Source organism: Bufo bufo, chromosome 6 (genome assembly GCF_905171765.1).
Source record: "Bufo bufo chromosome 6, aBufBuf1.1, whole genome shotgun sequence".
NCBI classification, from domain to species: Eukaryota; Metazoa; Chordata; class Amphibia; order Anura; family Bufonidae; genus Bufo; species Bufo bufo.
The window spans coordinates 149,610,826-149,682,914 of NC_053394.1; the positions used below are offsets into that span (position 1 = coordinate 149,610,826).

The window sequence follows — 72,089 nt, forward strand, 5'->3', positions numbered from 1 at the left end:
GTATACATATTAGGTATTGCAGCGTCCGTATAGACCGGCTCTATGAAAATATCACATGACCTAACCCCTCAGATGAACACCGTAAAAAATAAAAACTGTGCTAAATAAACAATTTTTTGTCACCTTACATCACAAAAAGTGTAATAGAAAGCGATCAAAAAGTCACATGCACCCCAAAATAGTGCCAATAAAACTGTCATCTCATCCCACAAAAATCATACCCTACCTAAGGTAATCGCCCAAAAACTGAAAAAATTATGTCTCTCAGACTATGGAAACACTAAAACATGATTTTTTTGCTTCAAAAATGAAATCATTGTGTAAAACTTACATAAATTTAAAAAAATAGACATATTAGGTATCGCAGCATCCGTGATAACTTGCTCTATAAAAATATCACAAAAAATAAAAACTGTGCCAAAACAGCTATTTCTTGTTATCTTGCCTCACAAAAAGTGTAATATAGTGCAACCAAAAATCATATGTACCCTAAACTAGTACCAACAAAACTTCCACCCTATCCCGTAGTTTCTAAAATGGGGTCACTTTTTTGGAGTTTCTACTCTAGGGGTTTCATCTCCATTTGCCAATAACTCTTGTGGAACACCTAAAGGGTTAACAAAGTTAGTAAAATCAGTTTTGAATACCTTGAGGGGTGTAGTTTCTTAGATTGGGTCACTTTTATGGAGTTTCTACTCTAGGGGTGCATCAGGGGGGCTTCAAATGGGACATGGTGTCAAAAAAAACTGTCCAGCAAAATCTGCCTTCCAAAAACCGTATGGCATTCCTTTCCTTCTGCGCTCTGCCGTGTGCCCATACAGCGGTTTACGACCACATATGGGGTGTTTATGTAAACTACTGAATCAGAGCCATAAATATTGAATTTGGTTTGGCTGTTAACCCTTGCTTTGTAACTGGAAAAAAATTATTAAAATGGAAAATCTGCCATAAAGTGAAGTTTTGAAATTGTATCTCTCTTTTCCATTAATTCTTGTGGAAAACCTAAAGGGTTAACGACGTTTGTAAAATCAGTTTTAAATACCTTGCGGGGTGTAGTTTCTAGAATGGGGTCATTTTTGGTAAATTTGGTATTTTTTTTATAAATAAAAATAAATTTTTTGGACTTCATTTTACCAGTGTCATGAAGTACAATATGTGACGAATAAACAGTCTCAGAATGGCCTGGATAAGTCAAACTGTTTTAAAGTTATCACCACTTAAAGTGACATTGGTCAGATTTGCAAAAAATGGCCTGGTCCTTAAGGTGAAATAAGGCTGTGTCGTAAAGGGGTTAAGTCCTCCTTCTGTTTCTGATGAAAAAACTGCATTTTTATGCAGCTTTCTTTGGTAATTGCATTCATTCCTATGAACTGACTTCCCCCTAATGGTGGCTGCGGGCAGACAGTTTTATAATATACCATGTGAAGTAAAGCAAGTATTTAGAGCTGCATTTATCCATGTATCATGTAAATGCATTGAGAAATATGGTGTTCAAAATGACTACCATATTTTTGAAGCACCTGTTTTTCCGACATAGAAGTTGGATAAGGCTGAATAAAGTTTTTTGAGTCTCAAACCTAAAAAAAAAAAAAACTCTGCTTGTGCACAGATGACTCCAGCCAATTCATTTGCCTAATATATGCAGAAAAACCTCTACAGAAAAAGTTTGAGCAGTTGTCCCAGATAATTAAAAAATCTCGGACAAGCCCCAAAATGGCTTAAGGGGTTATCCAAGAGTAAGATAGACCTCCTGAAGTGGCCAACTAGCAGTGGAGATCATACTTACCTGGTCCCCGCTGCTGAGTTCAGTCTCTGGTGCTCCTGGGCTGGCTCTTCCTCTCCCTGCTGTACTGAGATCAATATCCATTTACTGGGGGACATTTGAGTGCTGCAGTCAATCACAGGCCGCAACGGTGACCAGTTGTTGTTACGCAAGGGGAGCAGGTCAACACAGGGGCCTGTTATTGGCTGCAACGGTCACATGTCCCGTCACCCCAACTCCCGTATGCCCCCCTCCTCGACTGTTGATTTCAGTGCTGTAGGGAGAGGAATAGCCAGCCTGGGAGTGACAGAGATTGAACCCAGTAGCGAGGACCAGATAAGGATGATCTCCACCGTGAGTCGGCCACTCTGGGACATCTGTTTTACTCTTCGATAACCCCTTTAAAAGGAATGTCTGGATTTTTTTTTATTTTATTAAATCCACTACCACCAGCAGTGGACTTTGAAAAAAAACATACTGTTGCATACATCCAGGAGAGGACTGTGAGAATCCTAACGACATCAACTCAAAATTTATCCCAACAGGTGCACGGCAGCAGAATGTGTTGACGTGTTCTGAAATCACATTCTTCTAAAGCCATACTGTCAGTTATGCAAGAGTTAAATCATAGGGATAAACAGAATCGTGGGGCGTATTACAACTGGCTACTGGAAATGATCGTAGATGGACATTTGGATTAATTGCATGTTACGGACAATGGTTGTGGAACCACTGTGCCAAACAACTTGTTTGACTTTGGACTAGACCTAAAGGCGCTATCCTCGCATTCCCCTGGTGTTCACCCTTTAACCCATATACACCCATCCAGACTGCTGCAGGGGAGCCACCAGACTGCTACCTCTTATAATAAACACCGTGCAGCACCAAGGGAAAAGGCAATACACATAATCAGGAAACAGGCAGTGGTCTGGGCTGGCAGTGTTCATGCGAATTCGTAAAACAATCCAAAGGTCAAGACAGATAGCACAGGATCAGAATCCGCAAATCAGGCAAGGTCAGTACACAGGCAGACAAATGGATTATAGCTCTTTACAAGATCCAGCAAGCCAGAGAGACCTAGAAGGATCACTAGAGACCAAATACTGAAGGAAACAGCCAGGTATATACACTGCGTGCAGAATTATTAGGCAAATGAGTATTTTGACCACATCATCCTCTCTATGCATGTTGTCTTACTCCAAGCTGTATAGGCTCGAAAGCCTACTACCAATTAAGCATATTAGGTGATGTGCATCTCTGTAATGAGAAGGGGTGTGGTCTAATGACATCAACACCCTATATTAGGTGTGCATAATTATTAGGCAACTTCCTTTCCTTTGGCAAAATGGGTCAAAAGAAGGACTTGACAGGCTCAGAAAAGTCAAAAATAGTGAGATATCTTGCAGAGGGATGCAGCACTCTTAAAATTGCAAAGCTTCTGAAGCGTGATCATCGAACAATCAAGCGTTTCATTCAAAATAGTCAACAGGGTCGCAAGAAGCGTGTGGAAAAACCAAGGCGCAAAATAACTGCCCATGAACTGAGAAAAGTCAAGCGTGCAGCTGCCAAGATGCCACTTGCCACCATTTTGGCCATATTTCAGAGCTGCAACATCACTGGAGTGCCCAAAATCACAAGGTGTGCAATACTCAGAGACATGGCCAAGGTAAGAAAGGCTGAAAGACGACCACCACTGAACAAGACACACAAGCTGAAACGTCAAGACTGGGCCAAGAAATATCTCAAGACTGATTTTTCTAAGGTTTTATGGACTGATGAAATAAGAGTGAGTCTTGATGGGCCAGATGGATGGGCCCGTGGCTGGATTGGTAAAGGGCAGAGAGCTCCAGTCCGACTCAGACGCCAGCAAGGTGGAGGTGGAGTACTGGTTTGGGCTGGTATCATCAAAGATGAGCTTGTGGGGCCTTTTCGGGTTGAGGATGGAGTCAAGCTCAACTCCCAGTCCTACTGCCAGTTTCTGGAAGACACCTTCTTCAAGCAGTGGTACAGGAAGAAGTCTGCATCCTTCAAGAAAAACATGATTTTCATGCAGGACAATGCTCCATCACACGCGTCCAAGTACTCCACAGCGTGGCTGGCAAGAAAGGGTATAAAAGAAGAAAATCGAATGACATGGCCGTCCTTGTTCACTCTGATCTGAACCCCATTGAGAACCTGTGGTCCATCATCAAATGTGAGATTTACAAGGAGGGAAAACAGTACACCTCTCTGAACAGTGTCTGAGAACATCACACTGTGTGTGGGACACTTGTGGGCCGTTTTTTTTGTAAAGTTGGGGAAGTGTGAAAACTAAACAGATAATACTATTATCACCTGATGTGAAGCAATGGACAGGACACAGGATGTGTTATCCCGGCAACCACAGAGGACAGGGACTGCCATGAAGCAAGTCTCATACATGGGAGGAGGCTATACTCTTCTGGTAACGTTCAGTACCAGAAGTGTAAAAAGAAAAGTGCTTCTCCTGCTAATGTAATAAAAAAAATTGTGCCAGTCTGTAATATTCCTGTAAATGTTCAGTTAAACTGTGAGACAATCTCATTACTTGCTTAATAAGTGAGAACTTTCATCAATATTCAGATCATTTACTTACCAGTTTTCCCATAACTAAGAGCTCCATAAAGGATCATTCCCCAGTGCCGGTCTGTCCTCCTCGTCTGGATGGTGAGCACACATTGTCTGTCTGCCGTCACTAGGAACATTTCCCTCTGTTCAATAAGGAGGACATCTGTACTTAGCCCTGACCTGAAGTTGTGTGCTACTTACCTATAATTTCTGCAAGCCCTGCAAGAAAACTAAGGGTGGATTCACAGCAGAGTTTTTTTGTGTGCCACTTTTTTTTATTTTGGCATTTTTACGATTTTTTCTGGTGCATTTTTTGTTAGCCAGTTCTAGCTTTTATTAGTATTATTATTTTAATTTTGTGTTTTTGTGTCTTTGCCCTATTTTAAAAAATGCAGCATGTTGAAGCAATTGGGGGGGGGGGGGGGGGTTTCAACCATTTTTAATCTTTTCCTCTCTAAGGAAAAAGCCTAGATAAAGACACCGTCCATACATTTGTTTTGGAGAAAAAACAAAACTAAAAATGAGAGCGTTTTTCAGTGGCAAAAATAATGGCACCGCAAATTTGTATGTGAAGGGCTACAGTTGTCATTCTGATTATTTAATTAATTAAAGGGGTTGTCCTAGCTCTATTATATTGATGACCTATCCTGAGGATAGGTAATCAATATCAGATCGGAAGGGTGTCTGACACCCGACACCCCACCGATCAGCTGTATGAGGAGACGGTGTGCAAAGTGAGCACATGTCGTCTTCTGTCTCTCTTCCTGTTCATGGCTGCTTTGCCATAGACAGAAGCGGTGAACAGGAAGAGAGACAGCACATGCACACAGCATGAGCCGTCTCCTCATACAGCTGATCGGCAGGGGTGCCGGGGGTGTCGGACTCCCTGCAGATCTGATATTGAGACCTATCCTGAGGATAGGTTATCAATATTAAAAGCCTGGAAAACCCCTTTAATTATATATGTAATGTTATGATTATTTGAGGTTTGTAATCAGGGCCTGAATGGAATTACAAAGCAGGCACACAAACACCACACCAGCCCACATGATATTGTGTAAAAATAGTGGTGTGCAATGAATGCTGCTCCAAAATTTGTCATACTTGATCATGCCTCTATGTACAACGATCAATGCAGAAAAGAAAATCAAAATGCAAGATAGAAATGCCTAATCACATGGTCAGGGACATACCTATCCTCACCCAACAGCAAAACATACCATGACAAAGCTCCAAATACCTCCTCAGCAGCATCCAATACCACTGTACAGCAAAAAATATCTCCCCAACAGCGCCAAACAAATGCCACCATGCAGCACAAAATACCTCCCAGCACTATTGCCCCTTGACCACTCCTCCCACACTGACAGCAGTATTTTTCCCAGATAACCCCTTCCTGATGCAGCGATTTTCCAATTTTTTATTTTATTTTATTTTTTACTTTCTGCCTTTCTGAAACATAACTTTTTTACTTTTCAATTCACATAGCCATATAATGGCTTGGTATTTGTAGGAAGTTGAAGTTGAAATTTCTGATGGCACAATTACTATTGCATACAATGTACTGTAGTAGAAAGCTGGGGAAAAAATTATCACATAAACTTGATTCTGCGGGTTAGTACAAATGAAAAATTATCAAATTATAGTTTTTTTTTTCCTGTGTTTTAATACTTAAAAAAAAAAAAAACATTGAAAAAAAATAAAATCGCCATATTCTGACCCCCATAACTTTTTATATGTACATCTACGGAGCTGTGCGAGTCTGGATTTTTTTGCAGTACGTTCTATGAAGTATATATGTAAAATAAAATATGCACAATGGAGGCTCACCTTTTGGGGTTGTGCTAATATAGGCACAACCCTGTTGTAGACTTATTAAACAAAGAAATGTCTTCGGCAGGTTGGGGTTCCTTTGCAGAGGGATGTCCAGTCTTTCCAGAAAGGGTGCTTTAACGAAAGATTCAAAATCCTGCTTCGGCGCTTCCAAACCCGGTCAAGACAATCTTGTGTTGTATAAAATCTTCTTTATTTAATAAAAAAATCATGCAAGGTAAAAACAACGCGTTTCAGGAAATTGTGATCCCCTTCATCAGGTTAGCATGTATAAATAATCATATGGTGCAGGTTCAGGTATATAAACAGTAAAAAAAAAAACGCCAAAAAACACATCTGTGGGTGGTTTCTGTCTTGTGGGACCACCTACAGGTGTTGTCACATGAGCATAAACATCTGCTGCAAAGTGTATACAAACATCACAGTGTTCTCATTTGCATATGTGTAGACAATAAACCATTTATCAAAGTTCCTGGTGTGGACCTTTTTGTGTTATTCAAATCATTATTGTTTATTGGATACACTCCTGATAAATATTCTATTAGATATTTTGATAAGGGGCGGTTGGGAACGGACCTGGGTCATGTGATTGTGGAGTTCCCGACCACATGATCATTTCCGTGGAGTGGTGTGGTGCGGCCAATATGTGTCACAGTGCTCCTACCTGGATACAGCGGGACCCCAGGCTTAGGCTCTGAAGCAAATAAAGGGGAATAGTGGAGTTAGGGGATAAAGAATAACTTGAGTCCGAGTTCGGTAAAAGGTTCTTTACAGTAGAAATTAATTTTTGAAGTTATTAACCGAAGTCTTGCGAGAAGTAATAACTTCGACTCATCGGAGCCAATACATTCTACAGTATTCTAACAAAGTTTTATGCAAATCGACTTTGGATGTTTCAGCCGAAGTCGATTCGCTCATCCCTAATTATAATGATTTATATTGCTGTGCGTCTCTGCCTGACCTTTCATCTACTGAATTGTACTGACATAATGCTGTCAGTATAATTCAGTAGATACAAGGTTGGCCAGAGACACACTGCATTATAAATCATTTTAATGCCATGCGGTGTCCGTAGCAGGAAATCACGTTCCCACACTGAGCATGTTTTCCGCAGTGGACACGCTTGTCTGAAATTAGCCTAAATTGTTATTTTTTTAGCAAGGTAAGCCAAATTTTGGGCACATTTGGCTTAATAAATCTCCACCATTTTTTATTTGTACATTTTCCCTTTGCCAGTATGTGTCTTATGTCCAGTATGTTTCTTACGTTCATCCAATAATGGACTGAACAGCAAGTAAAGCAGTAAGCACGTATTAAAGTTGGTGTAGTAAGCATACTACAGCATACAAAAATGTCGGCATAGCAAAATATCTTGAATGTGGAGCATCTATAGAAAACCCTGGTCATAACTCCATATAGTCATGTCATTTAGAGAAGAGTGAAAAGGGGGATTGTCGAAAGTAGTTGTCCCATCTGTACATTTGACACATCAAAAGGATATGCCATAGATGTCCAATAGGTGCGGGTCCTCTATGACTTGCTCCTGTCTCAAGAACGGAGCAACAGCTATTTTTGGAAATCCCATAGTGGTAAATGAAGAGAGAGTCTGGATTTGAAGCCCACGCTTATTGGACATCTATGGCATATCCTATTGATAGACTTTTTTTTTTAAGCTTCTCTGCCACAAAAATGTGCGAGCTGAGGCGTGTGCGTTTAGTGCTCACTGCAAGTCAAGGGTAACAGAATCCAACAGGCACCTTGCTTAATCTCGTTCTAGCAGTATACTTTTTTTATGTCACAGCCCCATCCCACTTCGACATTTTGCAAAAGTGTGGCTGAATACCCCAAAAAGTTGCAAAATTGTGCACTAGCAGGGCATATACTAAACTTAGTGACTTTTTAACACCAGTTCTCAGGCGTACATGGGTCTCACGTGTTGGTTTTAATGTTAATTAAATTTATTAAGAGATGCACATTTCTTAAAGGGACTCTCTGGAACCTTTATATATCGTTAGGATAGGTTATGAATATCAGATTGACGCCTACACCGATCAGCTGTTCTGCAATAGCTCCAGCTCTGACTATTGTCACTTGAATGGGAGCAGCTCTGCAGTAACCAGCTTGGTCCACTACACTGTGGATGTAGCTGTGTAGTTCCGGTACCTGAGTTACTAAAGAACAATTGATCGGTGCAGTTGCTGGGAGTTGGACCCTCACCGATATGATATTGATGACCTATCCTAAAGACAGGCTATTAATATAAAAGTCCCGATGGCACAAAAATCAGCTACCAGCTTGTGCACATTTCCACAGCAATTTACTCTAATTTACCTCCAGCTAATCCCCGCCTACTTTTTAGAAAAGTGGTGACAGTGGCAGAAAAAGGGCAAAAACAAAATTTTAAGGTCGTTTTTTTTTTTTTCTGCAAGATGATCTTGTGCAAGAGATTGCGACTATTTTACACCAAGAATATAGCACAAGCTGCAAAAAGACTTTTGATGACGCAATCGCGCTCAACACCTGGTGAGTGCGATTACATCCTCAAAGGTCCTTTTGCAGGTCCTGAAAGAAGAAGAAAGAAGACGATGCCGGCTGCGCGAACAAGTGGATGAGGTGAGTTAATTATAAAAAATTTTAACTCCTCAATCGAAAATCTACATTTTAGTAAGCATTCTATATTAAGAATGATATTATTTTCCCTTATAACCATGTTATAAAGGAAAATAATACAGTGAATTTACTTTAATGGGGTCCGGGGTTGCACATCCCTATCATCTCCTAGCAATCATGCGTTAAAATCTCACCGCATCCGCACTTGCTTGCGATTTTCACGCAGCCACATTCATTTTTATGGGGCCTGCGTTGCGTGAAAATTGCAGAATATAAAACATGCTGCGATTTTCACGCAACGCACAAGTGATGCATGAAAATCACCGCTCATCTGCAGAGCCCCATTGAAGTGAATAGGTCCGGATTCAGTGCGGGTGCAATGCGTTCACCTCGCACATTGCACCCACGTGGAAAACTCGCCTGTGTGAAACGGGCCTTAAAGAAAAATAAGGGTGGAGTAGAAATTAGATTGTTTTTGTGACAAATTCAGGTCCAAAAAAAGGTGCACCTACATAGGTAGGTCAGAAAAAATCTGCAAAAGTTAGAAAACTTCTGAATTAGTCTAAAACACAACGCACAAAGGCCTCCAAAACAGGCGCAATTTCAGCAGTAAATGCGACAAAAAAATAAGACTGTCTAAAACAGCATTTTTTGGACTAAAAACAGGCGCAAACACTTTAGTAAATGTGCTCAACTGACTCTGAACTAAGTCTAAACCAGGTGCGGCTCCAAACACAGAAGCGGTGCAGATCTTTCCCTTATACCTTATGTCTGTGGAGGCTCCAATCCTGGTTTTGGCTCACAATCACTGATGGAAATCACTGACCAAAACACTAACGTGTGAATAAGGCTTTAGGTTGGGTTGATGATGCATGACAGACACAGTGGGGCACATTTATCAAGCTTGCAAAAATTACACACACAGGCGTAAAATTAGACTGGTGTGTTTGATTCGGCTGTCAGTCTTTTGCTGTCACGGTTTCCCCAGCCGTGGCTGCCTGTGTGGCAGCAGTGTCTGGCTGCCGGGAGAAACAGGACTACTGGGCAGACTGTTCTGAAGTTGGAGCCCTGGGCCAATGAGGGGGTACCGATGTGAGCCGCTCTTTCTTCAGAATGAATTTCTTGTCCTGCTGTACTCTTGTGGTATTGCATCCCTTTTATGAAGAAGAAGAAGAAGAAAAAACGGATCAACTGACCTGTGATTGGTTAAATATTTAGAAGAGGGCTGTGTTAGTGGGAGGACAGTAACGGTTCTTAATTAATTTATTTTTTACCGATTAAAAAAAATAACAGATGCTACTATATGCAATGAGTTTAACTCATCCTCCTATCACAGTGATGGCGAACCTATGGCACGGGTGCAAGAGGCGGCACTCAGAGCCCTCTCTGTGGGCACCCACACCCTGGAAAAAGTCTATGGTGTACCAATATGCCTTAGACTTTTCCTGCCATTCAGCAGCGCAGGGCGCACTATGAACAGCACAGGCAGCGCACTGAATGTAGGCAGGATATTGTAAATAACTGATAAAGTACATGGAAGATATTCTATATTGGCCTGTAGTATTCAAGGTAAATTGCTGTGTTGGCACTTTGCGATAAATAAGTGTAAACCCACTTATTTATCATGTTGCAGTTTGGGCACTCAGTCTGTAAAAGGTTCGCCATCACTGTCCTATCACCTTCAATAGATTTTTTTTTCTGCCTGTTTGCACTGAAAGCATCACATCAGTTTTTTGATGGATGGAAAAGTGAAGACATCTGTGCTTTCCATCCAGTAAAAATAGTGAAGCCTAAGGCTCCATTCACACATCCATAATAATGGCAATTTGCAGAATGCGGACACATTCATTCTCTATGGGGACGGAAAGGATGCGGAGAGCACACTATGTGCTCTCCGCATCCGCATTTTCGGAGCACGCAGCCGATCTTCCGGTCCGCGGCTCCGGAAAAAAATAGAACATGTCCTATTCTTGTCCGCAATTGCGGACAAGAATAGGCATTTCTATGGGGGTGCCGGCCGGGTGTATTGCGGATCTGCAATGCACTACGGACGTATGAGTGGACCCTAAGTATGAGGCCTCTTTCACATCAGTATTTGCTATTTCCGTTATTCTGTTCCGTTATAAGAGCAGAACAATGAAAATAATTGTAGTGCCGGCTTTGGCACATAACTGAAGCAAATTAAGCCGAATAGACCTCATTGACTATAATGAAATCAGTTCAGTTTCTATTCGGGAGGATGTTTTTTTCATGGAGAAAAGTTGCTCTGCCCAGCAGAGTTGAGAATCATTACAGATCACGTCTGCATCAGTTTTGGTATTTCTGTAGTGATTAGTGTGGTTATAGCACCATCTAGCGGTGTTAAGTTGTATTACAATCTGTTTTTCATGTTACAAAGACTACTGCATTGTGAGTGGTGCACTGCATTGGGGGAGTACAAAGCATCCTGGGAAAGAGAAGTCTCCAGTCACCAGGGCACATCAGCAGAGCTGTCCTTCTGCATATTTCCTTCTCAAACTTCACCATCCTTGTGAAAGCATATCTCGTGAGAGATCTACCTTTGTTTCAGGGATATTATGTTATGCAAAGCTGTTCAGCTAATTGTAATTGTTACTCAGGGAAGTTGTTACTACTGTTAGCTAGACATGTAATCCTATGTATAGGCAGCCATTTTACCACGTGCTTTCAGTGTTGATGCAAATGTTACATGCTACATGCTATCTATACATTATACTTATACATGTTATTTGTATTCTTGTAGTTTTACTGCACACTTGTACAATCTCTCACTCACGCGCATTGCGCAGAGAGTACAACCTGTTGACCAATAAACAACTTAGACTACAAAGAACAGTCCTCTTATTTGGAAGAAAGGAATGGTTTATGCTGAATGCCAGACTGCACAATGTGTGAACTTGTATGAAGACAGAACAGTAAAACAGATGCTAGTCACCAGCGATAGTGGATCTTATTATATGGAGCTGCCATCACCCACGCGGTCCTGCGTACAAGATTGCAGCGGTTGCCATACAGTCACAATAAGGAAGAGTGCAGCACGATCCAGACCATGCTGAAGTCCGTCTCTACATAGACTGAATCCGCACAGAGACATTAAGCAGCCAGAAAAGGTACACAATGTCCGCTAGCCAGGCATCATCATACAGGACCAGCTCACGAGCAAGCTGCTCTAGCAAGTCCTTAATAAAAGAAATGGCTGCTCTCACCCATGCAGAAGCAGAGGCTGCAAAAGTAAGGTCTTCCTTTGCTGCACAAGAGATGCAACTAAAGAAAGAGACAGCATGCCTGCAAGAGTCACTGGAAAAAGAGCGACACTGCAAGCGTCACTGGAAAATGAGAGAGCATGCCTGCAAGCGTCATTGGAAAAACTTGCAGCAGAGAAAGAAGCGCCAGCCGCAATAGCCGAAGCAGAGTTCCTAGAAGCCTTGAAGTTTCCCGAATCTGAAAAACACAGCCAAGTACTTGGGCCAGACCTAGATGAACAAGATCCAGGACAGCGCGTCTCAGAATACGTCCATCAGCATCCCAAGACAGATGACAGCTTATACAGAGTGTCAAAGATCCTACTTTGAAACACAGTACCTCCAGGACGGTATGCAATAATACGATGCTGACCACAACTACCGCCCTGCAGAACGAAAGCTACAATCTTTGCTTCGACTTAAAGGGACAACCTTCGCATCAGGACGGTATCATACAGACTTCCCTAAGCCAGAAACACCTAAAAGATATAGTGATACACCACACATGCAGCATAACAACAACACACCGGGTAGTATTGGCGCTAACCAGGCCGCCATGCAGGGGCGTTGCTAGGGTCTCAAAACATATGGGGCCCAAGCCCCAAAGAATATGGCCCAGTTCTCTAAGTCGTCCCCACTCCCCCCACACACCGCATTTTGCTGTACTTGCTATACAGCAGCACATACCTCTAACATACAGGGCCTCCCAGGTGACGTCTCCTCGGATGTAGATCTTCTCTGTCATCATCTTCTCCATTCGGTCCATACAACTTCTCTCAGCCACCTCATCTTTGCAGAGTGTGACACACAGACATCTTAGCTTCCTCACATTTCTATCATCATCCCCCAACCTGAAGTCCCAACAGTGTTATCCTGCTGCTCGCTGTGCCCCCTAATACCCCCAGATACTATCCTGAAGAAAAATTAGTGTCCCCATAGTAATACTGCCCTGTATAGTGCCCCCAACCATGATAATGCTCCACAAGAGTGCCCCCATTAGTAGAAGAGCCCTTCAGTATTAATAATACCCTCACAGAGCCCCCAGTACAAATAAGGCCCCCTATTGTTCCCCCAGTGGTAATAAAGCTCTCTACAGACCCCTCAGTAGTAATAAGGCCCCCCATAGTCCTCTTAGTAGAAATAAGGCAGATCTATAAGTCCCTCCTATAGAGCCCTCAGTAGTAATAAGAACGCCTATAATGTCCCCTGGATTTGCAGTGCCCCCTGTTGTTATATTCCCGCCTCCACCATACAGTCCCATGTAAATAACATCACACCATTTCTCCTGCCCCCTCCAAAATACAGTCCTATGTAAATAACCACTCCCCTCCCTTCACCCCCTCCAACATACAGTCCCGTGTAAATAACATCACACCATCTCTCCAGCCCCCTCCAAAATACAGTCCCATGTAAATAACATCACCTCCTTCCCAGCCGCCTTCAACATACAGTCTCAAGTAAATAATATCACCCCCTCCCCAGACACCTCCAACATGCATTCTATGTAAACATCACCCCCTCAACATTCAGTCCCATGTAAATAACATCATTCCCCCCACCAGCCACCTTCAACATACAGTTCCACGTAAATAACATTGCCCCCTGAACATTCAGTCCCATGTAAATAACATCACTCCCTCCCACAGCCACCATCAACACACAGTCCCAGGTAAATAACATCACTGCCTCCCCCAGCCCCCTCCGACATACAGTCCCATGTAAATAACATCACTCCCTCTCACAGCCACCTCCAACATACAGTCCCATGTAAATAACATCCCCCTGCCCCAGCCCCCTCCAACATACAGTCCCATGTAAATAACATAATCCCCTACCACAGACACCTTCAACATACAAACCCATGTAAATAACATCATCCTGCCCCAGCCCCCTCTGCAGTGACCAGGAACGGGTTTACTGACGCCACTTTTAATGCAGTGGCCGGGTCAGGTGGATAATATATCCTGTATTTGTCGTGACGCCAATTGCAGTGTGTGCAGGGTACCATCCCATGGCCCTTCCAAGGTGTTATAACGCTTGTCCCAGATTAGGAATGCCAGAGTGGTGTAATGGCCTATAATGTCTCTGTAGTTTGGTGGTAGTTGTGTCAAGGTGTCTCCTACCTGGGTACGGCCGGACTCCTGGCTCACTTGCAATAAATTTGAGTGTAGTGATAGTAGGAGTAATAGAAGAACTTTGCAGATTAATTGATGTCCAGACCTTTAGATGAAGTTCAAACGTTTCTTTACTTGAAATAACTTGCATCCAAACGGTATACAGCTTTGGTCTCTTGGTCCCAACAGGTTTTGGCAATCATTGGCAGGAATGAGTACTTCTGATTTAAATGTGGAGCTTGCAGGGTAAAACGTCTGCTTGGTAGCTCTGTAACTGTGGCAGGATTAGCTTCTGCACTTATCTGGTACCTTCTGCTGTATGGGGACAGACTAGCTGAGGAGGAATTGGCTTCTCCTAGGCACTGGACTTATCTCACAGATGGATTCTCAGGGGGTGCTTTCTTCCTGGAACTCCGGAGGTTGTCTGTAGTTTCTGCTTTTCTCATCCAGCTGAGCTGAAGGTGCTCAAGCTGGGTATATGCCAAGTCTCAGCCGAGACTAGGTCCTTGCTGTCTTCCCTATGCATTGGGTCTCCTGGACACTATCACACAGCCTTCCCCAACAGGGGTGGCTGGTACATTGACTCTAATGTCCTTCTCCACCCATGCTGCAGCATGTGGGACCAGCCCACTTCTCCACACAGGGGGATGGAATAATCAATTTTTCTTTTCCGGCATAGAGTTCCGTCCTAGGGACTCTATACCGGAAAAGAACTGATCAGTTTTATCCCCATGCATTCTGAATGGAGAGCAATCCATTCAGGATGCATCAGGATGTCTTCAGTTCAGTCGCTTTGACTGATCAGGCAAAAGATAAAACCGCAGCATGCTATGGTTTTATCTCCGGCCAAAAAAACGGAAGACTTGCCGGAATGCCGGATCCGTCATTTTTTTCCATAGGAATGTATTAGTGCCAGATCCAGCATTCAAAATGCCGGATCCGTCCTTCCGCTCTGCGCATGCGCAGACCGGTAAAAAATGTGAAAAACAATCGAAACAGATCAGTTTGTCCGTATGACAAACGGACAGACTGATCCGTTCTTGCAACGCATTTTTAAGACGGATCAGGTCTTAAAATGCAATTAGTTTGCATGCGTTTTGACAGATCCGGCAGGCAGTTCCGGCGACGGAACTGCTTGCCAGATCACTCTGCCGCAAGTGTGAAAGTATCCTAAGATTCACAAAACACTAAACCATACTTGCCAATGGGTTGCTGCCATCTACTGGTAACCAGGCTAATTACATGAACAATTGCATTTAACATGGTTTTGTATGCACATTTGTGGAGGACATAATGTAAATTATATCTGATGACAGTATAAAGGCTCTTAGGAGATAGTAGCGGGGTAGAGGTGTGTAGTAACACAACTCTAGGGTGTTACACCTCCAACATACAGTCCTATGTAAATAACACAAATCCCTCCTACAGCCACTATCAACATACATTCCCATGTAAATAACATAACCCCCTCCCCAGTCACCTCCAACACACAGTTCCATGTAAATAACATCTCTCCCTTCAGCCCTAACATACAGTCCCAGTTAAATAACCACCACTCTCAGCATTGCTCTGCCTCTCCCTTCACTTAACTCTCCTGATGTAGCAGACATCACCTCAGCTTCTTCCCATCTTCACTGCCGTCCTCTCCTGCACTGGTCACACGATGGTGACATCATCGCAGGTCCTTCTCCACCACTGAATGTTTTACTGGTCACATGACCTGTGATGTCACCACAGGTCCTACAGCTCTTCCACCGCATTAGATTCAATTGTATTGTCGTCCTGTGGATGGCAATACAGTTGTATCTAGCAGGCAGGTCGGACATTTGAGGCCTTGGACAAAACATCAGGGGCCCAGGCCCCGAATGTTTTAACCTAGCAACGCTCTTGCCACCATGGACTTCGCTAAGTTCTTTGCTAAACGGGAGCTGGTTACCAAATGACTTATAAATTTCACTGATCGCCCTGAGAACTACAGGGCATGGCGAACCTCCTTCCAGAACGCCATAAGGGACTTAGATCTTTCCTGTAGTGAGGAGTTAGATCTCTTGGTAAAGTGGCTTGGAAGCGAGTCTGCTGAACACACCAAAAGGATCAGAGACATTAACATAAATCTGGGCAAAGGCCTAAAAATGGTGTGGGAAAGACTTGATGAGTGTTATGGGTCAATAGAAGCTATAGAAAATGCTTTATATAAGAGAATTGATAATTTTCCCAGAATAGTGGGTAGGGGTTACCAAAAGCTAAGGGAACTCAGTGACTTGTTGATAAAGGTACAGGTTGCTCAGACAGAAGGAGATATGCTGGGGATAGCATTCCTGGACACCGCCAGAGGTGTCAATACGATTGTCCAAAAACTCCCTTATAATCTACAGGAGAAGTGGATCATGCATGGTTCCCATTATAAACAGTTTCATAATGTACCTTCGTGGTGTTTGTAGACTTTGTTGCTTAACAGGCAAGGATCAGAAACTATCCCAGTTTTGACTTTACATTGTCATGTTCCACTACCCCTGGTGTCAAACCTCATAAAACACCAGTGGCAGTCCACAAAACTAACGTTGCCTCCACAGTTTCTCCTTACAGGCAGTTTTAGTCTTCTCAAGAAGAAAACATACCCAAAGATCTTACCAAACAATGCCCCCTGCACAAGAAACCACATTCTCTACTAAAATGCAGAGCCTTCAGGGAGAAGTCTTTAGAGGACCGCAAAGAATTCCTCAAAGAAAACATCTGCTTCAGGTGCTGCACTACAACATCGCACTTCGCCAGGAACTGTAAGGTCAGTGTGACATGCACAGAATGTGGTAGCACAGAACACAACACGGCTTTACTTCCTGGACCACCCTCTCAGGTATCACCCCCATGCAGAGGAGCATGACGGGAAGCAGATAGACACTGACATAGATACCGCAGTAGTCACTTCTCACTGTACAGAGATCTGCAAAGGACTTGCAGGAAGGAAGTCCTGCTCAAAAATCTGCCCTGTCAGAGTTTATCCGGTCGGCCACCGAGATAAGGCGATCAAGGTATATGCAATCTTAGATGATCAAAGCAACAGCTCTTTAGCTAAATCCACCTTCTTTGACACCTTCAACATCGTAGGGCCCAGTTCTGCCTACTTCTTAAGGACATGTGCAGGTACCGTTGAGACGGCGGGGAGGAAAGCAACTGGGTACAAAGTGGAGTCCATAGATGGTCAGACCTGCTTGTCCCTGCCAACCATCCTGGAGTGCAATCACATTCCTGATAACCGGTCTGAGATACCTACACCAGAGGTGGCGGCATTCCACCCCACCTGAGGAGTATAGCTCACCTGATACCAGAACTGGACCCAGAAGCCCCGATAGTCTTAATCCTTGGAAGAGATATACTACGAGTTCACAAGGCTAGAGGACAGATTACCGGTCCCCAGAATGCTCCATACACCGAGAGACTTGACTTAGGATGGGTCATCATAGGAGATGTCTGTCTATGAGGAGCACATAAGCCGACCTCAGTCAACAGTATGCTTACCAACACACTGGAAAACAGACGTCCTTCCCTATTCCAGCCATGTCACAGTAGTTTCCTGATAAAAGAACTGCCACACAGTGCTCCTGTGCCTTGTCCTTTCGCAGATACCTCCTGTGAAAACCACGCCTGCGATGGTGAGCAAGATCACTTAGGGTGTACAGTCTTCTACAGAACAAGAGAAGATAACAGGGTCGCAATGTCCATAGAAGACAGGCTGTCCTTGTATATCATGGATCAAGGAATAGTAAAAGACAAGTCAAAAAGATGGGTCGCACCTTTACCGTTTAAACCCCAGAGAAGACGCTTACCTAACAACAAAGAACTTGTCTACAGTCCATTTATCTCCCTGAAACACAAACTTCAGAGGACACCAGGGACGAGAGAACATTTCTTTACCTTCATGGAAAGAATATTCCAGAACAACCATGCAGAAATGGCACAGAGGAGTGTTGGTACTTACCCATATTCGGCATATATCGTCCTAAAAAACCAAGACAGATACGAGTAGCATTCGACTCAAGCGCCAGGTGCGAAGGCGTCTCGCTAAACTATGTTTTACTGTCTGGTCCAGACCTCAACAACAGACTTCTGGAGGTACTTCTACACTTCAGCAGAGATTCTGTAGCCTTTATGGCCGACATACAACAGATGTTCCACTGCTTTCTCGTCAAGGAAGAACATAGAAACTATTTGAGGTTCTTCTGGTACCACAACAACGACCCCAAAGAAGACATTATAGAGTACCGAATAAGAGTGCACATCTTCGGAAACAGTCCTTTCCCTGCAGTCGCTATCTACGGTCTCAGACATTCAGCCCGAGAGGGTGAAGCAAAGTATGGGTCAGATGTCAGATCCTTTGTGGAAAAAGATTTGTACGTGGACGACTGCTTGAAATCCACACCCACAAACTAAACCACAATCAGTCTCTTAAATAGGGCTCGAGAAATGCTCGCGCTATCTAATCTGAGGTTGCACAAAATCACCTCCAACAGCCGTCAGTTAATGGAGGCCTTCTCACTCCGAGACCATTCAAGTGATCTAAAGAACTTGGATCTTAGCACCGACTCCCTTCCCATGCAGCAGAAACTCGGTTTGCTCTGGGATTTAAAGGCAGACACATTCACCTTACAAATCAGCAAGGAAGAAAAGCCCTTCACACGCAGAGGAGCCCTATTCACCATAAACAGCTTATATGATCCTCTGGGATTCGTAGCGCCTGTTACCATCCCAGGTAAAATGATGTTAAGAGACTTCAGTACAGAGACGTCTGATTGGGATGATCCGCTTCCCACGGAGAAAAAGGACCTGTGGACAAGTTGGAAGAGGTCTCTCGAAGCTTTGTCCAGCCTTCATGTGGCACGACCATATGCTTCCATGCCATCTACTGAAGTCAAGATGCAAAGACTATATATCTTCTGCGATGCTTCAGTCAAGGTAATTGCAGCCGTAGCATACCTAAAATCCATTGATGTCAAAGAACATCCGCAAACACACGATTCCCAGACTGGAGCTCTGCGCTGCTGTGCTTGCAGTGGAGTTGGCTGAACTTATAACATCAGGAATGAACCTGGAAATCGAAGAAGTCAAATTTTATACGGATAGCAAGGTAGTCCTAGGATATATTTGTAATGAAACTAGACGCTTTTACGTCTGTCAGCAATCGGGTGCTAAGTATCAGGAGATCCACTTGTTCTAAACAGTGGCACTACGTGCCAACACAGCATAATCCTGTGGACCACGCGACTAGATCCGTCTTATCAAGCCACCTTAACCCCTTAAGGACACAGCCTTTTTTCACCTTAGGACCAGGCCATTTTTTGCAAATCTGACCAGTGTCACTTTAAGTGCTAATAACTTTAAAATGCTTTGACTTATCCAGGCCATTCTGAGATACTTTTTTCGTCACATATTGTACTTCATGACACTGGTATAATGAAGTTTAAAAAATAATTTTTTTTGCACAAAAAATACCTAATTTACCAAAAATTTGGAAAAATTTGCAAATTTCAAAGTTTCAGTTTCTCTACTTCTGTAATACATAGTAATACCCCCAAAAATTGTGATGACTTTACATTCCCCATATGTCTACTTCATGTTTGAATTATTTTGGGAATGATATTTTATTTTTTGGGGATGTTATAAGGCTTAGAAGTTTAGAAGCAAATCAAAAAACTCAATTTTTAGGGACCAGTTCAGGTCTGAAGTCCCTTTGCGAGGCTTACATAATAGGAACCACCCAAAAATGACCCCATCTAAGAAACTACACCCCTCAAGGTATTCAAAACTGATTTTGCATACATTGTTAACCCTTTAGGTGTTGCACAAGAGTTATTGGCAAATGGGGATGAAATTTGAGAATTTCATTTTGTTGTCTAATTTTTCATTTTAACACATTTTTTCCACTAACAAAGCAAGGGTTAACAGCCAAACAAGACTGTATATTTATTGCCCTGCCTCTGCTGTTTACAGAAACACCCCATATGTGGCCGTAAACTACTGTACGGCCACACAGCGGGGCGTAGAGTGAAAGGTGTGCCGTTTGGTTTTTGGAGGGCTGATTTTGCTGGACTGTTTTTTTGACACCATGTCCCATTTGAAGCCCCCCTGATGCACCCCTAGAGTAGAAACTCCATAAAAGTGACCCTATTTAAGAAACTACACCCCTCAAGGTATTCAAAACTGATTTTACAAACTTTGTTAACCCTTTAGGTGTTGCACAAGATTTAATGGAAAATAGAGATACAATTTCAAAATTTCACTTTTTTGGCAGATTTTCCATTTTAATATTTTTTTTCCAGTTACAAAGCAAGGGTTAACAGCCAAACAAAACTCATTATTTATGGCCCTGATTCTGTAGTTTACAGAAACACCCCATATGTGGCCGTAAACTACTGTACGGCCACACAGCGGGGCGTAGAGTGAAAGGTGCGCCGTTTGGTTTTTGGAGGGTTGATTTTGCTGGACTGTTTTTTTGACACCATGTCCCATTTGAAGCCCCCCTGATGCACCCCTAGAGTAGAAACTCCATAAAAGTGACCCTATTTAAGAAACTACACCCCTCAAGGTATTCAAAACTGATTTTACATACGTCGTTAACCCTTTAGGTGTTGCACAAGATTTAATGGAAAATAGAGATACAATTTCAAAATTTCACTTTTTTGGCAGATTTTCCATTTTAATATTTTTTTTCCAGTTACAAAGCAAGGGTTAACAGCCAAACAAAACTCATTATTTATGGCTCTGATTCTGTAGTTTACAGAAACACCCCATATGTGGTCGTAAACCGCTGTACGGGCACACGGCAGGGCGCAGAAGGAAAGGAATGCCATACGGTTTTTGGAAGGCAGGTTTTGCTGGACTGTTTTTTTTTACACCATGTCCCATTTGAAGCCCCCCTGATGCACCCCTAGAGTAGAAACTCCAAAAAGTGACCCCATTTTAGAAACAACGGGATAGGGTGGCAGTTTTGCTGGTACTAGTTTAGGGTACATATGATTTTTGGTTGCTCTATATTACACTTTTTGTGCGGCAAGGTAACAAGAAATAGCTTTTTTGGCACCGTTTTTTTTTTGTTATTTACAACATTCATCTGACAGGTTAGATCATGTGGTAATTTTATAGAGCAGGTTGTCACGGACGCGGTGATACCTAATATGTATATAATTTTTTTTATTTATGTAAGTTTTACACAATGATTTCATTTTTAAAACAAAAAAAGGTTTTAGTGTCTCCATAGTCTAAGAGCCATAGTTTTTTCAGTTTTTGGGCGATTATCTTAAGTAGGGTCTAATTTTTTGCGGGATGAGATGACGGTTTGATTGGCACTATTTTGGAGTGCATATGACTCTTTGATTGCTTGCTATTACACTTTTTGTGACGCAAGATGACAAAAAATGGCTTTTTTTACACCGTTTTTATTTTTATTTTTTTACGGTGGTCACCTGAGGGGTTAGGTCATGTGATATTTTTATAGAGCCGGTCGATATGGACGCGGCGATACCTAATATGTATACTTTTTTTTAATGTAAGTTTTACACAATGATTTCATTTTTGAAACAAAAAAAAATCATGTTTTAGTGTTTCCATAGTCTAAGAGCCATAGTTTTTTCAGTTTTTGGGCGATTATCTTGGGTAGGGTATGATTTTTGCGGGATAAGATGACGGTTTGATTGTTACAATTTTGGCGTACATGCGACTTTTTTGATCACTTTTATAAATTTTTTTGGGAAGTAAGATGGGCAAAATTTCAATTTCATCATAGTTTTTTATTTTTTTGGCGTTCACCGTTCGGGTAAAGTAACATGACCGTTTTATAGATCAGGTCGTTACGGACGTGACGATACCTAATATGTGTAGTGTATTTTTTTTATTTATTTTTTATTCAGTGATAAATGTGTTTTTTTATTATGTTAACTTTTTTCACTTTTTTTTTCATTTTTTTGACCCAGACCCACTTGGTTCTTGAAGATCCAGTGGGTCTGATGTCTGTATAATACAGTACAGTACACTACATAGTGTTTTGTACTGTGTTTTACACTTTGTCTGAACAGATCTATGCCTTTAGCACAGATCTGTTCAGCACCATGGACAGCAGGACGCAGGACGCCTGCAAAGGCACAGTAGCCCCCCGATGGGAGAGGGAGGGAGCTCCCTGAGCTGTTAACCTTTTCCATACAGCGGTCCGTACGGCTGTATTGCATCGCAGATGTCAGCCGTTTATACCAGGGTGTCAGCAATGTGCTGGCACCCTGGTATACCCACTAGACGCCAACGATTATTCAAGGGGAAGCGGGCGGGGGATCGCGATCCCACCTGCCGCACCGCCCACCTCCCGCAAACCCTTCCCCTGCACCTCCCACCGGGCTAAAATCACTCAGGGGTGCAGGGGGGGGAGATACAGACATATTTTAGGAATGCTAAAGTTTCTGATCTGACCGCGGGGATCAGAAACGGCAGAAATCGCAGCAAACCGCAGGTCTGAATTGACCTGCGGTTTGCCGCGATCGCCGACATAGGGGGGGGTCACGGGATCCCCCCGCGCATTTAGCCTAGGTGCCTGCTCAATTATTTGAGCAGGCACCGGGTTCCGATCACTGTCAGCCGCACGGCAGTGATCGAAAATACACAGGGTGTACATGTACGCCCTGTGTCCTTAAGTACCAGGGCACAAGGGCGTACCTGTACGCCCTATGTCCTTAAGGGGTTAAGGACACAACATGGTTTTACGGGTCCTGCATTCCTGTACCGGTCAACGTCTTGCAGCATCGGATCCGACACATTCGAATTGTTAGACACAGATGCCGATGAAGACATCTGACCTGAAGTATCTGTTCTACGTACGGTGACTTCGGTCCACCAACTCAAATCCCAACGTTTCAACAGGTTCTCCACCTGGATGTCGCTCGTTCGTGCTATAGCCTGTCTAGTTCATATAGCTCAGTCTTACAAATCCACATTACCTGTGAGCCAGAAGCCCTGCAAAGGTTGGCATCACTGCAAGCACGCCTTTATCACTGCCAATATGGAAAGGTCTAAGAGTATAATAATTCGCACTATACAACACGAATGCTATGCTAAAGAAATAGACTACCTCAGCAAAGGCCAAACAGTTTAAAAGAATAGTGCTTTGAAAAAGCTTGATCCCACCATTGACCAAAATGGGTTGCTAAGAAAGAAGAATTCAGTAGTGGCGTCTGTTGACTCCAGACGGGGAGTGTTCTGCCCAGCAGAGTTGAGAATCAATACAGATCACGTCTGCATCAGTTTTGGTATTTCTGTAGTGATTAGTGTGGTTATAGCACCATCTAGCGGTGTTAAGTTGTATTACACTGTTTTTCCTGTTACAAAGACCACTGCATTGGGGGAGTGCAAAGCATCCTAGGAAAGAAAAGTCTCCAGTAACCAGGGCACATAAGCAGAGCTGTACTTCTGCATATCTCCTTCTCAAACTTCACCATCCTTGTAAAAGCATATCTGGTGAGAGATCTACCTTTGTTTCAGGGATATTATGTTATGCAGAGCTGTTCAGCTAGTTGTAATTGTTACTCAGGGAAGTTGTTACTATTGTTAGCTAGATATGTAATCCAATGTGTAGGCAGCCATTTTGCCATGTGCTTTCAGTGTTAATGCAAATGTTACAGTACATGCTATCTATACATTATACTATACATTATACTTATACATGTTATTTGTATTCTTTAGTTTTACCGCATATTTGTACAATCTCTCACTCACACGCATTGCGCAGAGAGTACAACCTGTTGACCAATAAACAAGTTAGACTACAAAGAACAGTCCTCTTATTTGGAAGACAGGAATGGTTTATGCTGAATGTCAGACTGCACACTGTGTGTATAAAGACAGAACAAAAGTCCTGCATGCATTTTAGTCACTCTCCTTTGTACTTTTTCCAGCTGCAGAGAGTCCTTTCTATGAACTGGTGCCCAGAACTGAACTGCATATTCCAGATGAGGCCGCACCAACGCTTTCTAAAGTAGTAATATTACATCCCTGCAAGTGACTCCCCCAGTGTTACATCCCCTAGGATATATGATGCACGGAGATTATTACTACCAAGATGCATAACTTTATATTTATCCACATTAAACCTCATTTGCCAAGTTGATGCCCAATAACTCAGTGTTCAAGTCAGCTTGTAGTTTATGGACATCTTCCATAGACTGCACAGTACTACATAGTTTAGTGTCATCTGCAAAAAAATAAATGTTGCTATTAATCCTGTCCTTAATATCATTAATAAATAAATTAAATAATAGAGGACCCAGCACTGAACCTTGGGGTACACCAGTTATAACCCCGGACCATTCTGAATAGGAATCATTGACCACAACTCTCTAGACAATGTCCTTCAGCCAGTTTTCAATCCAATTACAAACTATACTTTCCAAGTCTATAGACCAGGGGTACTCAACTAGTTTTATTAAAGGTCCACATACCTGGGTCTGCAGTCAGGTGAAGGTCCGAGCTGAACGCCAACAGTAAAGATGCCATGCGATCATGTGATACATGCGCGTGGGGCGCTCTGATGTTATAGTGGAGCGCCCCGGGTAAGTCCCAGAATTAGTAATGGCCACATTAGTGCCCCAGTAAGAATAATGTCCCCAGTAAGAATAATGTCCCCATTAGTGCCCCCAGTAAGAGTATTGCCCCCATTAGTGCCCCCCTTCTCTGCTTTTGCAAAAAAAAATAAAAAATTTGCATTCACCTGGCTGCGGTGAACATTCGCTGCTGACTGCAAGCTCGGGACCGGTGCTCTAACGTGATGGCGTCTTGTAGGTCCTCTCCTGAGCTTCTAGTCAGCAGGGAGTGTTCTCCACAGCGTGAGCAAATGGAGGTGGAGGTACCGTAATATATATATTTTTTTACTAGCACAAGTAGAGGTGGAGGTAAAGGCTGTACTAATGGGCGTTCCATGATGGAAGCGCTCATTAGTAAGGGTACTTTCACACTTGCAACAGGACGGATCCGACAGGCTGCTCACCCTGTCAGATCCATCTTGCCACTACTTCGCCGTGCCGCTGCTCTGTGCCCATCGACTATAATGGGGATGGGGGCAGAGTTACGGCGCAGCACGGTGAGATGCCGCCAGACTAAAAGTACTACATGTCCGACTTTTTCGTCTGGCGGCCTCACGCCGTGCACTGCCATGCTGCACCGTAGCTCCACTCCCGCTATAGTCAATGGGGAGTGGCAGTCCGGCAAAATAGCGGCAGGACGGATCTGACAGGGTGAACAGCCTGTCGGATCCGTCCTGCTGCAAGTGTGAAAGGAGCCTAACAGTCCTTACAGGAAAATTCTGGCACCGGCAAGGGAACTAAAGTACCAGCCTTGCTGGTGAACTACTGGCCGGCTGGCAACCCAAGCCACAGAACAGACATATGATAGTTTTGTTCCGCATCCAATTCCCATTATTGAGGGATTGGATGCGGCCCCTTAATTACAATGGGGCCACAAGAGATGCAGACAGCACACTGTGTGCTGTCTGCATCTTTTTCCGCTCCATTGAAACTAAGGGGTCCGCATCCAATGCCCCAATAATGGGAATTGGATGTGGAACAAAACTATCATGGTTTGATGGGGCTTAATTACTTTATTTAATCAGGTTACCGAAAGAAGATGGCCCAGGAGAGATGGGAACACGACACTGACTGGAGTCCTTTCCTGCAGTCAGTGACGTGTTCCCGCCTCTCTGTAGCCCTGTCCACGCCCCCCTTCCTCCCCAAATGTGACATTTATTTCATTGGTGGCAGCGGTGATGTCCCTCCCCTCTCCAGCAGCTTGAAGCTCCCTTACGTACGTGCTGCCGCTGCTGCAGGGGAGGAGGGACCTGCAGTGCTCCAGCCTAAAAAAAATACCTAGTAGCCATTGGCTCCTGAACTGAAAAATTTAGGAGCCAAATCAAATTTTTAGTCGCCAAATCGAAACTGAATCAAAATTTTGGTATCGTGACAACGCTACGCCGATCAGATCGGCGTAGGGTTGTTTTGAAACAAAAATTTTGATTCGCTTTCGTCACCATAAAAAAGTATTACGATACTCAATACCGCGCAAAAAAAAAACAAAAAAAAAAAAACACCAAAAAAAGCTGCGTGCATTTCGCATTTTATGAAACATTCGGCCCATAATAGAACAGTCCTATGCTATTTTTTGGGGTGACAAGGTGACTAAAAAATGGCGAATGCTCACCGCATAGGAGATATTTTTGAATAATTTAATAGTTTGGACAGCGCTATGTAATATGTTTATTTTTTTATTGTTTATATATTTTATATGTAAAATTGGGAAAGGGGGGATTTAAACTTAATATTTTAGGGTACTTTCACACTTGCGTTTTTCTTTTCCGGCACTGAGTTCCGTCACAGGGGCTCTATACCAGAAAAGAACTGATCAGGCATATCCCCCTGCATTCTGAATGGAGAGTAATCCGTTCAGGATGCATCAGGACGTCTTCAGTTCAGTCATTTTGACTGATCAGGCAAAAGATAAAACCGCAGCATGCTACGGTTTTATCTCCGGCGAAAAAAAAATGAAGATTTGCCTGAATGCCGGATCCAGCATTTTTCCCCATAGGAATGTATTAGTGCCAGATCCGGCATTCAAAATACCGGAATGCACCCGCACTAAATCCGGACCCATTCACTTCTATGGGGCTGTGCACATGAGCGGTGATTTTCACACATCACTTGTGCGTTGCGTGAAAATCGCAGCATGCTCTGTTGTGCGTTTTTCACGCAACGCAGGCCCCATAGAAGTTAATAGGGCTGTGTGAAAATCGCAAGCAAGTGCGGATGCGGTGCGATTTTCACGCATGGTTCCTAGGATGAAAGTCTATTTACTGTATTATTTTCCCTTATAACAGCATGGTTATAAGGGAAAATAATAGCATTCTGAATACAGAATGCATAGTAGAAGGTCAATATAATAAACATTGGTGGCGCAGTGCGCCCCCCCATCACCCCAATATAATAAACATTGGTGGCGCAGTGCGCCCCCCTCAATATAATAAACATTGGTGGCGCAGTGCGCCCCCCCCCATCGCCCCAGTATAATAAACATTGGTGGCGCAGTGCGCCCCCCTCAATATAATAAACATTGGTGGCGCAGTGCGCCCCCCCCATCACCCCAGTATAATAAACATTGGTGGCGCAGTGCACCCCCCCTCAATATAATAAACATTGGTGGCGCAGTGCGCCCCCCCCATCACCCCAATATAATAAACATTGGTGGCGCAGTGCGCCCCCCTCAATATAATAAACATTGGTGGCGCAGTGCGCCCCCCCCATCACCCCAGTATAATAAACATTGGTGGCGCAGTGTGCCCCCCCTCAATATAATAAACATTGGTGGCGCAGTGTGCCCCCCAATATAATAAACATTGGTGGCGCAGTGCGCCCCCCCTCTAAATAATAAACATTGGTGGCGCAGTGCGCCGCCCCATCACCCCAGTATAATAAACATTGGTGGCGCAGTGCGCCCCCCCTCAATATAATAAACATTGGTGGCGCAGTGTGCCCCCCCCAATATAATAAACATTGGTGGCGCAGTGGGCAGTACCAATGAGGGTTAAAAAATAAAAAAATAATTTACTCACCTCCTCCAGTTGATCGCGTAGCTGCCGGTCTCCTGTTCTTACTTCTTTCTTCAGGACCTGTGGTGACATCACTGTGCTCATCACATGATCCATCACCATGGTAATGGGCCATGTGATGAGCTCAGTGACGTCACCACAGGTCCTGAAGAAAGAAGTAAGAACAGGAGACCGGCAGCTACGCGATCAACGGAGGAGGTGAGTAAATTTTCTTTTATTATTTTTAACCCTCATTGGCACTTCCCACTGAGCCACCAATGTTTATTATACTGGGGGGGGGGGGCGCACTGTGCCACCAACGTTTTTTATACAAATACAGGAGGCGGGTGCCGGAATCAAATAGCCGGCACCCGACCTTTGTGACAGGGGGCTGCGATCAGCTACAATTAACCCCTCAGGTACCGCACCTGAAGGGTTAACTGCGGCTGATCGCAGCTCCCTGTCACAGAGGTCGGGTGCCGGCTATTTGATTCCGGCACCCGCCTCCTGTATTTGTATTACAGGTCAGTTTTCTTCGTTGGTGGCGAAGTGGCCACAGCCCCTCCCCTCCTCCTCCTGCCTCTTCTTATTGGCAGCGGCGGGGGCAGCAGCACAGGGGGGAGGGAGAGACTCCTCCTGCGCTGCTGAGAACTATCATCAGCTCTTGTGTCCCGCCGCTGTATTGAGCAGAGCTGCCAGAGTGTGCAGGAGGAGGAGCGCTACATGTGGAGGAAGCCCTGCCTCACTGCGCTGTGGGACAGGCGGAAGTGCGCCGGTAAGCTACTCCTCCTGCACGGTACAGTGCTCTGAAGGATGGCCGGGGTCCGGACAACTGGCGGCCGCGGTCCGTATTTGGACCGCGGTCCGCCAGTTGAGTACCCCTGCTATAGACCTTATTTTACCTATTAAACGTCTATGAGGGACAGTATCAAAAGCCTTTGCAAAATCCAGAAACACTACATCCACAGCCGCCCTCTGACAGGCTTTTACTCATCTCCTCATAAAAACAAATCAGGTTAGCCTGACAACTTCTGTCCTTGGTAAACCCGTTGGTTATCACTTATGATATTATTTACAGTCACATACTCCTGTATATAGTCCCTTAAGAGTCCTTCAAACATTTTTCCCACAACAGAAGTTAAACTAACTGGTCTATAATTACCTATGGAGGACCTAGATCCTTTTTTGGATATGGGTACCACATTTGCCTTGCGCCAATCACATGGCACTGTACCAGTACCTAGAGAATCTTAAAAAATTATAAACAGGGGCACAGCAATGATTGAACTGAGCTCTTTAAAAACTCTTGGGTGTAATCTATCTGGTCTTGTTCACATTTACCTTATTTAACTTATCTTGGACCATATCTACAGTTAGCCAATTGAGTATATTACTGGATGTACTAACAGCCCCAGCACCACAGATAATAGCTCCTTTCTTCCTTTCTTTTGTATATACAGAGCTAAAAAATACATTTACTAACTCTGCCTTTTCCTTATCTTCAGTGACTAAGCCCCTTTATCGTTATTTGGGGGACCTACCTGCTCAGACCTTGGTTTTTTAGCATTTATCTATTTAAAGATTATTTTTTTCTGGGGGGGGGGGGGGTTGTTTTGCTCCCTTTTGCCACCTGCTGTTCGTTTTGTATTTTTGCTGATTTTATCTCCTTTTACAGATTTTATTAAGCCCTTTGTAAACTTTAAAGGCTACAGCTGACCCCTCAGATTTGTATTTTTTAAATGCCCTTTTTTGTCATTTATTGCTTTTTTTACAGTAGCTGTAAGCCATGGGGGGTTTAATTTTAGCCTTTTATACTTGTTACCTAAAGGGATACATTTTTTAGTGTAATTACTCAATGTGGATTTGAAGCTCTCCCATATATCCTCAGTATTATTATGTGACAGTAGCTGCTCCCAGTCTATGCCCTGAAATGCTGCCCTCAACCCAGGGAAATTGGCCTTTTTAAAATTCAGTGTTTTTGCTCTACCAGCCAGATTTTGCTTCTTATAGTTCAAGGGGAATATGTTGTATGTAGCGATCTGCCTCCGGCTCCGTATACTTTATAGTCTCTGTTGCCACAATAGCCAATAAACAACTGATCAGTGGGGGTGCTGGACATTGATGAGAACCCCTTTAATTATAACTTCCATGTCTCTCTAGGATACTGTACCTCCCCTTCCTCCCTCTCCACAGGCCTCACCTTCTTTACTACTTACCGCCATTAACTGCTCACATAAACCTCTACCTTCTGCCCAGTACATGGAAATGAATCTGCATGTGTTCCATCACTCTTATCTCACTCCATGGAGAACATACAGTATAAGATTCCCATACAACAGACTACAAATTGTTTTAAATGTAGGGACCCGGAGGAGGATTTGTGTCATTGCTTATGGTATTGCCCTGGTATGCAATATTTTTGGTTTTTCCTTTAGCTAGCAGCCATTTAACTACACTGACCCGCTTTGGGCTACATTTGGTTATACTGACCCAGGATAATTCAGCTCTAGCCCAGGCTGTGGTAGACTTCTGCACCACATACTGTAGCTGCTGCCAGGAACCCGGTTATTCTGCAGACATGTTCACATAACCCCCTCTATTTAAAGGGGTTATCCAACATAATTATAAATATTATAACATAAATGAAAATCTTAGCCCTTTCTCCAGCTGCTGCTTTTTTTTTTTACATACACATAACTGGCAACTATTCCGCCAGCAATGCGGCAAATTTGTGCTACACCGGCCTAAAATCGTGCGGGGTTAACACAAACCTCGCCCTCAAATAGGTGTTTCTGGTGGGTCCAGGGCGTTCGAAGCAAAACGGGGCTTATATGCCCCGATTTTGCCAATTCAAATGTTGATAGGTATGCATACTGCAGCAAGGAACGTGCCGGTATATGGCATGTGACCACTGCAGCCAATCATTGACCTCAGCGGTCCCAAAATGAGGCCCGTCATTGGCTGCAGTGGTCCATATTTCTGCACTGACACTGTGCCCTGCTGGTATACAGAACGTCACCGCAGCAGCCATTCACTGGGCCTCATTTATCAAAACTAACAGGAAAACTGTCTTAGTTGCCCATAGCAACCAATCACAGCTCACCTTTCATTTCTCAAAGTGTGTACGGCAATGATGGAAAAAACGAATTGCTTGGTCAGTAAGGCCCAAAACAGGCTGGTCTCTATGGGGTTAAAGGGGTTGTCCCATCTCTCAGTTGCCAGGCTTTTTAGGTAAACAGCAGGGGCTGGCAGCGCTCTATGTAACTGTCACTGTGGTGACTGGGAAATGCACGCTCCACTGCTTCTATAACTTCAGGACCCCTTTAAGCTATTGCACGGTTTGTGTGGGATTTTTTTTATCACGGACCACCCCTCTAATAATACGTCCTGCCCCGACAGGGAACGTGAGAATACTGCACAGAGGCAGCGCTAATACGCCCGCCCTCTCATCTTCTCTCCTCACAGTCTGAGGAGAGCTCTGACCCTGCACCGGGCTAAACCCCGCTGGCCACGCCCACCGTGACCTGAATACCTCACGAGCCTTTCATTTCTACTCTGATTGGCTACTGTACCACCTGGGTGTGCGAGCTGATTGGTTGCGCGGTTTGCTAGGCATTCTGGTGCCCTGTCACATCCTGGCTGCAGGCCGCCATGTCTGTTGTCAGTCGACGTGATAAAATCCGGAAAGATGAGGGAAGACGGGACAAGTACTCGGTGCTGCTGCCCACCTATAACGAGAGGGAGAATCTGCCGCTGATCGTGTGGCTGCTGGTGAAATACTTTGGAGAGAGGTACCGTCCAGCCTGCAGTGTGCCCCCTTGTCTGTCATCTATCGGCTCTCATAGGAGGAGAGCGATCACAGCTTCTTATATAGATTTCCGGAAGGCTATTATTTTTAACATTTTGCATGTAGAAGTGTTTTGTCCCTTATGAGCGTCCGTACAGTTGTCCATTAGGGCAGCTAAGCATGCTGGGAGTTGTAGTCATAGGTTGTGATTTCTGAAAAGTTGGGTTTTACATGGTTTCTGAAGACATGGCAGATACTGTGAAGCGTCTCAGACAGCAGAGTGGCCAAAGTGGCAAGAGGGTGTCTAAAACTCTAGTGGGGAAAACCGATGGCATGAACACATGGCTCACCGTGCCAGGGACCACAGCGATTGTGGCATCCTCAGCGGTTATGCTTTATAGGAAGCCACGCTTGCCTTGCTGCCCTGTGTGAATCACCCGTATTTTGTGATTGCAGCCAACCAGAAGTGCCCTACTGTATGAAGGTTCTGTAGATTCACTTTGTGCAGGTTTATTGTTTCAATGAAGTCACCGGTAACGTCTTCCTTCTCTTCAGTGGGTATAATTATGAGATCATCATAATCGATGACGGAAGCCCAGATGGGACATTGGAAGTGGCAAAGCAACTGAGGAAAATCTATGGCTCGGATAAGATTGTAAGTATATTCAGTGGTAGGGGAGAGAGGCGCAAGCATCACTGATAAAGACACCCATAGAAAATCCACTTTTAAAGCATCTCTGTCACCAGATCACCCTATTAAGGGGGTTCTCCAGGCTTTTAATATTGATGACCTATCCTCAGGTTAGATCGGCGCTCCTGCTGATCAGCTATATGAGGAGATGGTGTGCGCAGTGTGCACGTGTCGTCTCTCTTCCTGCTTGCTATAGACATAACATTAGCAGGGAGAGAGACGGGAGATGGCACGTGCACACTGCGCGTGCCATCTCCTCATACAGCTGATCGACGGGGTTGCCGGGTGTCAGACCCCTGCCAAAATGATATTGATGACCTATCCTGAGAATAGGTCATCAATAATAAAAGCCCGGAGAACCCCTTTAAATCAAGCTCATCGCCTGGTATGAGTTATCCTGCAGTTTAAAATAATACCCTTCTCCTCACTGTCGGCGCCACGGTTGTTGATAAAATCGTACTTTTATTCCTTTGCTGGCAGGCTTTTTCAGTACGATCACTGCTATGCTACAGGCATCTAAACACCCCCCTCCCCTCGATTGACAGCGCAAGAGTATGACTTCGACTTGGGCTAGCCCTGTCAATCAAGGGGAAGGGGGCGTGTTTAGATGTCGGTAGGGGCCGCATAGCGGTGATGGTACTGAAAATCCCGCCTCTTGGTGCTCAAAATTGCCTGCCAGCAAAGGAATAAAAGTGTCGCTCCGACAGTGAGGAGAAAGGTATTATCTTAAACTGCAGGATCACCCCTACCAGGCTATGTGCCTGGTTTAATAGGGTAATCTGGATGACAGCCGCTTTAATCACTTCAGCGCCGTATGAAAATGACTCCCGAGGTGTCCACTGGGTGATCCTTTCTCCCTGCCGATCCTCTGTAATAGGTTGTCCCAAATTGTGGTATTGATGACCTATCCTCAGGATAGGTCACCGATATGAGATCATCAGGGGTGCGACTCCTGATCAGCTGTATAAAGGAGCCTCTTCAGTGTTTCCCTGCTCACAGTCTATATCCTCTTTCCTCATTCTAGTGAATGCGCTGGAAACTACACAGTGGACAGAGCCTTCCATCCTCTGTATAGTTTCCAGTTCTAATGGCTGCGCAAAACAGTTGATCATTAGGGGTGCCGGGTGTCAGACCCCCCACCGATCTAATATCGACGACTACAGATTAGCGAAGTGAGCTTCGGATCCAAGATCCGAAGTCGCTTCGCTCCAAACTTCGTTTTAATGCTGTACGGATATCTGTCTCCGTACAGCAATAAAATGTATGGGCTCCGGCGAGGCGAAATGAGTTATGAGTCCCGCGAGACTTCAGTGAATAACTTCGGCCTTTGATTTTTAAAATGGTTTTCAAGTTTAATACTTGGTTCCGAAGCCGGCTTCAGTACCGAGGTACCAATCCGTAACTAAGCTGACTTCAGATACCTTTTTTTTAAATGGTTTTCAGGTTTAATAATCAAATGCTGAAGTTATTCAGCGAGACTTCGGAGATAACTCGTTTCGCCTTTCCGGAGTGCATACATTTTAATGCTGCGTGGAGACAGAGAAGTTTGGAGCGAAGCGACTTCGGATCTTGGATCCGAAGCTTGCTTCGCTCATCCTTATTGAGGACCTATCCTGAGAATAGGCCATCAAAATCAAAGTCACAGAAAACCCCTTGAAGGCAAAGTGGCCTTTGAGACAATAGTTGCTTGTGTCCTTTTAGGGGTTCTCCGACACTCTTACGTTGATGACCCATTCATGCGATCGGTGGGTTCTGCCTTCCAGGACCCCCAATGATCAGTGTGAAGGGATCCAGAAACTCCTGCTTGGGCCTTGTCCATTTTATTTTGTACACAGGCAAAGTGGCTGAATGAGACGAGATGCAGTTCCAGGCAGAGCTGCTATTGGTGTTTTAAAGGGGGTGTTCCAGGAACAAAACGTTATCCCCTACTCTGACCACCAGGTCCCCCACGATCATGATCCCTCTCTGCCTTTTGAATGGAGCAAACTGCCATTAAACTCTATGGGACTATCAAAGATAGCGGAGTTCTGTACTTGGCTACCTTCATCAGTCCCATAGACTTTAAACCGAGCCATGATGCATCTGCTGCTGCATTCAAACGGAGGAAAGAATTTCCACTGCAGATTGAAGGGTGAAATCCATGATGGTGGATAAATGAAACGGCTGTGGATTTGAATTCCACCGTGCAGGTCAATTTACACTGTGTTTTTTGTTTTTGTTTTTTCTCTGCATATCTGAGGTTTCTTAAAATCTCATCCACTTGGATTTTGGAAACCCTGTGGATTTGGCGCATACAAATCCGCAGCATTTATGCCACATGTGAACGTCTCATGGGTGGGCCTCTCAGACATCGCAAGTGTGCATAGTATATAGTAGGACCAAAATCTAGTCTTGATACAGGGGTGATCTTCTTAAAAAGGTGGTCTTTTGGAGAGTTTGCGCTGTATATATAATTTTTAGATTGTGGCTATTTATGGAGTTAATGATAATTATATGTATTTTTTTTTCTTATTTCAGCTGCTCAGGCCACGAGAAAAGAAGCTGGGGTTAGGTAATTATATTATGATGGAATTGTGACCTGTTCGTTGATGTGTCCAAAGTATAAAATAATTATGTACTTTTTACAAAAACATAGCAGGTACACCGTAATTGCAAAAATCACTAGCTAATGCAGTATTGACCTTTATATATAACCAGCACAATGCAATTAATACCTTTTGATCCCTTTTCTCAGATTAGTTGCATGAAGACTTTTTTTCTCCAATACTTTAAAGGGGTTATCTCGTGGTTAACACAAAAAAAATGAAAATCAGACATCATAAAGCTGCCCTGTACCTCACATGGATCCAGAGATATCCCCATTGATTGCTATGCTAGATTTATATCAAGCTGACAGCTCAGGGGGGGCATGTCTTTTCTGCTGCCGTTCGGGGGGGGGGGCGTGTCTTTTCTGCTGCCGCTCAGGGGGGGCGTGTCTTTTCTGCTGGCGCTCAGGGGGGGGGCGTGTCTTTTCTGCTGCCGCTCGGGGGGGCGTGTCTTTTCTGCTGCCGCTCGGGGGGCGTGTCTTTTCTGCTGCCGCTCGAGGGGCGTGTCTTTTCTGCTGCCGCTCGAGGGGCGTGTCTTTTCTGCTGCCGCTCGGGGGGGGGCGTGTCTTTTCTGCTGCCGCTCGGGGGGGGGCGTGTCTTTTCTGCTGCCGCTCGGGGGGGCGTGTCTTTTCTGCTGCCGCTCGGGGGGGCGTGTCTTTTCTGCTGCCGCTCGGGGGGCGTGTCTTTTCTGCTGCCACTCAGGGGGGGGCGTGTCTTTTCTGCCGCCACTCAGAGGGGGGCGTGTCCTTTCTGCTGCCGCTCAGGGGGCATGTCCTTTCTGCTGCCGCTCAGGGGGCGTGTCAGCTCTCTCTATCACAGCTCAGGAGGCATTTGAAGGATGAAACTGGGCATATGCGGCCATCTCAGTGAGCCGGACAAAGAAATGAGAAAAAACAAACAGCAGGTGGCGCTATACAGACACATATTATTCAATAACTCTGTGGATATACATGCAATTACAAAAGTATTCAGATCCAGGGTCTGGTTTAAAAACTGTTGAATATTTTTCCTGGGACAACCCCTTAAGGGTACACAGAGTTTTTCTTTTTGGACAAGGTTTTGAGGCTAATCTGCCTGCAGGATTTGCAGCCAAAGCCAGAAGTGGATCAACCAGGAAGGATCCCTTTTGAATCCACTTCAGGCTGTGGCAAAAAAAATCCTGCAGGCGGATTAGCATCAAAACCTAGATCAAAAAACATTGTGTGGTCGTACCCTTAAAGGGGTTGTCCCAGAAAAAATATTCTACAGTTTTTTAACCAGCACCTGGATCTGAATTCTTTTGTAATTGCATGTAGTTAAAAATGTAGTATAGCCATTGAGGCATTCAATAAAATGTATCTGTATAGCGCCTCCTGCTGTTTTTTTTTTTTTTTTTCTTATTTCTTTGTCTGGCTCACTGAGATGGCCGCACGTGCTCAGTTTCATCCATCATTTGCCTCCTGAACTGGGATAGGGAGAGAGCTGCAGCAGAAAAGACACCCCCCTGAGCTGCAGCAGAAAGGATATTCCCCTTGAGCTGCCAGCTTGATACAAATCTACATTCACACGACAGTGGGAAAAAAACTGCCATTAAAAATGGATGAATTTCATTAGCTTTTTCTTTTCCAACCCCTGCAGTGCCCTCACGGTATACAGTGCCCCCTGAATCTCATATGGCCCCCACAGAGTCCCCAGTATAAATAATGGCTCCCATAGTGCCCCCCAGTATAATGAATGCCCCCATTAGTGCAGCCTAGATCTGCTTATGTTTAATATAAAAAAATATATATCTTCTTGCACACGCAGAGGCAGTGGTTCTTCACTTGATGCTAAAAACCCTTCCAGCATAATGACATCACCATGTACTCCTAGTGAGATATATATATATCGCAGCAGCACAGTCAGACGTGATGAACTGGGTGCAAATCCCCACAGAGGCCGGCCCCTCCTCCACAATATATACTTCACAAATAACGAGGCAGCACTTCCAGCTTAGGTGGTAGGGTGAAGACCCCAAAACTTTAATCCCAGCAACGTTTCGGCCTGCTCAATGAGGCCTTTATCAAGCTTGATGAAGGCCTCATTGAGCAGGCCGAAACGTTGCTGGGATTAAAGTTTTGGGGTCTTCACCCTACCACCTAAAGCTGGAAGTGCTGCCTCGTTATTTGGAAAGTGTGTGTGTGTGTGTGTGTGTGTGTATATATATATATATATATATATATATATATATATATATATATATATATCTCTCTATTATTATTTTATTTTATTTTTTATTTATTAGTGGTCCCTCAAGTTACATTATTAATTGGTTCCAGGACGACCATTGTATGTTGAAACCATTGTAAGTTGAGTAACCGGTTCCAAAGCCCCAAAATAAGAGAAAATGAAGATTTATCGGTAAGACAAATAAGCAGATAACTAAGACAGATAAGACAAGTCCTTACATATAACAGTCAGGAATAGCTGCTAACTAGTAACTAATCCAGCTATTGTACCAGAGAGGTCGACTTGATTGGTTGGATCTGAGTCTAAGACATTGTATGTTGAGTCTGGTTTCAACTTACAATGGGTCAGAAAAGACCATTGTATGTTGAAAATACTGTATCCTGAGGCCATCACTTGAGGGATCACTGTGTGTGTGTGTGTGTGTGTGTGTGATATATATAAGTCTACACACCCCTGTTAAAATGTCAGGTTTCTGTGATGTAAAAAAATGAGACAAAGATAAATCATTTCAGAACTTTTTTCACCTTTTAAAGGGAACCTGTCACCGGGATTTTGTGTATAGAGCTGAGGACATGGGTTGCTAGATGGCCGCTAGCACATCTGCAATACCCAGTCCCCATAGCTCTGTGTGCTTTTATTTTGTAAAAACCCGATTTGATACATATGCAAATTAACCTGAGATGAGTCCTGTCCTTGACTCATCTCACATACAGGACTCATCTCAGGTTAATTTGCATGTGTATCAAATAGTTTTTTTTACACAATAAAAGCACACAGAGCTATGGGGACTGGGTATTGCGGATGTGCTAGCGGCCATCTAGCAACCCATGTTCTCAGCTCTATACACAAAATCCCGGTGACAGGTTCACTTTAATGTGACCTATAAACTGTACAATTCAATTGAAAAGAAAACTGAAATCTTTTAAGTAGAGGGAAGAAAAAATAATATGGTTGCATAAGTGTGCACACCCTTAAATTAATACTGTGTTGAAGCACCTTTTGATTTTATTACAGCACTCAGTCTTTTTGGGTATGAGTCTATCAGCATGGCACATTTTGACTTGGCAAGATTTTCCCACTCTTCTTTGCAAAAACACTCTAAGGGTGGGTTCACACTAGCGTTAAGGAGTCCGTTATGGCTTTCCGTTATAACAGGGCTATAACGGAACATAACGGAATCGATAGGATGGAATGCAAAACGGAAGCCTTTAAAAGGCATTCCGTTTTGCTCCGTCTTAATAGAAGTCTATGGGAAAACATAACTGATCTGTCTGGGTCCCGTTATGCAAGACTGAAAACAAAGTTCTGTTGACAGGACTTTGTTTTCCGTCTTGCATAACGGGAACCAGACAGACCCGTTTTGATTCCCATAGACTTCTATTAGGACGGAGCAAAACGGAATGCCTTTTAAAGGCTTCCGTTTTGCATTCCATCCTATCTATTCCGTTATGTTCCGTTATAACCCTGTTATAACGGAAAGCCATAACGGACTCCTTAACGCTAGTGTGAACCCACCCTTAGAGTGTTTTTGCAAAGAAGAGTGGGAAAATCTTGCCAAGTCAAAATGTGCCATGCTGATATAGACTCATACCCAAAAAGACTGAGTGCTGTAATAAAATCAAAAGGTGCTTCAACACAGTATTAGTTTAAGGGTGTGCACACTTATGCAACCACATTATTAAATTTTTTCTTCCCTCTACTTAAAATATTTTTTTTCTTTTCAATTGAAAATTTTTTAAGTTTCAAGTTAAAAAAAAAAAAAAAAAAAAGCGTCCTTTTTCCAAAAATAAAGTAAAACAAGATTGTAAAAAATAGGGGAAATAAGAAAAGTAGACCTATTAGGTATCGCCACGTCCGTATCGACCGGCTCTATAAAAATATCACATCACCTAACCCCTCAGGTGAACACCGTCAAAAAAAAAATTTAAAAAACATTTTTGGTCACCTTACATCACTAAAAGGGCAACACCAAGCGATCAAAAAGGCGCATACCCCTCAGAATAGTACCAATCTAACCGTCACCTCATCCCGCAAAAAATGAGTCCCTATCTAGGACAATCGCCCAAAAAAATTAAAAAAACTATGGCTCTCAGACTATGGTGACACTAAAACAGGATTATTATTATTTTTTTTGTTTCAAAAATTATATTATTGTGTAAAACTTAAATAAATAAAAAAGTATACATATTAGATATTACCACGTCCGTAACGACCTGCTCTATAAAAATATCACATGACCCAACCCCTCAGATGAACACCGTAAAAAAAAAAAAAAAAACTATGTAAAAAAAGCCATTGTTTGTCACCTTACATCACAAAAAGTGTCATACCAAGCAATCAATAATTAATAATTATATTTTTTTAAATTTTTTTTTTTAATGTAAAACTGAAGCAAACCACAACAAAAAAAAAGTATTGGTATTGTCTCGTCCGTAACAACCAGCTCTATAAAATACCACATAATCTAACCTGTCAGATAAACATTGTAAATGACAAAACATAAAAACGGTGCCAAAACAGCTATTTTTTTGTTACCTTGCCTCACAAAAAGTGTAATATAGAGCAACAGAAAATCATATGTACCCTAAAATAGTACCAACAAAACTGCCACCTTATCCCGTAATTTCCAAAATGGGGTCACTTTTTTGGAGTTTCTACTCTAGGGGTGCATCAGGGGGTCTTCAAAGGTGACATGGCAACTTAAAATTATCCCAGTGAAATCTGTTTCCAAAAACCATATGGTGCTCCTTTCCTTCTGCCATGTGCACATACAGCAATTTACGACCACATTTGGGGTGTTTCTGTAAACTACAGAATCGGGGTAATAAATATTGAGTTTTGTTTGGTTGTTAACCCTTGCTTTGTTAGCGGAAAAAAATTGATTAAAATCTGCCAAAAAAGTGAAATTCTAAAATTTCATCTACATTTTCCTTTAATTCTTGTGGAACACCTAAACGGTTAACAAAGTTTGTAAAATCAGTTTTGAATACCTTGAGGGGTGTGGTTTATAAAATGGGGTGATTTATGGGTGGCTTCTAATATGTAAGCCCCAGAAAGTGACTTCATAACTGAACTAGTCCTGAAAAAATTGGGTTTTGGAAATTTTCTTAAAATTTTTAAGATTTGCTTCTAACTTCTAAGCCTTCTAACGTCCCAAAAAAATTAAATGTAATTTTCAAATTGATCCAAACATGAAGTAGGCATATGGGGAATGTAAAGTAATAACTATTTTTGGAGGTATTACTATCTATTATAAAAATAGAGAAATTTTAATTTGGAAATTCGTAAATTTTGTATTTTTTTTTTTTTTTATAAAAATGAAATATTTTGACTCAATTTTGCATCTGTCATGAAATACAATATGTGACAAAAAAAACAGTCTCTGAATGGCCTGGATAAGTAAAAGCTTATTAAAGTTATTACCACATAAAGTGACACTGGTCAGATTTGCTAAATTAGACTGTGTCCTGAAGGTAAAAAATGGCTGTGTCCTGAAGGGGTTAACAGCTGTTAGACAGGTGCACTCCTGTATAATTGGCCGTTAATAAAATAAAAATGACCATGTGAATAGCCCCATTGACTTTAATTGGTTCTGAAAATGGCCGTCACATGGCCATTCTTCACTATTGTGTGAATGTAGCCTAAGGAGGACCCAGGACATAAAGTGCAGCAGATCCATGGCAAAATCCGCATGAGTTACATGTAGATTTGTCACACGTTTGCTGTGGATTTCACCCAATGAATTACAAAGGGTGAAATCCGCATCATATATTTTAAAGGCTATGTACACCTTAGGAGGCAATTTCTGTGTGATTGCATTTTACTCATCTTTGGCTAAAAATATTGAGCCATTCTGTCACAATGGGTTAACTGTGTGACTAGTACTTCCACTTTTTGCTAGTCATCTAATAAGCCTTATCTCTAAACTACTAAGAGGTCATTTTTTAAGCCACATTCTTATCAGTAAGATGGGAGTCACTCCCCAGATGACGGAAAAGACAGAAAATCCACAGGCAGCTACTACAGCATCTTGGCTATGTACACAAGAAGGATTCCATATTTATAATAAAGACCAATTGAAAAAAATGATTTTAGCTCAGAAAAAGTAAAATGCAATAATAAACAAAAAATGTGTACACCATAGGTGTACATAGCCTTTAAAATCTGCACCATATGTCCATTTCTGCTCAGTTTTCAGCAGGGATTTTTTATGCGATGTGTGGATGCACCGTAAAGGGTCTTTCCAGATTAATGTAAAGATTAATCATTATGTAATCAAAATGCAACATCTTCCCATCTATATAAGTATTATCTAGCAACCAGACTATCACAATTAGGACTCATGCACACGACCGTATGTATTTTGCGGTCCGCAACAAATACGGATGACATCCGTGTGCATTCCGCATTTTGCAGTACCGAACAGCTGGCCCCTAATAGAACAGTACGATCCTTGTCCATAATGCTGACAATAATAGGACATGTTCTATTTTTTTGCGGAACGGAAATGCGGACATACGGAAACGGAATGCACACGGAGTAACTTCCGTTTTTTTTTTTTTTTGCGGACCCATTGAAGTGAATGGTTACGCATACGGTCCACACAAAAAAAACTGAACGGACACGGAAAGAAAATACGTTTGTGTGCATGAGCCCTTAGTATGATTCCATACACTCCCTAATCCTCCACAGTGGGTTCTACTTTTTAATTTGGTTGCCTGATATCTCCTTAGGGGTATGTTACAGCACCCCGAGTAGGTAAAGGGGGTTAACATCACCAAAGCTGTTCTTATTCCCGAATATGAAGTCAGCTACCGAACACTCCTAGGCGAGACGATGCTCTGTATTGAGGGTCAAGCAGGAACTGTTTAATGGGTTACATGTCAGCCTTTTATGTAGGTCTTCCAACAAATGTACACAAACCCCCCTCTGCCTGTGACATAATTAGCAAACACAGTGGGCTCTGCCAGTGACACAATTAGCAAACACAATGGGCTCTGCCTGTGATATAATTAACAAACACAATGAGCTAACTTAATCCCTCACAGGCAGAAAACACACACCTTTCCCAAAACACAGAAAACCCCCAAAACCCCACATATCCCCATAAACTACACATCCCTGAATAGCTCTGATCTGGGCGAACAACCAGAAACTGCTGAACAAATAGACAAATCCAGTTTTATCTAGTAATCCAAAGGCAGAGAGGTCTGCCACAGGGTAGTTGACCCCTCAGCGAAAATCCCCTATCTTATGTTTACAAAGTTCGATTTAAATATAAATTACAAAGCCCAATCTTGCCAATGCTCCTTATATTTAGAAACCCCCTATTTCCACCTGGGTTGTCACCAGCATCATTTGTTTGGTGGAAACATGCCAGGTTACGCTTCCTTTCCACTTTCTCACCTCCAACTTCTGAACTCTTTAGAGTTACTCAAGTCTTTCTTTCATTTTTTATCTTCCCTGGTCTCAACAAACTACACAATAGACTTCACAATGTCTGAATGGCCCTGCAAATATAGAGCTTTAGAGAGGGGTATTCTCTCCCTTCTTTACTCTATTTTGGATTCACCACTTTTTTTCTGATACCACGGCTGTGCAGCAGTGGCATGAATGCTGTACGACGATCAGTAAGGGAAGCTGGCGGGTTATCTTAATGGAGACCTCTTTAAAGATATTTCACAGAGTTTATATGTCGCCTTCTAGATCACACCTCATTTATCCAATGGTTTCTCCATTAGGTTTTAGAGGTTGCCAGGAGACCAATAACACCCTTCATATTTGGTGGACTTGTCCCATAATGAGACTGTTCTGGACCGAGGACTATTTAAAAGTGTTTAGGAAGGATCTCCCCTTGTCAGCACCTGTATATCTACTAGGCCTTCCCTTTCGGTACCACTTTGCATTATATGAAAACGTAAATGCCACTTTGAATGATACCAGTAAACGATGCTCGCGAATATGGAATCCCTGGTTAAACTGTGCCAACTCTCCTAATTTACAGTATTTCCTATCTCTAAATATTTGCTTTAGTACATGGAAGACTTGACTGCTTGTCCCCCCCCCCCCCCCCCCCCCATATTCATATTTTTTTTTTTCATATTCTCTGGGAGAGTCGCGAGAGCTGAACCCGTTTTACTTTATTGATGTAACTCATGACATATGTTATGTTCTGTTACTTCATACTTATTCAAACTATCTCATCTATAAAGCTAAGTGTGTGTGTGTGTGTGCATGTATGTATGTCCGCTAAAGGAATCCGCACCGTCGCATTTACAATCACGAAATTTGGCACACAGGTACATCAGGTGTCTGGGAAGGTTTTAGACTTGGTCTCGGCTCTCTAGCACGTACTGTTCCTGAGATATTCCCAAAAAATGCATTAGCCAATAGAAGCCTAGTCACATGACCCTTATCAGCTAATAGAAGCTCGCAGGCCCTTAGTCTCCACATACACACAGTTTTAAACCAGGTTTCCATAACAACCGAGCCATATTTCTCCACTGCTGTTGGTCAGCTTTAAAGGGGCAGGACGCTGTGGAGGTCACAGTTCAGGGGCAGGTAGGATGGCCATTCAGGCCACCCTCAAAAGATGTACTTAAAAACCCTGCCCACGGTCCCGCTAAGTCACTCCCCCGACCCGCTTAGGTCATGCCCCCTCCCACTCCCGACGGGGATTGAAAAAATGAAGGAAAAAATGTACTTTCAGCTGCAGGGGTGGGAGGGACAGTGCTGCTGTTTGAGAGTGAGCTGTTCAAAAGGACATCCCTGTGTCCGTCCAGGCCCTGCGCTGGACGGAGGACAGGGAGTCTGAAAGCCGGACTGTCCGCCCTAAAACCGGACCTCTGGCCACCCTACTGGCCAGGGGCGTAGCTTGAAATGACTGTGCCCCATAGCAAATTTTTCTTATGCCCCCCCCCCCCCTCCCATTCCCGGATCTCCCACCCCAACATACCTCACGGACCTTGCTGCCACATCCGCAGCTCCTCATGCACTTGCGACGGTTGCGCATAGGATTGAGCACCGACAGTTGGTCACTGGCAACGCATTTGTGCCAGTGTAGGAAATGTATGAATCTAAATGTCTGTGTATAAGGGTCCATTCACACGTCCGCAATTTCGTTCCGCATTTTGCGGAACGGAATTGCGGACCCATTCATTTCTATCGGGCAGCACGATGTGCTTCCCGGACGTGGAATTGCGGACCCGCACTTCCGGCTCTGCAATTCCGTTCCCGAAAAAAATAGAACATGTCAATTGTGGATAAGTATAGGCATATTCTATAAGTGCTGCAATGTGCGGTCCGCAAAATGCCGAACACACATTGCCGCTGTCCGTGTTTTGCGACCGTGTGAATGGACCCTTTAAAGAAGATTGTTAAATTGTACAGGGGTCTGTAACACAAGAAGGTGAAAGAACATATCGTGGGGTGTGTATGTGTATTAGAAGGTAGGGATATGTATCTTGTGTAATTCGGATATTAGGGAGAGTAAGGGGTATATATCTAGTGCTGATACACGTGTAGGTGAAGAGCCGCTCTGACATAATTCGTCTCTTTCATAATTTAAGCTCCCCTTTATGTATAATTTACTTACAGTTCTGAAGCCTCAGGGGTGCTGGCTGGCTTGGCCTCAGGGGTGCTGGCTGGCTTGGCCCAGCAGACTGAGTGTGGGAGAATGTGAGGCCTTTTTTCTCCAAGCTGCTCCGGAAAAAAAATATTTTTCATTACACCTGAGGTCAGACCACCAATCAGACCCCCAATGTTAATCAGACCTCAGCTAACAGCCCCAATAAGATCCCCAATGTTAATAAGACCTCAGATCACACCTCAGCTCAGACCCCAATATGAATGACCCCCCCCCCCCCCAATCAGACCTCAGATAAGAGCCCCATGCCTCATAGCAGCCCCCAGTGCCTCTCACCACCGGCCCCCAGTGCCTCTCACCACCGGCCCCCAGTGCCTCTCACCACCGGCCCCCAGTGCCTCTCACCACCGGCCCCCAGTGCCTCTCACCACCGGCCCCCAGTGCCTCTCACCACCGGCCCCCAGTGCCTCTCACCACCGGCCCCCAGTGCCTCTCACCACCGGCCCCCAGTGCCTCTCACCACCGGCCCCCAGTGCCTCTCACCACCGGCCCCCAGTGCCTCTCACCACCGGCCCCCAGTGCCTCTCACCACCGGCCCCCAGTGCCTCTCACCACCGGCCCCCAGTGCGCCCTCCCCGGTATTAAAATCATTGGTGGGCAGTGCACCCCCCCCCCCCCAGTATTTAAATCATTGCTGGGCAGTGTGCCCCCAGTTTATTAAAATCATCATTGGTGGGCAGTGTGCCCCCAGTGTATTAAAATCCCCCCCCCCCCCCCTCTCCACCGCCCCCCAGTGCCTCTCACCACCAGCCCCCCAGTGCATCTCCATCAGCCCCCAGTGCGCCCTCGCCGGTATTAAAATCATTGGTGGCCAGTGCGCCTCCCCCCCACCCCCATCATTGGTGGCAGCAGCAGTTCCGATCGGAGTCCCAGCAGTGTAATGCTCCGATCGGTTACCATGGCAGCCAGGACGCTACTGAAGTCCATGGCCAGTTACTCTGCAGCATACTTACATGCGCTGTGGCCGCCTGGCGCTCCTTCTTGTAACTCACAGGTCTGTGCGGTGCATTGCTTATGCTTATAGCAATGCGCCGCACAGACCTGTGATGAGTTACAAGAAGGAGGAGCGGCCACAGCGCATGTAAGTATGCTGCAGAGTAACTGACCAAGGCAGCCAGGACTTCAGTAGCATCCTGGCTGCCATGGTAACCGATCAGAGCCCCAGCATTACACTGCTGGGACTCCAATGAAGGGGGGAGGGATCCTATCGCACTGCCACTCGGCTTTACTGTGGCTGCTCTCCTGGCTTGAGGGGGCCCTGTGGGCCCCCCTGAATTAGGGGCCCGGTCGCAATTGCGACCGCTGCGACCCCTATAGCTACGCCAGTGCTACTGGCATTCTGCTGTGGAGGTCACAATTAAGGGGACAGTCCTCTATGGAGGTCAGTGTTAAGGGGAAGATTGCTGTAGAGGCCACTGTTAAGGGGACGGGCCATTGTGGAGGTCACTGTTAAGGGTGCAGGATACTGTGAAGGTCACTGTTAAAGGGGCAGGTGCTGTGGAGGTCTCTGTTAAGGGGGCAGGGAATGGTGGAGGTCACAGTTAATGGGACGGTCTGCTTTGGAGGTCAGTGTTAAGGGGTGGGGTGCGGTAGAGGTCACTGTCAAAGGGGCAGGATATTTTGGCAATCACTGTTAAGGAGACTGTGGCGGTCACTAATAAAGGGCGGCTGCTGTAGAGGTCACTGTTAAGGAAGGAGGGCACTGTGGAGGCCACTATTAAAGGGGCAACAGAGTACTGCCAGGTCACTGTTAAGGCTCCATTCACACGTCCGTATAATGGGTCTGCATCCGTTCCGCAAATTGCAGAACGGGTGCGGACCCATTCATTCTCTATGGAGACTATGTGCTCTCCACATCCGCATTTCCGGAGCGCGCCCCCGATCTTCTGATCCGCGGCTCCGGAAAAAAATAGAACATGTCCTATTCTTGTCTGCAATTACTGACAAGAATAGGCAGTTCTATGGGGGTGCCGGCCGGGTGTATTGCGGATCCGCAATGCACTACGGACGTCTGAATGGACCCTAAGGCAGTGGGGTACTGTGAGGTCACTGTTAAGGGAGCGGGGTACTGTGGCAGTCACTGTTAAAGATGACCTTTTTCTGCTCCGTATATGTCTGTTTTAATAGCTACATGCATTTCCCATGTAATAACAATCCTGGAGCATCTATTCTTATGGCTGTATGTTGTGCCAATCCTATGTTATTTCTACTATAGGTTAGGAATGAATTGCTATTAGCTTTAAGTAAGGGTACAGAGGGGAGGTAACCAGTTGGGGGTGTGTACCTGCACAGACTCACTCTATCCAATCAGTGCTGCCATTTTCAGACTGTGCAGGTACACCCCCCCCAACTGGTTACCTCCCCTCTGTACCCTTACTGCAGACTGCTAGCAATTAAGTAGAAATAATAAAGGAATGGCACAACATACAGACATAAGAATAGATGCTCCAGAATTGTTAGTACGTGGGAAATGCATGAAGATATTAAAACAGACAGGTCAGGAGAGGTGAAAGGTTCTCTTTAAAGGGGCAGTCGCTGTGGAGGTCTCTGTTAAGGGGGCCGGGAATGGTGGAGGTCACAGTTAACGGGACTATAACCTATGGGATACTGTCGATATCTTTTAACGACACACACAAACATTATATGAAATAGATGAAATATACCCGTGCAAAGCCGGGTCCTTCAGCTAGTATTTGATATTATTCAATAACACTGGAGATCTATGTTCATTTTTTCCTTCATCATTTATATCCAATGTACATTTTCTCCATCTTTGCTATTATAGCAATAAATATGTTTGAAACATAAAAATGCAACATCTTCGTTTCCCCAGATCTCTGCTTAGTGTCACTGAATAAAAAAATTCTTGATTACACTGAGAGATTGACTATTGTGTCACCAGAGGCACCAAAGGAGATAAAAACGGCATAGACAACCGACCATAACAGCACAATCCTTATTTATAACAGATGATATTTGGCTGGAGTTTCCCTTAAAGGGTTTCTATCACTTCGTTTCACCTATTTAGCTTTCAGACACTAGCGATCCGCTAGTGTCTGCTTTATCTAACCATCCTAATATAAGAGCTTATTGTCCTGCCGTTTAGCTAAAAAAAGAACTTATATAGATATGCAAATGAGCCTCTAGGTGCTATGGGGGCGTGATTAGCACCTAGAGGCTCCGTCTGGAGGGACGCGCTGGGCGGCGGCAGTTTGTTAAGGTAGACGGAGCCTCTAGGTGCTAATCACGCCCCCATAGCACCTAGAGGCTCATTTGCATATCTATATAAGTTCTTTTTTTAGCTAAACGGCAGGACAATAAGCTCTTATATTAGGATGGTTAGATAAAGCAGACACTAGCGGATCGCTAGTGTCTGAAAGCTAAATAGGTGAAACGAAGTGATAGAAACCCTTTAATATTTTATTGCAACCCCTTTACCGTAATTGTCAGACCATGTGACTCAAAAAAAACAGTTTCTGCCCTCTATTATACATTGATCCCTTGTTTTCTTTGTCTAGGAACGGCGTACATTCATGGCATGCAGCACGCCTCAGGAAACTTCATCATCATCATGGATGCTGACCTCTCACATCATGTACGTATTATTCGTAGAGTGCCAGTCAGTGGCCAGGGTTTACCCACCATGTACAGTCGTGGCATATTGCTGGGAAGTTTAATCAGTCAGTATCCAACTGTGGGAACCCAATCGCTTGCCCCTTTTTGGGTATGACTGGCGTTTCTTGAGAGACACAAAGTTGGCCATTGTACTTTATAAATTTAGTATACTGTGTATATAATGTTTATTTTTTCTACCCGTATAACCTGCATGCACTGAATCCCATTTGGTTCTGTTCGCATCGCGTGGTCTGAACTCATTCGGCATATGATACAGATACAAACGCAGATCATAGCCGTTGAATGGGGGCTGAGCCGCAGTAACCCGGGACGGCCGCTACAGCGCTGTTAGTTCTGGAAGCTGCAGCTCCTACCAGCAGCTTATTGGTGGGGTTGAGGATGTTAGAAGTCCTGGAAAAAAAACTCTTTAATTGTTTTTTTGAATCTGTGTAGCTCAATATCCACCTTTTTAGCAAAACTAAATAAAATATTTTAATGGTTTTCTCCCTGTTTCTCTTGGTATGAATAATTCACCAGTCAGATATCTGTTTCTAAGCATGCCCTGAGCATACCGTATATCATTTTCCAAGATCTTTTCTATTTGCATGCAATTAATTTAACTTTAAACATTTTAATCATTTTGTCCTTTTTTTTATTTTTTTCAGCCTAAATTCATTACAGAGTTCATCAAGTGAGTACAACATTAAGTTTTAGCTGTTGCAGCACAGAGTATTTCAGGAGATGAGTAAACTGATCTGGTGGGATGTCGCAGACTTAGTTACCATATTTTTTGCGTTACAAGATGCACCTTTTAGAGGAGGAATATCAGAAAAATATATTTTTCATCAGACCCTCACATTTTTAGACCTCAGATCAGACCCCCAAATTTTCAAACCTCAGATTAAACCACCTCCTCCCCCCAGTCAAACCCCCAATCCTCATCAGACCTCAGATCAGACATAAAATAAATAAATGATCTTACCACTTCTGCTCTGTACTCTTCCTGTACTCACCTCTCCCTGGTCTTCTTCCGGGCCCATTGTTGCACTGTCCAGACTGCGTACATCGCCAGGACCGACCAGGGAGAGGTGAGTACAGCTGGCGCTACACTCACTGCTCTCTGTTTCCATCTGCATAGTAATGAACACTTCCATAATGGAAGCGCTCATTAGTATTCGCTTTATCAGACGCACTGACATTTTCCCCCACTTTTTTTTTCTGGGGGAAGGGGGAGTGCATCTTAGGTAGAGTTCACATAACTGATATTTTTCTATTCTGATCTGTCAGAAGAACAGAAAAATAAAGACAAAAAAAGGATCCTGTAGAGAAAAAAAAAAAAACTGATCCTGTGCATCAGTTATGCACATTTGGCATTGGTTTGAGCCATTTCCGTCAGAGATACAGGTTTGTTTGTTTTTGTTTTTTTTTAGACAGAATGCAGTACTTTTTTCAGTTTTTATACAGGATCCTGGTTTTATGGGTTATTTCTGTTCTTCTGACAGATCGGAGGAATGGAAAAATAACGGTGATGTGAACTCTCCCTTACAAGTATATAGCAAAAAATATGGTAATTAGTGAAAGGGACCAGTTTCCAGCAGCACAGAGTGTTTTTAAAGCCTGCTGATCCTGTAAGTCCAGTGACTTTTCCATTATCCAGCACAATAAAATACACATGAATATTACTCACAGACTGTTAATGTCACTGTTTTTTGCAGTAAACAGAAAGAAGGCAACTTTGACATCGTGTCTGGGACTCGATACATTGGAAATGGAGGAGTTTATGGCTGGGACTTGAAGAGGAAGCTCATCAGGTCAGCAGATTATACTGTGTGTGCTTTTATTGATAGACGTCAATTCATTTGATTAATGATCTTACGGGATTGTCTTCCTTTGACAGCCGTGGGGCAAATTTCCTAACTCAGGTCTTGTTGCGCCCAGGAGCCTCTGATTTGACTGGAAGTTTTAGGTAAGTGAAATGTGTCTTCTGTGATCATTAAGAGTTTCCTTATCTCCCTTGTTCATCATCTTTTTAGCACAGTTTCTCCCTACTTCTTCTGTGGGCAGGAACCTGCATTGTGATTGACATTACAGGCAAGAAGCACTATGATGACGTCATCATGCCGCTTGGTTGCACGAACGCACTCCCCCATCTAAGGCTACTTTCAGACTAGCGTTAATGTTTTCCGGTATTGAGATCCGTCATAGGAAAAAATGCTCCAAAATGCATTCTGTTCCGTTCTCATACTGGAGAGCAAACCGCAGCATGCTGCGGTTTGCTTTCCGTCCTGAGATGCGGAGCAAGTTTGTCATGACCCACAATGCAAGTCAATGGGGACGGATCTGTTTTCTCTGACACAATAGAAAACTGATCCGTCCTCCATTGACTTTCAATGGAGTTCATGACGGATCCGTCTTGGCAATGTTAAAGATAATACAACCGGAACCATTCATAACGGATGCAGACGGTTGTATTATCAGTAGCAGAAGCGTTTTTGCTGAACCCTGCCGGAGCCAGCAAAAACGCTAGTGTGAAAGTAGCCTAATAGAAGTTACACTGGATAGCTCTGTTGGGAAGCTGCAGGGCTACTGCCCATGCCCTGTTACTGTAGATTGGTGGCTGGGAGATGCCAGACGTGCGTGAGTATGCGCTCTCCCACGATCCCAGCCACCAGAGACAGAAGATGAAGAGAGCACAATGTGCAAGTGTGGCCACCGGCCAGATCACAGGATCGGCCATAGTCCCCAATGAACATTAGACATTAAGCAAGGAGATAAAAAGAAAAGGTGGCGCTTCTGAAAAGGCACTTAATGGGTAAGTGCCTTATTTAAAGGGGTTTTGCAAGTGTTTTTTACTGATGACCTGTCCTCTGGATAGGTCACTTGTTTGAGAAGACACTGGCGCTCGTAGTAGCACCACAGCCTTCCCCATCCTTTCCTAGGCCGCGTGACTTTACGTTCATCGGTCACATGGCCTACGTGCAGCTCATCCCCATTAAAGTGAGTGGAGCTGAGCTGCGATACCAAGCACAGCCGCTATACAATGTACGACGCTTTGCTTGGTAAGCAGAAAGTAGGCCAAAGCACTACTGAAAGCGCCGGTGCCTTCTCAAACAGCTGATCATTGGGTTCCAAGTGTCGGACATCCACCAATCAGATACTGATGACCTATATAGAGGATTGATCATCAGTAAAATAAAATAAAACACTTGGAAAACCGCCTTAAACATGACTAACAATATAAAGTGAATTGCAGAGATGGGAATAACTCTTTAATAAATGATCCTCCTTCATATTGATCACAATGGCGTCGGCTCCGGAATGACTTCCTTACATAGGCTGTTCTCACAAGATTAGGTAAATCTCTCGAGAACATAATTTCTTCTTTCTGGCTGTGAAGCTGTCTACATCAATGTGACAGCGAGGGAGAAGTCAACGTCAAAGTCAATGAGTGGATCCCGTGCGTGGAATCTACTGCGTGAAAGAGAGCCAAGCCCCGCTCCGGACAGCAGAGACACGGGGCATTAACATGATTGATAATGCTCCATGCCTCTCTGTGTGACCTTTTTACTACAAAATCACAGTGAGATAAACTTGTCACCGTGATTTTGTAGTAATAAGGTCACAGAGAGGCACGGAGCATTATCAGTCATGTTAATGCCCTGTGTCTCTGCTGTCCGGAGCACGGCTTGGCTCTCTTTCGCGCAGTGGATTACCCGCACGGCATCCGCTCGTGTGAAAGAGCCCTTAGATTTCAGATTTTAAAAGATTATGAGCGGTTGTCTTTGAGAACGTATTTTGTGACACCCCCCCCCCCCCTTCCTCCACAAAATGTGCAGTGTATGTAAATGACCACGCTCTTGGCTGAAGGGGGCCGTATGGTTGTAGCATAGACATAGTGATCAACCACAATCAAGTAATTGTGCAGATTCATGACTTTGTACTTCAGATCTTTACAATTCTTAAAGGGTTTCTATAACTTCGTATCACATATTTAGGTGTCAGACACTAGCGATCCGCTAGTGTCTGCTCTAACAAACCATCCTAATATAATAGGTTTTGGGGCAGCCGTTTTGCTAAAATAACAACTTATATCTATATGCTAATGAGCCTCTAGGTGCTATGGGGGCGTCATTAGCACCTAGAGGCTCCGTCTACCTCCCTAAACTGCCGCCGCCCAGCGCGTCCCTCCAGCCCGCCCATCTCCTGCTGAATGCGATCCTCTCCGTGCGCGTCTCTGTTCTGCGCATGCGCAGTGAATGTCTGACCGCTTCCCTGCTCAGACATCTCCACTGCGCCTGCGCCGATGACATCATAGTGCTCCGAGGAACAGGCGCAGTGGAGATGTCTGAGCAGGGAAGCGGTCAGACATTCACTGCGCATGCGCACGGAGAGGATCGCATTCAGCAGGAGATGGGCGGGCTGGAGGGACGCGCTGGGCGGCGACAGTTTAGGAAGGTAGACGGAGCCTCTAGGTGCTAATGACGCCCCCATAGCACCTAGAGGCTCATTAGCATATAGATATAAGTTGTTATTTTAGCAAAACGGCTGCCCCAAAACCTATCATATTAGGATGGTTTGTTAGAGCAGACACTAGCGGATCGCTAGTGTCTGACACCTAAATATGTGATATGAAGTGATAGAAACCCTTTAAGATATTTTCTGGCTATCAGTGAATGGTAACATTTTCATTTACACCCAGAGGAAAACCTGTACAGACCGAATACTTCATACACAGCTGTTGTTTTGTCACAGTGTATCAAGTGTAGTCAATTCTAGCTTTAGCAGCACACTTCTCTCTCTTGTTCTGATTTAGTTCAATACAGGTATAATGTAGTCTAGGCTGTTCACAGGGAATTATCTAAACTGGATCCAATTGTAGCAAACCCTCAGCTGGGTGTGGATGGGATTTTTAGCCTTTCTAGTCACTGACGTTAAACAGAGATCAATAAGTTGCGACAGGATGGTAATTCCCATGAGCCACCATACTATTACCACACAGTAATGGCATAGGCCCAGGAGTTGTACATACGGCATCAGTTGCAAGTGCTGGCTGTGTTATACCGACATCGCAGTCATTTAATCCCATAGATGCTGCGGTCAGTGCTGAACACAACATCAGAGTCTCTCACCCTATTGCCATCCCCCAAAATGGTTACATTTAAGAAAAAAAAGCAAGCCTGTGCAAATAAAGTTATGGTTTTTGCATTTCGGAGATAAAAAAAACAAAAAAAAAATAATAACAAAAATCGCTCTGTCTTGAAGTCCAAAAGAGGCCACGTCCTTAAAGGGTTTACGCCAGATGAAAATCAGACTTCTAGTACATGACAATCTCCTTCTAACAAAACTAGAACCAGCCCTGTACCTCACATGCAGAGATCTCACCATTCATTACTGCAAATGTTCTGACAGATATATTTCAGGCTGGCAGCTCTGGGGACGTGTCCTTTTCGCTGCAGCCCTCTTCCTATTACATGCCCTTTCTGCTGTAGCTATTTCCCTGTAATGCCACAACTTCTAACCGAAGACATAGGTGACAGTAGAAGATTTAAACTGCTCTCATGCAACCACCTCAGTGAGGTGGATAGAGAAATAAGCAAAAGAACTAACAGCAGGTGGCGCTATACAGATACATTTTATTGAATAACTCAGTGGCTATGCTACATTTTTAATTACATGCAATTACAAAAGAATTAAGGCTCAAGTGCTAGTTTTAAAAATGAAGAATGTTTTCCGTGGCACAACCCCCTTTAAGGGGTTAAAGTGCTGAGGATTTGATTACACTGTATGTATATTCTTACTCGTCTGTATTGTATATATTGGTTCCTCAGATTATATTGAGACTAGTATTATGATTTTTCTGTGCGGGGTTTCATCTCCATGTTGTAAATGCTCAGCCTACTCTTGGTTCTATAGGCTTTATAAGAAAGAAGTTCTGCAGAAGCTGGTGGACCACTGTGTCTCTAAAGGTTACGTATTCCAGATGGAAATGATCGTTCGAGCTCGGCAGTTTAAGTACACGATCGGAGAGGTACAGTCACACTGTTAAATATCATAATAGTAAAATATCATGTGGATTTCTCGCGATTTAGTAGGATGGGAGATGGAAGTGACATCTGCTTCAAGCTGGATATATATTGTCCTCTAGGGGCAGGGCAGCCATCTATACAGTACATGGGAAAAGGTGGCGCAGGAAAGGTCCTAGTGGCGAACCTATGGCACGGGTGCCAGAGGCGGCAGTCAGAGCCCTCTCTGTGGGCACCCGCACCCTGGAAAAAGTCTATGATGTACCAAGACTTTTCCTGCCATTCATCAGGGCGCAGCACAGGCAGAGTATTGTGAGTAGGCATGCTATTATAGCTAAATGATAAAGTACATGGAGGATATACTATATTGGACTGCAGTATTCAGGGTAAATTGCCGTTTTGGCACGTTGCGATAAATAAGTGGGTTTTGGGTTGCAGTGTGGGCACTCTGTCTCTAAAAGGTTCACCATCACTGTCCTAGGGGAAGCTTTGCTTTATTGTATTCTGAAGCAAGCTATGTGAATAATTCCAAATTATCAGTTAATTATATGTACTGCAGCTCTCCTATAGCCCTATAGCTTTTGTTCAATAGAATGTCGGAACTGCAGTGAAGACTGACACTTAGGCATATCTATTAGTATATGTTCACATGGGAAAGATATGCTGCAGATAAGTCTGTTGCAGAAATTGACATGTGGTGCACGTTTTAGGGTACTTTCACACTAGCGTTATTCTTTTCCGGCATTGAGTTCCGTCCTAGGGGCTCTATACCGGAAAAGAACTGATCAGGTATATCCCCATGCATTCTGAATAGAGAGCAATCCGTTCAGGATGTCTTCAGTTCAGTCTTTTTGCTATTTCAGGACTGAGATAATACCGCAGCATGCTGCGGTTTTATCTACGTCCAAAAAGACTGAACACTTGCCTAAATCCGGCATTAATTTGCATTGAAATGTATTAGCATTAAAAATACCGGAATGCCGGATCCGTCCTCCCAGTCTACGCGTGCGCAGACCGGTAGAAATGAGAAAAAAAAATAGAAACTGATCCCTTTTTCCGTATGACAAACGGACAGACAGATCCGTTCTTGCAATGCATTTGTGAGACGGATCCGTCTAGAAATGCTGTTTGTTTGCATGCAGATTGCCTGATCCGGCACGCTGTTCCGGCGACGGAACTTCTTGCCGGATCACTCTGCCGCAAGTGTGAAAGTAGCCCTAAGTCTGCATATCAATTTATGCTGCACTTTTCCACTGCGGATTTCATCCTTTGCAATGCATAGGGACAAGCTTGCATGTAACTCGTGTGGATTCTGTTGCTGATTTGTTTTCCACTTCATTTATGTCCCAGGTGGTAAGAACCTAAGGATGAGGGTTAGCATACATGGGAGGTTTTTTGGAAAAAGACTTTAGCCGTTTTTAATACAGTTTTTTGAGCCAAAGCCAGAAGTGAAGTATAATAGAATGGCAGATATAAAGAAAAGACTTAAAGGGCATCTGTCAGCAGATTTGTGCCTATGACACTGGCTGACCTGTTACATGTGCGCTTGGCAGCTGAAGACATCTGTGTTGGTCCCATGTTCATATGTGCCCGCATTGCTGAGAAAAATGAGGTTTTAATTTATGCAAATGAGCCTCTAGGAGCAGCAGAGGCTCCGCTGTCTCTGCAATTGCCACGGCCTCTCCACTATGACAGGGCCTGGCAGTGAAAACCTCATAATGCCCGACACTGTGAATCAAAGTGTAGAGGGCGCAGCAATGCGGGCACATATGAACGTGGGACCAACACAGATGTGCACTTGGCAGCTGAAGACATGTAACAGGTCAGCCAGTGTCATAGGTACAAATCTGCTGACAGATGCCCTTTGGACTTCTGGATCCACTTTTGGCTCAGAAAACTGCATTAAAAACTGTAGTAGCATTTCTCCAAAAAAAACTGTGTGTGAAACTACACTAAGGGTACCTGCACATGTTGTGTATTTGTATGCAGAAAATCCAAACGTGTGCACCGCGTGCTGCAGTCCGCAATGCACGGGCGCCGGCCGAGTGCTCGCCGTCTGCGGATGTGGATCCATTCACTTGAATGGGTTCGCGATCCTCAAGATTCAGTCCACACTGCAAAAAATAGAACATGTTCTCCTTTTTGTGGTGCTGAAGCACGGAAGGAAATCCCACAGTAGCGCTCCGTAGTACTTTCATTTTACAAAGGAGCTGTCCAAAGTGAAAGGTGGAATCTGATTGGTTGCTATGGGCTATTACACCAGTTTGATAAATGACCCCCAAAGTGTACACGAGACTTGTCAGGTCTCAAATGTAAAAAAGATGGTGGCTCACTCACTGTTCCACTTTTGGAAAGGTGCACTTGCCCTACAGCACTCCCTAATGCTGATAGAGTGAAAAAAGGAGGAAAGAATTGGATTGGGCGTCACTCAAATATCAGGCAACCATATAGCCAAGTTGGGTTATATTAGAGTGAATTTTATAATATACATCACACACATTTTATATACAACATGTTGCATAAAAACAACAATAGATAAAAAACAACAATATATAAAAATTGATGGATAGCACTGAGTCAATTGTACCAAAAAGGAGGCTGTATCACCGTGACCTTTATAAATTCCAAAGTCTGTGGCCCAGAGAAATAGAGTCTCCTACAGATATATGTCACTATGGGGCTGTATCACCGTAGTTTTTGTAACCGTGATTTTTATAATTCATCCCAGAGTCTGTGGCCCAGAATCTCATACAAGTGTATGTCACAATAGGCTAAACGTAAGAGTCATATATTTGTAATATTCGTGATGGTATTCATATAACAGTACTCAAGCGATACTCATATAATAGGGTACTTTACCGCTCCTGCGTCTTATATTGTCGTAGGTTCGCTTATGCACCTGGAGCTTTTAATACAGTGCACAACAGAGCCCCATAGTGACATATATCTGTATGAGACTCTATTTCTCTGGGCCACAGACTTTGGAATTTATAAAGGTCACGGTGATACAGCCTCCTTTTTGGTACAATTGACTTGTCAGGTCTCATTCACTTAGCTGGCACTGTATTACGCTGCATTTTTTCCACATGTAATCCCCATCTCGTGCAGGTACCCTTAGGATACATCCACATGGGACACGTGTTGCAGATTTCTGTGTGCCATATCCCAAGCATTTTTACAGTACCAGCAAAATGGATGATATTGACAGAAATCCCATCCACACGCAGTGCAGATTTTGAATCCACAGTATGTTAATTTATGCTGCGGCTTTCACCCTTTTCAATGCACAGGGTCAAATCCGTAGCAGAATTTTTGCTGCTGAAGAGTGCCAAAATCCGCCCCGTGTCAGTGTATGTGGTGTCTTTTTATTGTTAACCTGGTGCAGGAAACGCTGATGTCCATATAATATCTTTGATTGTCTCACTTCTTATTTTCCAGGTGCCAATTTCATTTGTGGATCGTGTCTATGGAGAATCCAAGCTTGGGGGAAATGAAATTGTCTCCTTCATAAAGGGGTTGTTAACGTTATTTGCCACCACATGAGTCCAGCCAGAAGACCGTCTACCACCATCCGCATCATCCATCTTTTTGCTTTCATCATTTTCATAGAGGAAAAGAGACTAACAGAGGAATAAATGTAATATTTTGTATATATATATATAATATATATATATATATATAAAATGAAACTTGTTTCTAGCTTTTTTTTTTTTTTTTTATCCTTTATTATGGTCTGCTGATTTTGATAAGAAAATGTTGAACCGCTCTCACTCTCTGCCCACATACTGGGATTTTCTGAATTTACATAAGCAAGGCCAAATAATTTGTTGAATTAAGCGTTCTGTAACTTTCTAATAGACTCTGGGGCAGATTTACTATTGAAAATGCATACATGCTTTGCACCACATTTTTAAAAGGGTTTTATCATCTCAGACATTGCTGGCATATCGCCACCAATGTCAAATAGCTGCGGGTCCCAACTCTGAGACCTGCACCTGTCTCCAGACCAGGTCACTAAAAGTGAAGGAGAGCGCACTGTGCATGCGCAGCATTCTCTCCAATCATTTCTATGGGAGTTCCGAAAATATTTTTGGAAGTCCCATAGAAATGAATGGAGAGTGCACCATGCTAGCACGATCACTACTCCATTCGCCTCCGTGGGACTGCTGGAAATAGCCAGCTCTCAGCTATTTTTGGAACTCCCATGGAAATGAATAGAGGGCACCTGCCTTCAGTTTATTTGGGGATCCCGTTCTGGAGATAGGAGTGGCACCTATCTGCCATTGGTGGCATATCCCTGCCACCAGTTTCTGATGTGAGACAACCCTTTTAATCTTTTTATGCCTCATCTGACATGGAGTCCCCTATATTTCAATCTGCCCAGCTCCTTCTGCTAAGTAACATGCTGCATGCAGATTGCACTGCATTTTTATGGTAACAGGTTCTCTTTAAGGGTCTATTCACACGTCCGTTTTTTCTTTCCTGATCTGTTCCGTTTTTTCAGGAACAGATCTGGATCAGATCTGGACCCATTCATTTTCAATGGGTCCTGGAAAAAAACGGACAGCTCAATGTCTGATTTTTTCCAGGACCCATTGAAAATGAATGGGTCCAGATCTGGTCCAGATCTGTTCCTGAAAAAACGGAACAGATCAGGAAAGAAAAAACGGACGTGTGAATGGACCCTAGGACTGTCTAGTCTCAGTTTATACTGTCTTAAGTATTAGACAGTATTACTAAAACTGCCACTTTGTGTTTCAATACCTCTTTCATTTTCAAGATCACTGCTTGTTTCGAACAGAAACATTCCTGTTGGGAATGGGCTGCCAATGATTATGAATTCTTTCCCAATCATTGCCCACTCTGCTTTGTAAATGAACCCTTAGGGTAGTTTCAGATGAGTGTGTCCAGTGCGGAAAACTTGCTTGTGTGGGAGCTGCTTGATTTCCTGGTATGAACACTGTTTCTTTTACAGGACTACACAGCATTACGGTAATTTATAATGCTGTGCATCTCTGCCCAACCTTGCATTTACTGAGTTATGCTGACATAATGCTGTTAGTATATTTCAGTAGATGCAAGGTCGGCTAGAGATACACAGCATTATAAATTATTACAATGCCGAGCCATGTCCATAATGGAAAATTATGCTCCCACAAGGAGAATATTTTCCACACTGTGGGCGTTGGTGGTATAGTGGTGAGCACAGCTGTCTTCCAAGCATTTGACCTGGGTTTGTCACTGAATTTTAAAGCATTTTCCACACTGGACGCACTCGTCTGAAACTACCCTAAGGGCTCTTTCACACCAGTGTGTCCCTTGCGGGAATCGCGCTCCGTGTGAGAGAGGGATCATGATTGATAATGCTGTGTGGCTCTGCCTGACCCTTCTTTGATGGAATCATACTGACCGCTTTAAGTCAGTATGATTCCATTCCAGAAAGGCCAGACAGTCACACAGCATTAACAATCATGATGGTGCGTGCACTTCTGTAGTCCAGACCGCACGATCCCTCTCTCACACAGAGCGTGATTCCCACAAGTGACAAGCTTGTGTGAAAGAGCCCTAAGGGTATGTTCACACTGAAGTTCTTGCCGCGGATACCCGTGCTGAAATTTTCCCTTTCATCCTCCATGACGGCACATACAATGAGATGACCCTCCTCCCACCAGGTAGGGACAGGAAGCAAATAAATTAGATCCCCCCCAGCTCCACCTCAGTGTCTTCCTGTCCCTTCCAGATGGGGAGAGGTTGCAGCAGCACCACAGCATTTGCTGTTTGTTATGGATTTGTATGTGGGCTATGCAGATCTGAGAAAAACTAATCTGGATGCCTACCATGCTGGATGAGTACCAGCAGTTGCTGTACTACCTTACAAATCTTTTTCCCGTTCTTCCATGGCACAATCTCGCATTTTCAAGTAGATTGTCTACATCAGGCATCCTCAAACTGCGGCCCTCCAGCTGTTGCAAAACTACAACTCCCACAATGCATTGCTGTAGGCTGATACCTGTAGGCTGTTCAGGCATGCTGGGAGTTGTAGTTTTGCAACAGCTGGAGGGCCGCAGTTTGAGGATGCCTGGTCTACATCTAGCTGCCTGGATTCTGAAAGGCTGATACTTAAAGCTAGTGGCCTCTCAGACAGAGTGATTCAGACTATGGCAGTAAGTAGGAAGGTGATTACGTCCAAAATATACTCTATTTGGAATAGACGTCGCCTCTGGAGTGATGATGAAAAAGTTCCCTCTGACATTTTTTCAGTCCAAACTATTTAGAATTTCTTACAGGTAGGGTTCCAAAACGGTTTAAGACCTAGTACTCTGTGGGTTCAAATGTCTTGGGTGATTAAATTCCTGAAAGACCTAGACTGAGGTCCTTAATTCCACCTTGGGATCTTAACTTAATCTTGTCTGGCCTGTCTGAAAGTCCATTTGAACCATTAGAAGATATTCCCAAAAAACTTCACTCTTAAAACAGTTTTTCTTGTGGCAATCATGTTGGCCAGAAGAGTTAGGTGAACTTGAAAGCTTTAAAGATTAACCCTTCCTTAAGATTTTGGATGACCGAATCATTCTTTCACCCCAAAAGTCGTGACTAGTTTTCATAGACAGAAGGAAATTGTGCTTCCTTTGTTCTGTGACAAGTTTGTATCCACTAAAGAAATGTAACAGTCTGGATGTTAGGCGCTCGGTGATTCAGTACTTACAGTCTACTGAATACTAGAGAAAATCCGATTTTATGTTTATTCAACTTAAGGGCAACAGAAAAGGTTAAAGATCCTCAAAAGCATCCCTGAGTAGATGGATAAAAACATCTATTTGTGAGGCCTACAAAGCGAAGAACAAAGAGCCCCCAAGTAAACTAAAAGCCCACTCTACTAGAGCAATGTCTGCTTCATAGAGGGGCATCTATTGAACAGATATGTAAGGCAGCTACATGGTCTACTCCAAATACATTTATTAGACATTATGGGATTGATGTACTTGGATCTCATGAGGTGTCTTTTGGTAGAAAAGTACTTCAAGCCATAGAAAGTAACGTGCCTGGATACAGCACATAACCGTGGCAGCTGATCACTCTTCAGCAGAGGGCAGTGATTGGCTGCAGTGGTGCTGTATCCAGACACGTCAGAGGAGAGCTGCAGAGAACGGGAAGAAGAGCAATTGTAGGGGTCGTCCGAGATTTTTATTTATCTTGGGCTACCCCACACACACCAACTCTATATGGGAGGGATGTGGAGATGGAACATGATCCCTCTCAGCCAATCAGCCAAGGTGCAGTTGCCTAAAACCACATTTCAAGAGGCATTCATCCACTATGGTGTTAAAGGGGTTTCTGAGATTTTCATATTAATGGCCTGTCCTCAGGATGTAATTGGTGGGGGTCTGACTCCTAGCACCCCTGCAGATCAGCTGTTTGAGGAGGCCATGGCCTCCTTGCAGCTTACCAAGCACTCTGCCGTCCATTGGATAGTGGCTGTGCTTGGTATTGCAGCTGAGCCCCATTTACTTAAAGGGGTTGTCCGGGATTGAGAAGATAGGAGTATTTGTTCAACAATGCCCTAAATGTTACATTCCTGCCTGTACCTTTACCTGACATTTCTAATGCCCAGTTTTCAAATCTCCAACTCTCAGCCGGAAGTGCTGTGTTTCAAAGACATAGTGACGTATCTGGTCCCTTTCTGCCAAGCGAAGCCTCTTCTTCCGCTTCGCAGGGAGCCCAGTGACATCACCCTCAGCCACATGAATTATTCAAAGTGCCTGGATGGATGGAAACAAGGCGGCAATCAACCGTGCTAAGCCACGCTCCTCTGGTCCGGTGACTTCACCGGACAGGGTGCTTTATAATGAATGAAGGAGGCAGAGCACTATGCTATTTAGCATGGTAAACGCCTCCAGTAATACGGGCAAATGGGTGGCAGGCTGTAGGAATAAGCAATTACTGCACGGAGGAGGTGGCGATGTGTGTGTGTACACTAAAAAAAAATATTTTATATATATATATATATATATATATATATAAAATTTGATTTCGGACAACCCCTTTAAAGGGATTCTGTTATGTTGAACATGGTGTCTGAGCTAAAGGCAGCTTGTTATGCTCAGCTCCTCCTGCTCTATATCGATATATAGTTTTGGGGAAAAGATTCATATAATTTGTAATATGTACATTTATACATACCCCTTAGGATTCTGGGCTTTGGAGTCAAGGAGGTGGTCCTATCAGTGATTGACAGCTAGTCCTGTATTCCCAGTCACCTCCTTTACTTCAAAGCCCAGAATCATCAGGGATATAAATGTATAAAATACAAGTTATACTGAATATTTTCACACAAAACTATATATCAATCTGCTCAGTTCCTCCTGCAGCTTACATTGCATTTTCATGGTGACAGGTTCTCTTTAAATAGGACTGAGCTACAACTAGGCCATGTAATTGATGAACGTTCTGTCACAGACCTAGGATTAAGCCGCAGTGATCACAGAAACAGCTGATTGGTGGGGGTTCCGGGTGTCTGACACCCAAGAATCACATATTGATGGCCTATCTTAAGGATAAGCCATCAGTGTGCAAATCTCAGAACTCCCCTTTAAAGGCTATGTACACCTTTGGGGGCATTTTTTTTATTATTATTATTGCATTGTACTCATTTTGAGCTAAAAAAAAAATTTTTTTTTAATTGGTCTTTATTAAAAGATATGACGTCCTTTTTTCCGTACAGAGCTGAGATGCTCTAGTAACACCCTTTGGATGTTCTGTCTTTTCCGTCAGACCAGGAGCAGACAGACTCCTTATCTCTGCTCTCTGAACCTTATAAACACTCATTATAGCTCAATTCTTCTCTTACTGATAAGAATGTGGCTTAAATAAGTGTTTGGAGTCTAGAGATAAGATTTATTAACTGACCGGAACAAAGTGAAATTACCGTCACACAGCTAGAAAAACAGTTAACTCCTTTGGGACAGAGCAGCTCAATATTTTTAATAAAGGCCATTTTTAAAAAAAACATGCAATCATTAAAAAAAAAAATGCCTCCGAAAGTGAACATAGCCTTAAACAATTATCCTGAAAATTTAAAATTCTTTATTTGGGGATGGAGGGAAAATCGGGTAGAAAACTAAAATGGTGACTAAAAAAGACAGAAACCCTATGGCGTCCTCCGTCCCCCATGTATATTAAAGCAAAGACATATCTAGCCAGCAGCATCTTCTCAGTGCACTGGGGCATTTAACATAATAGATGACAGGCACGGAGAGTGAAAGTAGGACATGTTCTAGTTTTCTCAGTCACTGGGTAAGTTCTGCCTTCACTACATTCAGGGATTTGCAGACAAAAGCCTGTGCATGTGGTTACTAGCAGGGCTCTGGTATATGAGGTGGACATACGGTGCACAGGGGCTGATCACGGTGCTGTGGATCCTCATACAGCAGGTGCACACATTCCGGAAGTGTAAGCAAATGACATCATTGTATTTCACAGCAGAAGGAATAATACACACAATAGGAATGTAATGAATCATTTGTGTGCTTGATCCAGAGGCTGCGCTGAAATTCTGCGACAAAGTGCAGTACACTGTTCATATGCTTTGGATTTTCAGATCTGCAGCATGCCCTATCCGTTGCGGAAATGCTGCGGAGTTTCACAGCTGATTTCTTTCATTGCCATGCAGTACGTGAATTATGCATGTCACATGACTTTGGGAAAAATCATTCGACGTGTGAAATAATTTTTAGGTCACTTTCATTTTGCATCAGTAATTGTAATCCAAAACCAGGAGTGGAACCTACAGATAAAAAGATTCACGGGTCCGACTCTGGTTTAAAGGGGTTGGCTGGGCATTACAAAGTTGATGGCCTATCTTCATTGACTTCGATGAGAGCAGCGCTGCAGTGACAAACGCCCACTGCAAGGGTGACAGAGCCGTGTAGTTCCAACACCAACTTCTGCGACAAAGCTACGCCTAAACAGCTGATCGGCTGAGGATATAGGCCTGGATGGCACCCAATACATGGAGTCTTCCAGACCAGAAGCTGATCTTTGCAGTGATGCTCCATTTTGTTGATCCAAGGCTCCATTCCATTCCAGAGTTATGTTAATATACAAATTAGGCCTTAGGTGCAATGAGGGTGTCACCATTGCTCTTTCTGACCCCGAACTCTGCTCCTTCCTGTGGCCAACCACTGCCTGGCCCTGTCAATCAAAGCAGCAAGAGAGGGGCAGGTCACAGAAATTAGTTTGGGTGCAACAAGAGCAATGGTGATGCCCTCAGTGCACCAAAACCCTAATTTGCATAAAGGAGCATCTGATCAACAAGAAAAACAGCGTTATAGTCAAGTGAACCACAGCTGTGTCTATGAAAATCATCGGATAGGGAGATAACAGATTCCCTATAAATGATTAATGTTGGCACCCTTGCTGTTGCTCAGTGTTCCACCACCTGTGCATATCAACCTGAGCAGCCATCTTATAAGTCATCTGTTGCGATGTTTCTCATCCTGTGGGAGGTATGTTGTGTGGTCCCAGGCTAGGCTTCTGTGCCTTCGACTTGTTCCACTCTTATGGGAACACAAGGCACCTGGAAAATTACCCTGCACAGCTTTCCCCATATACATGTCTATATATGAGGGACACACTACTACTACCTCCATACACCCCAGCCATTCACTTAGGGCTAAGCCATGTCACATAAGAAGCCCTCAAAGGCTATATACACCCTTGGGGGCAATTTTTATTTATTTATTATTGCATTGTACTCATGTTGAGCTAAAAAACAAAAAATAATGTAAATTTTTTGTTCACAGTGAGATAAAGTTGTCACCGTGATTTTGTAGTAAAAAGATCCCAGAGAGGTAAAGAGCATTATCAGTCATGTTAATGCTCCGTGTCTCGGCTGTCCGGAGCGGGGCTTGGCACTCTTTCATGCAGCGGATTACCCGCACAGCATCTGCTCGTGTTAAAGAGCCCTTACAATATCATAAGCTTCTGGGTCCAGCAAGATAAATGCCAACCACCAACAAGCATTAAAGGGTTTCTATCACCAGATTTAACCCTATTAAGCTAGCTGACATCAGCGATGTGCTAATGTCAGCTAAACCTAACTGGCCTATTCCTACTTTTATCTATGCCCCCGTTACGCCAGAAATCTAACTTTTATAATATGCTAATTAGTCTCTAGGAGCGGGGGGGGTGGCGTTGTTCCTGCTCCTAGAGGCTCCGTTCTCCCACCTTTATCGCCTCCCTCCAAGTCCTGATTGACAGGGTCAGGCAGCGCTCGCATCAGTCTGCCAGCCCTGTGCTCTGGTGAAATATCACGCTGTTCAGTATTCGGCGCAGGCACGGTGAGGAAACTGGCAGCCCGCGAGCGTCTTTCCCTCACCGCGCCTGCGCCAAATGCTGAACGGTGCAAGATTTCACCAGAGCACAGGGCTGGCAGACAGATGCAAGCGCTGCCTGGCCCTGTCAATCAGGACTTGGAGGGAGGCGAGCCATGAACTCCATTCAAAGTCAATAGGAGACGTGTGGCTCAGTTTCGTCAAGCAGACAGCAAAACGCTGTTGTCTGCCTCCAGAGCGGAATGGAGACTGATCAGAGGCAAACTGATGCATTCTGAGCGGATCCTTTTCCATTCAGAATGCATTAGGGCAAAACTGATCCGTTTTGGACCGCTTGTGAGAGCCCTGAACGGATCTCACAAACGGAAAGCCAAAACGCGAGCGTGAAAGTAACCTTAGCCAAAAGTGAACAAACTGGCCTGCTCTAGAAAATGTGGCCACAGATGGATAGGAGTCCTTATGTCTGCAGAAGGAAATGGGACGGGATATGGGAAGACCCGAAAGACGAATAAAGGCAGCACTGAGGACCTGATGGAGGTAGTGAGGACTGCACGTACTGTTGCTTTTACTAAATGGGGGCACTGGGGATGACACTTTTTTGAGTTGTGAGCAGTGGACACTGAGGATGACACTTTAGGGTGACCACATCTAAATATACCGTTATATTTGTTAAGCACTGCTGGAGAGGTATTTTATGCTGCACTATGGTAATTATTTTTATGCTGCTGAAGAGGTATTTTGTGCTGCACTGTGATATTTGTTTGGTGCTGCTGGGAGGGATTTTGTGCTGCACTCTGGTATTTGCCGCAGCTGGGGAAGGATTTTGTAGTGCACTGAGGTAGCATTGGTTGCAATAATATGCGTGGGGTGGTTGGGTTTGTGTGCCAGGGCTGCTTATTAGGGTCAGTCCGGCCCTGAGAGTAAAGAAGACTGACAGAGATAAATAGAAGTATAAAGCAGGTATAAGCCTGGACATTTTTGAAAGTATGTGGGAGTGACTGAGTGACCAAAAGCTTCATACCTCCAAAATGGCTACCTGTGATTAGAAATGACTGCCCCCGCTCACAGCGGGAAGTGAAATGTTGTACTAAGAAAACTGGCATATCCATGAAGAAATTCAAGTATTATTGTTCATGGGGGCTGTTTTAAATGTGGCTCACAGATCTTCCACCAACAAAAGAACTGAGAAATATAATGTATAATATTTTCCTATATCTGGAGGCTCAAACACTTTCCATAATAGGTAAAATAACATTTTTGTACAATTTTCCATGCAGTTGACATATGAGTCATGGCATATGTTAAATATCACTCCTGCCACGTGACTGTAGTAGAGTTACCTCCTCCTAACCTCCAAGGGATGTGCTGTGAATATGCCAATCCCCATGCAAGTATCTAAGGGGTTTCTCAGATTCAGAAAATAAAAAGTTTTCAAACTTTCTAATATACTTTGAGTATCAAATCCTTGCCGTTTCAAACTCGTCCCTTGCTTTTATATAACTGAGGGTTGCACTCTTAGCAGGAGTGTGTTGTATGATGCTACACCCAACAGGAAATGTTGCACAATCAAATTAGTTCCACAGGCTTAGGCCTCATGCACACGGCCGTTGTTTTGGTCTGCATCCGACCCGCAGTTTTTGCGGCTCGGATGCGGACCCATTCACTTCAATGGGGCCGCAAAAGATGCGGACAGCACTCCATGTGCTGTCCGCATCCCCTGCTCCGTTCCGTGGTCCCGCAAAAAAAAATATAACCTGTCATATTCTTGTCCGTTTTGCGGACAAGAATAGGCAGTTATATCAATGGCTGTCTGCGCCGTTCCGCAAATTGTGGAACGCACACGGACGCCATCCGTGTTTTACGGAACGCAAAACACACAATGGTCGTGTGCATGTAGCCTTAAAGGGATTATCCCACAAAAATGAAATCCCTTGTGTACTGGATAGGTTATAAATTACAAAGCATGGGGAGTCGAACCGCTTGGGAACCCTGACCCATCCCAAGAAAGAAGGATCCCAAAGTCCCTTCTCTGAATGGAGCGGTAGTGCACATGTCCGTCCTCCACTCCTTTCACTTCCTGAGACTGACAGAGCACTGTCTAATTTTCGTTGGATAATCCCTTTAGTGGTACATGTACGTTATGTATTAAGCCTTCATGATGTAGACTTACATCATGTGTAACCAATCATGGCATGGGCCCAGCACTGACTGGGCTCCCACTCTAATTGCCAGGATCTGAGAAAATTTCTGCGGTCAATAGTGACTGCGGCAACTAGGCACTTAGGCCCCTTTCACATGGGCGAGATTTCCGCGCGGGTGCAATGCGTGACGTGAACGCATTGCACCCGCACTGAATACCGACCCATTCATTTCTATGGGGCTGTTCACATGAGCGGTGATTTTCACGCATCACTTGTGCGTTGCGTGAAATTCGCAGCATGCTCTATATTCTGCATTTTTCACGCAACGCAGGCCCCATAGAAGTGAATGGGGTTGCGTAAAAAATCGCAAGCATCCGCAAGCAAGTGCGGATGCGGTGCGATTTTCACGCACGGTTGCTAGGAGACTATCGGGATGGAGACCCGATCATTATTATTTTCCCTTATAACATGGTTATAAGGGAAAATAATAGCATTCTGAATACAGAATGCATAGTAAAACATCGCTGGAGGGGTTAAAAAAATAAAAATAAAAAATTTAACTCACCTTAGTCCACTTGATCACGTAGCCCGGCATCTCCTTCTGTCTTCATCTGATCTCTGTGCAGCAATAGGCCCTGTGGTGACGTCACTTCGGTCATCACATGATCTTTTACCATGGTGATGGATCATGTGATGACCGGAATGACGTCACCACAGGTTCCCGTTCCCGTAACACACCCGCACATTTTACCGCAACGCCCGTGTGAAAGAGGCCTTAGAGTGATAGGGCTCATCAGCCCCCCAGCAGTGTGATCATTGGGAGCCAATACATTGCTGCCAGGCCTGCCATGACTTTTAACATAGCAATAGACAGTCTTAAAAGGACATGTGTCATCAGAAAACAATGTCACAACCTATTGTTTAAATCACATTGTGATGTTAAACATATACATATATTTTTTAGAATTTTGGGTGTTTTTTTATTTTATTTTATATGTCACTATCTATATTTTGCCATTTTTTCACTGGCCACTAAGCCTATTAATATATTAAAGGGGTTGTCTCAAATTCAGCGAATGGCATTTATCATGTACTTAAAGGGACACTGACAGGCCAAATCAGCATATATAGTTAGATATATCACATTACAGGTCTTATAGAGTCTTTTAAAAGCATATAACTATCCCCCCTGTCCACCTTATAAAGAGCGAAATATAACGTTTTATAACCTGCATCTGCCGTCAGCAATCTGCCCAAGGGGCGGCGTTTCATGTGAAAATGTGCCCAGCCAGCCTTCCCAACTGCCGTTTGTAGCCCCGCCCAGCTCATCATTATTCACTTCACTGTTCAGAGCAGCGCTTCAGAGCGCTGCTCACTCACATCATATAAGGGGTTAATTATAGTGCGTCCGACGGCACGGCGGGGCGCAGAAGAATGGGCATGAACGATGCCCGGAGGATTGAATTGCGCAGGTGCAGGATAGGGACTGGGGAGAGTTGTAGCCGCCGCCCAGCGAAGTGAATAATGATGAGCTGGGCGGGGCTACAAACGGCAGTTGGGAAGGCTGGCTGGGCGCATTTTCACATGAAACGCCGCCCCTTGGGCAGATTGCTGACCGCAGATGCAGGTTATAAAACTTTATATTTCGCTCTTTATAAGGTGGACAGGGGGGATAGTTATATGCTTTTAAAAGACTCTATAAGACCTGTAATGTGATATATCTAACTATATATGCTGATTTGGCCTGTCAGTGTCCCTTTAAAGTTAATGCAATTACTGATGTATTGCGCATATTGCCTCCTTTACTGGCTTGATTCATTTTTCCATTGCATTATACCCTGCTTGTATCCAGGGGTTACTGCCACCACTGCAGCGCAGATACAAAGTGATCGGGAACTGCCACGCATGTGTGCCTATGCACGCTAACATGGTCTAGCCAACAGAGAGGCTGAGACTTTTTCCTACAGTGTGCAAGCACGACCACCGCTGGTGGATTGCAGGGTGTTTGTAACCATGGAAACGAGCAATTTATAATGTGATGGAAAAATGGATCGAGCCAGTAAAGGAGGCGATATGGATAATCACAATACATTAGTAAGTGGCTTGTGTTAACTTTCTCTACATAATAAATGCTATTTGCTGAAGTAAGTCAACCCCTTTAACCCCTTCCTGACACATGACGTAATAGTACGTCTTGGCGGCAAGTGACCGCATTTTGACGTACTATTACTTCATGGTGATCGGGCCGGCACCGGAGCAGTGCCCGCTCGATCACTGCAGAGGCCCGGCAGTCCCCGATAGCCGGGCCCCTGCTGTATCCGACGACATAGCTGTAAAAGCTGATGCCGGCGGATTAACCCCTTCTATGCTGCAGTCAGCACTAACCGCGGCATTGAAAGTATTTCAACGGGTGAGGGAGCCCATCGGGTCCCCGCGCTGCTGTGGCAGGGGCTCAATGGGTGAGAAGGCAGCCTGATGCCTTGCACAGCATCGGGACCTGCCTTCTACGGGGGCCGAGGAGATCCAGCCCCACGCTCCTCACCTAGGCAACCTGCTAGTGTATTACTCAGTGTCATACACTAACAGGCAATGCCTTACAATACAGCGGTATTGTAATGCATTGCAGAGGGGATCAGACCCCCAAAAGTTCAAGTCCCAGAGTGGGACAGAAAAGTTTTGAAAAAAAGTTAAAAAATATAAGTGTTTTTAATAAATAAAATTAAAGTTTCCAGTAAAAAAAGAAAAAACACCCCTTTCCCCTGATTTTATAATAAAAAATAGAAAAAATAAGGAAAAAACACACATATTAGGTATCGCCGCGTCCGTAACGACCAGCTCTATTGCATGATCCACCCCGTCCAATAAACATCGTAAAAAAAATTAAATAAAAACTGTGTAAAAAAAAAAGCAATTTTTGTCACTTTATGCTACAAAAAGTCCAACACCAAGCGATCAAAAAGGCGTATGCCCCCAAAACGGTATCAATAAAACCGTCACCTCATGAGACCCTACATAAGACAACAAAAAATATAAAAAATATAGCTCTCAGAATATGGAGACACTAAAACATAATTTTTTTTGTTTAAAAAATGCTATTATTGTGTTAAATTGAAATAAATTTTAAAAAAAGTAGACATATTAGGTATAACCTCATCAGTAACAGCCAGCTCTATAAAAATATCACATGACCTAACCCCTCAGGTGAACACCGTAAAAAAATATAAAAACAGTGCCAAAAGAGGCATTTTTTTGTCACCTAACATCACAAAAAGTGCAACACTAAGTGATCAAAAAGGCCCCCCAAAATAGTACCAATCAAACCGTCACCTCAACCCACAAAAATGACACCCTACCTAAGACAATTGCCCCAAAAAAATAAAAAAGCTATGGCTCTCAGACTATGGAGACACTAAAACATCATATTAGGTATTGTCACGTCCGTAACGATCTGCTCTATAAAAATGTCACATGACCTAACCCTTCAGTTGAGCGCTGTAAAAATAAATTAACAAAAACTGTGCCAAAACAACCAATTTTTTTGGTCACCTTGCCCCATAAAGTGTAATAATGAATGATTAAAAAGTCATATGTGCCCAAAAATGGTACCAATAAAAACGTCAACTCTTCCTGCAAAAAACAAGCCTTGCACAACACTATTGGTAGAATTTTTTTTTAAATATGGCGTTCAGAAAATGGAGACACAGAAAATGCTTTATTATGAAAAACTGAAACAAACAAAGTAGACATATTTGATATCATCGCATCCATAACAACCTGCTATATAAAAATAGCACATGATCTAACCTGTCAGATAAAAAAAGAAAAATTACAAACGGTGCCAAAACAGACTTTTTTTGTTACCTTGCCTGACAAAAAACTTAATATAGAGCGATTAAAAATCATATGTACCCCAAAATAGTACCAATAAAACTGTCACCTTATCCCGTAGTTTCAAAAATGGGATTCACTTTTTGAGAGTTTCTACTGTAAGGGTGCATCAGGGGGGCTTCAAATGGGACATAGTGTCTAAAACCAGTCCAGCAAAATCGCCTTCCAAAAACCATATGGCGCTCCTTTTCTTCTGCGCCCTGCTGTACAGCAGTTTACGATCACATGTGGGGTGTTTCTGTAAACTACAGAATCAGGGTAATAAATATAGAGTTTTGTTTAGCGGTTAACCCTTGATGTGTTAAAGAAAAGAATGGATTAAAATGGAAAATCTGCCAAAAAAGTTACATTTAGAAATTTTGTCTCTATTTTCCTTTAATTCTTGTGGAATAACCTAAAGGGTTA

The 72,089-nt window shown here is 43.8% G+C and overlaps 1 protein-coding gene across 1 annotated transcript; it reads left to right on the forward strand.

The window, feature by feature from the left end:
* The first annotated feature begins 31,269 nt into the window (after nucleotides 1-31,269).
* On the forward strand, nucleotides 31,270-58,694 carry DPM1 (dolichyl-phosphate mannosyltransferase subunit 1, catalytic). The gene is made up of 9 exons (XM_040437309.1): nucleotides 31,270-31,559; nucleotides 32,111-32,210; nucleotides 34,764-34,797; nucleotides 48,203-48,279; nucleotides 48,965-48,990; nucleotides 50,015-50,110; nucleotides 50,197-50,265; nucleotides 54,213-54,327; nucleotides 57,761-58,694. The coding sequence occupies exons 1-9, from the start codon at nucleotides 31,420-31,422 to the stop codon at nucleotides 57,863-57,865; spliced, it is 762 nt and encodes a 253-aa protein (XP_040293243.1). The 5' UTR covers nucleotides 31,270-31,419; the 3' UTR covers nucleotides 57,866-58,694.
* The last annotated feature ends 13,395 nt before the right edge of the window (nucleotides 58,695-72,089 follow it).

Bases quoted from the DNA above. Each gene is read 5' to 3' on its own strand.
- DPM1 (XM_040437309.1), top strand. From the start codon at position 31,420: ATGTCTGTTGTCAGTCGACGTGATAAAATCCGGAAAGATGAGGGAAGA. The intron at 31,560-32,110 runs GTACCGTCCAGC...CCTTCTCTTCAG, and splicing joins GTGAAATACTTTGGAGAGAG to TGGGTATAATTATGAGATCA. The intron at 34,798-48,202 runs GTAATTATATTA...TTCTTTGTCTAG, and splicing joins AGAAAAGAAGCTGGGGTTAG to GAACGGCGTACATTCATGGC.